The 72,089-nt window shown below is 35.7% G+C and overlaps 3 protein-coding genes and 2 long non-coding RNA genes across 10 annotated transcripts; 1 reads left to right on the forward strand and 4 right to left on the reverse strand.

Moving 5' to 3' along the window:
- Nucleotides 1-11,216: 11,216 nt before the first annotated feature.
- Nucleotides 11,217-13,360, reverse strand: LOC113286854 (serine/arginine-rich splicing factor SC35-like). 3 transcript variants are annotated; one of them, XM_026535484.1, is made up of 8 exons: nucleotides 13,176-13,360; nucleotides 13,004-13,082; nucleotides 12,833-12,912; nucleotides 12,674-12,740; nucleotides 12,185-12,265; nucleotides 11,895-12,101; nucleotides 11,611-11,812; nucleotides 11,217-11,527 (listed from the first exon to the last, which is right to left on the reverse strand). In XM_026535484.1, exons 1-8 carry the CDS (start codon nucleotides 13,249-13,251, stop codon nucleotides 11,522-11,524), a joined length of 798 nt encoding a protein of 265 aa, XP_026391269.1. In that variant the 5' UTR covers nucleotides 13,252-13,360; the 3' UTR covers nucleotides 11,217-11,521. The 3 variants fall into 3 exon arrangements, with proteins under 3 accessions (XP_026391269.1, XP_026391270.1, XP_026391268.1); XM_026535485.1 differs by having other exon boundaries at nucleotides 11,611-11,791; nucleotides 11,895-12,107; XM_026535483.1 differs by having other exon boundaries at nucleotides 11,895-12,107.
- An 8,114-nt stretch (nucleotides 13,361-21,474) lies between these two features.
- Nucleotides 21,475-23,353, forward strand: LOC113285397. The gene is made up of 3 exons (XR_003328632.1): nucleotides 21,475-22,230; nucleotides 22,440-22,651; nucleotides 22,859-23,353. It is a non-coding gene; the product is annotated as an uncharacterized LOC113285397 (long non-coding RNA).
- Nucleotides 23,354-37,800: 14,447 nt separating this feature from the next.
- Nucleotides 37,801-40,131, reverse strand: LOC113290423 (GDSL esterase/lipase At4g16230-like). The gene is made up of 6 exons (XM_026540032.1): nucleotides 39,841-40,131; nucleotides 39,120-39,230; nucleotides 38,488-38,733; nucleotides 38,285-38,386; nucleotides 38,113-38,164; nucleotides 37,801-38,024 (listed from the first exon to the last, which is right to left on the reverse strand). The coding sequence occupies exons 1-6, from the start codon at nucleotides 40,129-40,131 to the stop codon at nucleotides 37,801-37,803; spliced, it is 1,026 nt and encodes a 341-aa protein (XP_026395817.1).
- A 12,433-nt stretch (nucleotides 40,132-52,564) lies between these two features.
- On the reverse strand, nucleotides 52,565-53,101 carry LOC113290424. Its single transcript, XM_026540033.1, has one exon. The coding sequence runs from the start codon at nucleotides 53,099-53,101 to the stop codon at nucleotides 52,565-52,567; it is 537 nt and encodes a 178-aa protein (XP_026395818.1).
- Nucleotides 53,102-63,737: 10,636 nt separating this feature from the next.
- Nucleotides 63,738-67,536, reverse strand: LOC113285398. 4 transcript variants are annotated; one of them, XR_003328635.1, is made up of 10 exons: nucleotides 67,455-67,536; nucleotides 66,292-66,346; nucleotides 66,162-66,220; nucleotides 65,872-65,970; nucleotides 65,106-65,182; nucleotides 64,692-64,995; nucleotides 64,375-64,587; nucleotides 64,175-64,291; nucleotides 63,944-64,051; nucleotides 63,738-63,776 (listed from the first exon to the last, which is right to left on the reverse strand). It is a non-coding gene; the product is annotated as an uncharacterized LOC113285398 (long non-coding RNA). The 4 variants fall into 4 exon arrangements; XR_003328636.1 differs by having other exon boundaries at nucleotides 64,692-64,989; nucleotides 66,162-66,346; nucleotides 67,455-67,533; XR_003328633.1 differs by having other exon boundaries at nucleotides 66,162-66,346; nucleotides 67,455-67,533.
- Between the last annotated feature and the right edge of the window lie 4,553 nt (nucleotides 67,537-72,089).

Genomic DNA, 72,089 nt, shown 5'->3' on the forward strand with positions numbered 1-72,089 from the left:
GGTATTGCTACGACAAAAGAAATCTGGGATTTTCTTGAATCAAGTTTCAGGACACAATTTCTTGCTAGGAAAAATATGCTAAGAACACAATTGCATGGAATTAAAAAGGGCAATCAGTCTAATGTAGTATGCCTTCAAAAGATAAAGACCATAGCCGATTCTTTAGCAGCAATTGGATATAAAGTCAGTGATGCAGATTTGATGATGTTTATTATGAATGGGTTAAGAAGTGACTACTATATTTTTGTGATCTCTTCAGAAAATAGGAAAAAAACATATACTTTTGGTGAACTGAAAGCCAAGTTACTTTCACTTGAACAATTCCTGATTGATAGACAATAGCAAAGCACCAACATGTATGATGAAAAAAATTCAACTGCATTATATGCAAGAAATGGTTCTAATGGATATAACAATAATAGAAGAAATGGTGATAGAAGTGGTAATAATGAGATTTACAGAAATAGTCGATATCAGCATGGGTCAAGTTCAAATAATTGGACTCAAAATGGATCGAACTCAAATGGAATACCTTTTATAGAGTATTCAAAGATGTTCTGTCAGATATGCAAGAAGAAGGGACATTAGGAAACAAGGTGTTTCTTCAGATATCATCCACCATCCACTAGTGCTTCCACTAATATTACTCAGGCACATTATGCAAGTCCTGATAATCAAGCAAGTTGTTCTACTGGAGCAGTTCATACTTCAAATTCTACTCAACAAGATTTTACAGGAATGAATTTTCAACATGCAACAGTTAATGATAATCCTTCATCTTTCAATACTGTGTGGATTTCAGACAGTGGCGCTTCAACACATATGATTGGTGACAGGACATTGCTTTAGAATAGTTGTAATTACAAAGGCAAGGATAATGTCATGATTGGGAAATGGTGAGACACTAAATATTTTTCTTACTGGTAGTACTACACTCGATACACCAAAAACAAGCTCTAGACTAGACAATGTTTTACATGTGCCAGATATGAAGCATAGCATCACTTTTGATCCTTTTGGGTATGAATTAGAAGTCCGAGTAGAATAGGGTTAAATGGTATAAACAATTCATATCCCATTACTTCTATTATGATGCATAAGATTTTTCTTCTCTTGTTGCATCTGCTGATGTATGGCATAATAGAATAGGATATCCATCATCCAGAATTATTCAACAACTTAGCAGTCATTAAAACATTTTTCTTAAGTCCATAAAATATAACTTTTTATGCCATCCATGTCAACTTGCAAAGATAAAAGCACTTCCTTTTCAATTATCTTTATCTCATGCTTCTTCTCCACTTGAATTAGTTCACTGTGATGAGGATGGTCCTGCTCATGTTACCAATCCAACATAGATACTATATTTTTTTCATTGATGATTTTAGCAGATCTCATTGGATTTTTCCAATGCAACCTAAAAATCAAAAACTTAACTGAAAATTTATTCAAAACAGAAATTTTAGCTAGGTTTTCAAACTGATGGATCTAGTGAATTAGTTAAAGGTCTTTTCAAAATTTTTTTTAGAATCTCCTGGAATTCAAATCCGATTTTTTTGTCCTAAAACACCAGAACAAAATGGTCTTGCTGAAAGGAAGAATAGACACATTACTGAAATAAGAAATACTCTACTTTTCAATGCTTCTTGTATAAAAGAATACTGGTAGGATGCATTTTGACAGCTACTTATCTTATAAATATAACTCCAACTCATTTTTTTCATGATCAATCTCCTTTTCAAGTTTTATACAATGAGTTACCAGATTATTCCATTCTAAGAGTTTTTGATTGTATCTGCTATCTTTTTTTGGGTCATTCCAGACTTGACAAATTGTCTCCAAAGTCTGTAAAAGGTATTTATGTTGGAACAGTACTTTACATAAAGAATATAAATGCTATATTCATTTTTCCAAGAGAACATATATTTCTAGACATGTATATTCTCTGAAAATGAGTTTTACTTTGCTTCAACATCTTCTTCTGATTCTTTTGTTGTGAATGATCCTACTTTACCGACATATGATATTATTAATTCTTCTACAATCATTACAAGATCTCAAAGAGGAGTTTTAAAGCCCAAATTATTTCCTGATCATATGTTAAATTATTCAGTCAAACATATCCTCTGCCTTCTGCATTTGCTTGTTTATTAAATAATCCATCAGAACCAAAAAGCTTTAAGCTAGCCATGCAAGATCCAAAATGGCAAACTAGAGATGAAAATCATGCATTACAAATAAATGGTACATGGGAATCAGTTGATCTTGAATCTCATATGAATATAGAGTTAAACTCAAATCAGATGGTACCGTTGATCGATTTAAATCAAGGTAAGTGGCTCAAGGATATAATCAATAAGATGGAATTGACTATGGAGAAACTTTTAGTCCTATTGTTAAATCAACTACGGTGTAGTATTGTGTATAATATATCTAAATGATTGAAAATTCAACAGTTGGATGTTTCTAATGCATTTTTGCATGGAGATTTGACAAAAAATGTATACATGAAGCATCCTTCAGGCTTTGTTATATTAGAATTTCCTAATAAAGTTTGTCATTAAGAAAAGTTTATATGGGTTAAAACAGGCTCCATGTACATGGTTTTATAAATTTCGTAACTCTTTACTATCCTATGGGTTTATCAGAACAATTTTAGATTTTTCTATGTTTGTATATCGAAAAGATTCAGAAATGATGGTGTCATTGCTTTATGTTAATGACATAATTTTGACTGGTACTTCACCTACTTTGATTGATCATTTGGTTCTGTTTTTGGATTCTGTTTTTGCAATGAAACAATTGAGTGATTTACACTACTTCTTAGGCATATAAGCATTAAGAACGTCTAATAATATAGTACTGACATAGAATAAATACGCATTTGAATTGTTGGATAAGGCTAAGATGACTGAGTGTAATACATGCAAAACTCCAGTGGCTAAGGGACCTAGAGCTACTATCAATGAGGGTACAATGTTAACAAATGAGTCTGAATATAGAACCATAGTTGGTATGCACCAATATTTATGTCTGACAAGACCTGATATTTGTTTTGGATTAATTATGTAAGTCATTTTATGCATGCTCCTACAGATGTACACATGTTGTTGGTTAAAAGGATTCTTAGGTAATTAAAGGGTACTATTTGGATATGGTATTACATTAAGGAAATGTGACATCGAAAAGTTAACATCCTAGACAGATTCTGATTGGGGTAGTTGTCCTGAAACAATAATATGAACATGTGGTTATGTAATTTTTCTGGGTGGTTCTTTAATTTCTTGGTCTAGTAAAAAGCAACCAACTGTCTCAAGGTCTATAACTGAAGCTGAATATAAGGGTCTTTCTGTTGCAACTGCAGAGCTGGAGTGTGGCTTTCATCCTTATTCTATGAATTACATATTTCCATGAAGTTACCAATTACACTCAATTGTGATAATAAAAGTGAAAACGCGGGGGGTACAACAACCACACCCAACTATTTCGTTCGACAATATGTATGGCCCAAACTCCAATACATTCTTGAGAGCAAAAAGTTACTGAGCTCAATCAGGAAATATATTAAAGAGATTTCTCAATGCAATCAGTAAACCAAACAAATAGAAATCCGTGAATTTGATTGTTATGAGAATAACTCGGATTGTGCCAAAGATCAATATCCGAGTGTCAATCAAGTTACTATCCAACAAACAAGGTCGGATTTATCAACTATGATTGAAATACGTACAACCTGTGATATTTCAATTATATAAAAAAAATATATAGTGCGGAAAAGAAATAACACAGACACTAGAAATTTTGTTAACGAGGAAACCGCAAATGCAGAAAAACCCGGGGACCTAGTCCAGACTTGAACACCATATTGTATTAAGTCGTTATAAACTCTAGCCTACTCCAAGTTAACTTCGGATTGGAATGTAGTTGAGCCCTAAACAAGTCTCACACCGATTAAGGTAAAATCGTGTTCCTTAGCCTCTTGAATCCCAACAAGACTCTGCGCAAGTGATTCCCTTAACCGATCTCACCCATAACTAAGAGTTGTTACGACCCAAAGTCGAAGACTTATAAATAAATCTGTCTCCTACAGATATGTCTATTTTGTTTGTTCCATATTTTGATTCAAGATCAAGGTGAACATGAACCAACTAATAATCCGGTCTTATACTCCCGAAGAGCAGCCTATAAATATTAGTCACCTCACAATAACCTGACTATAGAGATAGTGGAAGTTATTTCGGAACCACAAAGTCTGAGACGAAGAACTATGTGATTTCTTGTATTTTAACTATCGGAGATAAATCTCGAGAATACTTCAAAGAAGATTAAACTCAATACAATATAAAGTGTAAGATCAAGATACACAACTACAGAGTAAAATAGTTGGACTTGGCTTCATGAATCCCAGATGAAGTCTTCAAGTCGTTAACCCTAGAATGGTTTACCAGAGAACTGAAAACCTGGGTTAATGGAGAATCGACTCTAGTTTGCAAGTAGGACACACAGAGGTATGGGGATTAGGTTTCCCACATGGTAGAGTTATATCATATATAGTCTTTCAAATCAGGGTTGCTTACAATCATAGCTAAAATAGCTTAGTAACAAATGGATTGATATTCATCGTTAGATGAACTCCTGATTTAATTAAGATTCAAGCTAAGTCTGCTTAGAAAATAAGCAATTAATCTCCACCGTTAGATGGTCTTAGCTTGATATACATAAATGAAATATACGTATATTTAGATATGGGTAACTATACCTAAACGTGTATAGAAAACTGGCTCAATAATAATTAACCGAAGTTAGCCATATGAACACTTTCAACTAATCCATATTCATCTAACACTTTTAGATCAAATATGATGATCAATCAATCATGATAGATAATCAAATGAATCTAAATGTGTTTTAATATAGTTGTTCACATGTTCACTATTAATTTCATAGAAATATCCAAGAACAATTTGAAGAAAAATCGATTTGGTTTGTAATTGTACAAAGTACTTATACAAGAACCAATTCATGAATATAATGCCACAGTTTGCAAACGAGTTCGTTCACCTTAATTCATTAATCGTTCCAGGGACTTTAGTTCGAAAACTGAGTTCGTGAGTATGAGATTTCATACTTACCGATTTTAGAACATAACCACTGTGTTCGCAAATTGGGTACGGGAACAACAGTTCCGGAATTTGGCATAGTCTAGCCGTTCGCAAACAAACGTTCCGGACCTGACTCAGGTAAACCCTTTCGCATACTAGGTACACAAACAAGAGTTCCAGACCTTTTCACAGGTAAACTCGTTCGCAACTAGTACGCAAACAAGAGTTCCGGACCTGAACTAGCACTTCACAGTTCACATACGAGGTACGCATACTTTGTTGTTTCCAGACATTGGTAGTAGTTCTAAAACTCTCATTTAATCATTGAAACATCCTTGGAAGACAGTTGGATTCCAACGGATTTGATCTTTCCTAAGATTTTGGTCATCTTCTTTAAACAGATAAATTCTGCTGATTTTTCGACAATGGTAATCTTACACATACCACTAGCTTCAAGTAATTTTCAAGTGATTAACTGGTCAATACGAAACTTCCCGAGTTAACATCAAAATACTGTCTCACACAAATCATGTAAGATGTTCAAGGTAATTTTCACATGATCATCTTGACTTAATATCTAGTTTCCAACAAATAAATTGTTTTCAACTAAACTCGTCAAGTAGATAATGAACTTAAGCTAAAGCTAAGAAAGCTTCCAACTTGTATTTCGAGAAATAGATATACGAGATATACTCATCTTGAAATTTCAATTGTGTATAACACAAAGTCTATATAGCTATACGACTTAGTCTCATTAAAAAATAGAATAAAATAGACTTTTGAGTGATAGATAAGTTTTAGTCTCCATATACCTTTTGTTGATGAAGTTCCTCCAAGCTCTTCAGTAGATCTTCTTCTTTAATTGGTGAACGCCGTGAAGTCTAAAGATCAGCTACACATTAATTCTATCCTAATCCGAGACATAGCTATAAGTAGACTAGAAATCAAATATGTAGTTTTGATCAACTAAACTTGACAAACAATCTTGAGATAGCAACGCTTGCGAGTTCGACCGAGCAGTGCTCTAACAACAAGTGCTATATATTTGTCTTTTAATCATGTTTCTCATTACCGGACCCAACATATAATAATACATTACCCTGTTGTGAGAGATGATTACAAGTGGATTTCTTAATGTTCAACATATTGCTTCAGAAAACCAGTTAGCTGACTAATTTACCAAAAGATTACGTGCTTAATTTTCTTCTTCAACAACTATTTGGAATTACTATATCTATTGAGCGTGCTAATGCTGCATCGTTTTTGACATTGTATGCAACAACTAATGCTGGTGCATCTACTTCAACTGCAAATTGCCAGCTTTTCGTGTCCGACAATTTTGCTTCTGAAAATTATGTTGCTATACGAAGTACAACAAGACATGTTACTTTTCAGTCTTAGATCGTTGTTACAGTCTTACTTCTCCTTTTATATTTGTTGTTAGTTTTTCAAAAAGAATAATGTTTGCAATTATCATTTTAAGGGGGCTATTTTAGGAATAATGTAAATGTCTGTCAAAGTCAATGACTATTGACATCGTGTATTAGTCTTACACGTCAACTGTCATAGGCAAAGTCCTATTTCGAACATCATTAAATATGTCTGAATTCTATTATCTCTGTATTGTTTTTCATTAACAGAAATAGGATTCTCTTTCTCTCTGTTTTTTTGTAGGGGCGAAATATCGCTCACGACAAATATGCAACTTCGCCCTAAAAAAAATAACCTTAAACACAAAGACATAACAATGTTTAAGAAACAAGGCGAAGGTAGCCATGCGACAATAAGAAAGGGCGCGAACAAGTGTTACGCGGTAGAAACAACGCGATTACCAACTCCGTCAGAAGAAGCGCGAAGAACTAAACAGTAATGCGACAGATAGAGACAGCCACCAAAAACCTGGCGCATAAGATAAATTGAAATAGAATCCGTCGGTTATGATCTTGCACGTGAATTACTATTGTCTTCTATTGATAAATCTTCCTATATAAGGACTTAGAAATGATAGAGAGAGATAAGTTGAGAGAGATTAGTGGAGAGTTTGTATTCTCTTCTTCTACCTCCATCACAACTTAAATCTTGAGCTCCACAAAATTCATTAATGGAGTCTCCAAATGTCTCATTTACATTTTTATCATTTTTATCTTCATTTTGATTGGGAAATATGTTTAGATCTAGGAATTAAAAATTGAATATAGTTGTGGGATTTCCCGTAACTGCATTTTGGCAAGCGGAACAATGCATGAGTCCCTTATTACCAACCAAATAAAAGAGTTACATAGTCCTGCTCATAGACAGGAAGGATTTCAGTAGAGAAGGTGGTTGCGCACCCTTGGTGATTACAAGGATTAGACATAGCATACATGGATTTATTACTGACTCTTCGAGTGAAACTTACTCGAACATTTGACATACTATTCTAGTGAGAGCATGCATTCACTAGATTTTTAGCTATTTTGTTTAGTTACCAAACTTGGACTTTATACTAGCGATGACGGCCTCACCAACTTGGAAGTTCTTAGCCAAAATATCGTTAGGAATTGTTGGTTTGGAAGCAAAAAGGTTAAGAGGAATTGTTGAAAATCCAGACAGTTGGCTATTGAAAGAAGCTATCACAACAGCCTTCCCCGGTCCAACGTTGGTTGCAAAGTGCACAAGTCCTCTAGGAATAATAGACAACTCTCCAGCTTTCAGAACCTTTGCATACAAAACATTAGTAGTACTCATGAACCCAAAAAAGAACTTCCCCTTTTAGGACGAAATTAGCTTCGGTTGCTCGAGGGTGTACGTGAAGTGGAATGTTTCCACCAGGTGCAAGGTCGATTCGGTTTACCGAAATTCCAAGTGTGTTTAACCCAAGGTATTAACTTCACCAAATCTGACTCCAAGCCCTAAGGGATTCTCTGTGTTTGCTTCATTCATCAAACCACTATAAAAGAAATCATCCGATGTAACTTGAGACACCGGCTTGCAAGGGAACCCATTCAGAACAGTTGTGGAGTTCAAGTCAGCAACACAAAAGTCTTGCAGCGGGTCGGGATCAGAGAAGCATGACAAAGTAAAAGATAGTATCACCATTGAACACAGACCTAGGAAATATGATGATGTAGTTTTAAAACTAAACTTAGCAGCCACGGCTTTCTCTTTTTTCTTTGAGATTAATTTGGCTTATTTGAAGGTTCTGCTAGTTGGAAATGTGTTCGAGTTTACTATGAAAATTGTATTGCTCATGCCATTATGTATAGTAGGGGAGGGATCCAATGACACGGTTAGAACGATATTTCTGCGCGGTAAAAGCCAACCAAATGTGATTCTAACCATGTCATTGGTCGACCCTATTCTCTATATATTAAAGGCAGACGACCTTTCGAATATTATTATACATTAACGGAAAGATATATACTTATTGAACAGTATGGGAAACTCAAAGGAATACATACCAATATGGGAAACTCATCACAACTCCAATATTCCTTCTGTACACGCACTTTATGTCTTGCAGCACTAACTGAATCAAATATTTCATATTTTGTTTTTTTTGATACCCCGAAATAGGTAGAATCAGCAGAGCACTGTTATGTTATCCAGATTACCGATGCAATGTTGGCTCAAGCATGCTATGTTATTCCTGAAAAATACTCCACCCCCGAAAGTGGCATACCACTACAGAATATATTCCTCTTTAAACTTCAATGGATGCGCAAGTCATTTAGTTGTTTTTTTTTGAAGTGGATAGGCATTTCGACCACCACATCTCTATGGATCTACCAGAATGTAATTTGTTTTGGACAGAATGCTGCTAGGTCAACTGTCCCAGCAGCACAGATAAAGCAATGGAGTGGGATACAGAATGGTCGAAGAACCCTGATCCATCTGTCCGTGCAGCTCTTGGTGTTCATGCTTCCGCTTCCGGAGAAGTGAAACCATCCGCACTTCCTAAGAGTACTACTAATCCACTGACAGATCTTCCGCATATAGTTTAGGCTGGCATTATCGAGTCAGTGGCAACTGTTGTCTGATGGAATGTACATGTGAATGCAATTGCAGACCTAAGACTGCTAGATTTAGATTGTCATTTGAACTGTTTCTTTAGAAAATGATGGTGATATTTTATTATCTGTTCCTTTCGGTATTGACAGTTTTTTGCTTTCTTCAAGATTGTGCCCTCTTCGTACATTTTCTTTAGTGCCCGATAGCTTGTTTTCTTACTAGTATCTTCAGGCCAAGTAAATAAATGAAACCACAACAACTGTCTACTTGTATTCTTTACTTCTAACCATCCAATGCGAAACGAATTTGCAAATTGGGAGATGGGCAGTACGGTAATAAGTTCATGAAGTATTTCATTTCATCACCACTATTTCGACTTGAGAATCGTTTTCGTGTCTAAGAACTCATAAACAGGTTAACAAGGAAACAGATACGTTCTGAGTTTCGCCAGGAAAAAAGCGAGGAATTTGCAGTTTACGCTTCATCCCAGTGATCAAGAATGGTGGCAACTTTTTAAATCAGTGGTCATTCGAAGACTGAGACTACTAGACTTCTAGGGGAAGCTGGAAGCCTCAAAAAACAAGCCAAGCATCTCGTTTTCTGACCTACCTACGGTCTCAAAGTCGGTTCGCACTTTTGAAGCCTCAAAAAACAAGCATCTAGTTGTCTGACCTAGTTTCCGTCTCAAGTCAGTCCACACTTTTGAATCGAACGAGGACTATAGACTGATCAACCAGGACTAAAGTAGATATGTTTCCAGTTTCACTCGGTCATAAAACTACCCAGAAGGAAAAAGCTTGATGCGAATTGGCAATGTACAAGGCATCCTTATATAAGCTAAAATTTAGCCACACCATGAACTTTCAGAAACTAAAGAACGTCAAACAATCAAACATGAGATGCCAGAGTCGGTTGCTCTAAACCGCATCATTGTACAGAGAACAGGCCTCAGAATAGTATGAAAAAGCATAGCATTAGCATGGCTTAAAAATATATACACATTATTATTTTAAAACTCTGCGAATTTCAATCACAAAGAATACTTTCAAAGGTTACAATAACAACTCAAGTATTAGTTGTTCAGAAGTACCCCGAATTAACAGGAATGGGAAGCATACCAATGGAAGCAATATGCACACAGCAACTGAGGAACCTGGGAATGGGATGCATACCAACGAAAGCAATCATTTAAGCACAGACAGCAACCGAGGAACCTAGGTCGAAACCACAGCAAGTCGGAAGAACAGGTACAAACGGTAAACAGTAAGTAAACTGTTGACCCTTCAACAGCAACAACCAGATGCTATCACGTTCAAGTTCATGAAAGCAAGTGGGCCGCAACATGATACCAAGAACCAGTACCACAAGAAAGTCAACTTGATCACAGCAACACACTACATGGCGCAGAATTAATCAAATTCCCTAGCAGGCTTACATTACCAAAGGTGATGTCCAACCGAGCACTCAACCAACCAAATGAGGAAATACCTATTACTCTGTCCAGTTTAAAAGGGGCAGTCATCTCTAGCAACACAGCAAAACTGTTTATCACGATCGGCTATTAGCAGGATCAACTTTTAGATTTGCCAGCCACAATCACGATCAGCAATTAGCAGGATCAACTTTCAGATTTGGCAGCCACAATCAGGATCATCTATTAGCAGGATCAACTTTTACATTAGCAGCTTCATCTAGTCTTTCCAGGTCCCCAATCACGTTTTAGATTGTGACAGGCCTGACAGCGACAACTAATCAGTACAGATCCCAGTACTTAAAATCTATGGAGACCACAGAGAATGGTCAGGAGTAACCTGATGGACAGAACACTATTCATATGACAATGTAATTATAAAACCTTACCAATCGTGATCAGCAGAGCAAAATAGGCACATACAATTAGGTGGCTGAGGGCTCAATAGATTGCTACTGTTCATAACCAGCATGAAAATTGATATCATCATTCTAGGAATTCTAAAACAGCATGAACAATCGCTACATCACCATCATCATCACGTCACACCAAGCCCATTCAATACTCCCGAACAGACTATAAATCGCAATTTATATGGTCACCACAGTCAGAACTCCCATTATAGAGAAAAACAAAGAGAAAAACAATGCACATGAGAAATTATGTGAAGCAAAAGCAAACAAAGCTCTCCCTCCACAAACTATTAAGCCTCCAAAGTACATGCATTCATTCATCAAGTCTGATAACTCAAATATTTGACAAACTGAAAAAGGTTCACAGACTACTTAACTGCTGCACCAAGTGCATCGATGATTTAAGTTCAACAAAGCAATAATCAACCTTGAAAACGATCTAAGTCTACCAGTACATGCACTCAGTACTTTGACGAGAACATGCAAACACCAACCACCTTACATCTACTCGAAGGATGTGACTTGTCCATTATGTAACCCTTGCATCAGTCCTGCAATAAGTTCAGCCTACCATGCTTAATTACTAGCTCTAGTTTCAAAGATAAATAAACAAAAATGCGGTCAGAGAACTTACATCAGCATCAGAATTCTGTTGTGATGGGCTACGAGAACGAGCAGGTTCACGCTGTGGAGAAACACTTCTAGGAATAGGAGATGAGCTCCTTTTTCTAGGACTTTCATGACTGCGACTATCAGGGCTTTCATCCCTAGGAGGAGTCCTGCGAGGAGATGCACTCCTTTTCCTGGGACTAGGGCTGCGCCGAACAGGAGAGGGACTGAAAAAAGTGAGGACGTTTACATCAATATAAGATGCAAAGCCAGAGAAGATAAGAACCAAAGATGTGTGACTTGTACTACCTGCCAGCGGACTTGCTTCTGCTCCTTCGGCGCTCTTCCTCATATCGACTTCGACTACCACCCTTTCGGTAATCAGGACTTACGCTGCGGGTCCTACTGCGGTGGCGTGAGTCTCTACCCCTCCCACGAGATCTGTCATCATATCGTTCCCGACTCCTACTACGACTTCTCCTTCTACTATCTCGACCCCTATGCTCGTCACGAGACCTGGAACTGGAATGGTTTACAATCAGCGATACTGATTCGAGAAATTATGTCTTAAAATATATAGTCAAATTAACAGAAAATACCTTCGACGGGGGCTGCGGCTTCTAGACCGTTCCCGGCTCCCTCTAGTCTTTGCTACTGGTTCACTTACTCGTCCTTTAGAGCTGAAATTAGATAAGATATGACTCGTCAATGTGTTCACAAATGAAATTAGAGTTGGTTCCTACATTTATCAAACGCACTAATCCATAACAAGATTAAAAGACACTCCAAGTTCAGACAATAAACAATTCTTAAGTTCTCAAGAGATTAGAGGACAAATCAATCTTTGAAAGGGCAAACACAGGTAATAATTTTGTCGGGGACTAGTGTTGAAAGATAATTACAGGTTCTATCCATGTCTAGTGTCAAATTTGCATCAAATATAATCAATCACTGGAAAATCATTAACAAATATATATATGTTCTTCTAAAATAAGAGGCAATTTACAACTATACTACTTTTAGACTGCAAGAAAAAGAACTTGAATTATTAAATCAGATTGGACTCAAATATGGATTTTTTTACTTACATCCGTTCAGCATTGGGACCATACTTTGCAAATTGAACCATAATATCCCTTCCATCAACATTCCTTCCTACAATTACACACAAAAACAACAACAAACCCTAAGAAAAACCACTAAAAGTAACCAAAATTCAAAGCTCCATGGGAAAACACGAAACTAACCATCAAGCTTTTCAACAGCTTTTGAAGCTTCATCTGGATATTTGTAACGAACGAAAGCAAATCCACGAGAATCTCCAGTCCTGATTCACACAACCAATACCCAATTAAACAAAAAAATCCCAAAAATTTCAAAAAAAAAAAAGGAATCTAGGGTTTAAGATTTAACCAAACCTTCGATCTCTTGGTATGAAAATATCAACAACTTTGCCGTACTTATCAAATAGAGGGAAAAGATCATCAGCAGTAGTACCTTCGTCAAAAAATTACCCAAAAAAATAATCAGAAAAAGAATCAAAAAAATCAGAATAAGAATCAGAATCAGGAGAGGAAAAAAAGAGCTTACGGAAGGTGATGTTAAGAACAAGAAGAGAGTAAGTATCCTTGATATCTGGAGGACCAGATCTTCCAAAGTGAGACATGATTGATTATCAGGGTTTTCTAGGGTTAGGGTTTGCGGCACAAATTTTTTTCTAGCTCTAAAATTCGCAGAAAACAAAGATGATAAGTAAAGAGTTTCGGGGTCTCGAGATTATATTATCGGAAAGAGGGTTTTGTTTTATTTATATCTACATATATGCCCCTTTGAAGATCCTTTTATTACGGAATTATCCTCCAAGATATACCATATTTACGAAATATACCAAAAATCACTTTACCGGAAGTACTTTTTCAGGAATAGAACTCAGAGATGTTGTTTATCGTGCGTTTTGATACCAGAAGTAAAAGTGATTCTGCTTTTCTAGAAGCAAAAGTCAAAAGCAAAGATATTTTGTTTCACAAAAAATTGTCTTTTTTGCTTTTAGAAGTCGTTCTGAAATTTTACACTTGAACTAACTGCTTATTGCTTTTTGATTTCTAGAAGTCCAAAATTTATCTGGATATGTATCCGAAGTCAGAAGTAGAATGCTTTCACTTTTTCAGAAGCAGATGTCAGAAGTAAATTTATATCTACATATATGCCCCTTTGAAGATCCTTTTATTACGGAATCATCCTCTAAGATATACCATGTTTACGAAAGTAACCCGTTATAGGGGCGACATGGTTTATTAGAGGGACGGCATTCCAATAGGACAAAAAGGGTCATTACATGATCATTCAAGGTGTCCCTTATAAAAAAATACTGAAAATGACAAATTAACCCTCATAATTGATAACCTAGTTTAGTGTTAATGATTAATCTCACTTATATTAACTCAAACTCAAACTCAAAATCAAAATCAGATTTTTAGAGTTAAAAAAAAAAGTTTAAAGGAGAAGGTCAATCTCAATCAATTGAAGAAATTAACCAACAAAATGAAGAACCAGGACCTGAAAATGACCGGGTATACTTCTAAATTAGTCCCAACTAACTTTTTGTTGCTCAAAGTTATCTAAAGTACGTAAAAAAATCATTTTTTTACATTTTCAGAGCTAATTACGGTTGGAATTTTGCTCATAACTAACCGTAAATCAAAGTTACGGTTCGTAAAAGATGAACTACCAACCGTAACTGGTTAAATTTGAAGAAAACCCAATCGTAAAACCAGTTACGGGTGGTAACTAAATGCTCGATACCAACCCTAACTCAGTTACGGTTGGTAACCAAATGCTCGATACCAACCGTAACTGAAGAAAATTCTCAGATATAAGAACATACGGTTGGTAATTGAACTATTACCAACCTTAACAACATCAAAATATCCAATTATGGTTCGTAATTGAGTTAAAATCAACCGTAACTCACATAAACCCAGAAATTTCAATTTCAATTTTCATCTAAAACCCTAATTTTTGATAGAAATTAAACTTAAATCGAACAAAATAAACCAAATCGTAACTGGGTTTTCAAAACATACCTCATATAAGTCATTACACTACACTTGATTAATTTTCGAATAGTCGATTAATCGAAGACGATGAAATTTTGAGTTTTAATGGAGGTTACGGTTGATGGGAGGAGGAGAAGAGAAGAAGAAAGAAAACAAAATTTCAATTTAGCTTTGATTTAGGTTAAAAAATGAGGGAGGGTAATCTAGTTAATTTACACCCCCTATAGGACATCCCCTAATCAACTAAGGGACATTACTATCACACTTCTGTCCCTCTAATAAACCATACGCCCCTATAACAAGTTATTTACGAAATATACCAAAAATCACTTTAGCGGAAGTGCTTTTTCAGGAACAGAACTCAGAAGTCGCTTCGAGAAGTTGTTTATTCTGTGTTTTGATACCAGAAGCAAAAGTGTTTTTGCTTTTCTAGAAGCAAAAGTCAGAAGCAAAGATATTTTGTTTCACAAAAAATTGACTTTTTTGCTTTTAGAAGTCGTTCTGAAATTTTACACTTGAACTAACTTCTTATTGCTTTTTGATTTCTAGAAGTCCAAAATTTATCTGGATATGTATCCCGAAGAAGTAGAATGCTTTCACTTTTTCATAAGCAGATGTCAGAAGTAAATTTGCTATACAAAAAGTTAACTTTTTTGCTTCTAAAAGTCACCTTCAATAATTTTTCCAACCTAACTTTTGACTTTTTGCTTCCAAAAGTCGAAAAATTACTTCTATGAGAGTATCCAAATACCCTCTATATTTGCTTCTGAAAATTTAGAAGCAAAAAATAAAAAGAAATTGGGTTGTCAATAAAATATGAAATTAACTTTTAAAAGCAAAAAAGTTAATTATTTGTGACGCAAATTGTTTGTGCTTCTGCCTTCTCGGGATTGACTCCTGTCTTTGGAGAAGCAAAAACACTTTTGCTGATATCCAAACACCTCTTCACAAAATATTAACTTTTTTACTTCTAAAGTCATTTTCAAATTTTGCTCACAACCTAATTTTTGATTTTTTAAAATCAAAAAGTTATTTTTAAAGGTATATTTCTTAACAAATTATGAATTACACTTTTGCGTGATAAATTCCGGGTCACAAGACCTATTTTAGGTCACCGTACTATCTTTGATGAGTTAAAGAAAAGTTTGAATTATAAAGGAAGATTTTGGGTTGTAAGTTTAGCAAATTTGGGGTCATCGAACAACATTGGTATGTTCTGAGTTATGAGGTATGGTCTGTAACATTTTTGGAGTCAAAATGGTTGCAAGTCGAGAGGTATATCTTATAGTTAATCACCTTAGAAAACTCTTAATAGTCTTGTTACATGAAAATTTTAGGAGATTCAAATGTACATCTATACTAGTTGCACCAGGATACATGCATGTTACTGTTTGTCCATAGAGAGATATGAATTAATAAATGCACGTGAATAAGAAAATTAAATATGATAAAATGAGAACTCTCTACCACCTAATTTTCCTACCTGGGTTTACATGCATATCATATTTGAATCAATAGGTTGTAGTATGAGAACTAGCATCAGTTATTAATTATCTCTCTTAACGTTCAACTGCAGGGTGCATGAGCAAGTTGCAAGTATTCACGTAATATGAACAAATATAGGATAGACATATGGTTTTGCATGAGGCACAACTTGTTTTTAGGAAACTCTGTTGTGCATAAAAGGATAACTGCAAGAAGTAAGTGAACATGTGCCTTCTCATATTTGTTGAGTCGTGTTGTGAAAACTTCTATAACAATGAATAGCCCTTAGAATTTACATCACATATGTATTCGTATCTCTAAATAATGTTTAAGAAATTAAAATGTTTTTATTATCTTTTTATTTTCTGTTTCTTTTTTACATACACCTTTATATAATTTTATTTCCTCTTGATCCATTTAACAAATTTTATCTTACTCACCAGTTAAATTATTCATGTTAGTTTCTAACATGGAAGAAGAGACGATTACGTTTCATAAACAACTTTCAAATAAATAAAAACCAACAAAGATCAGAGGACTAACTGACTATTGTCTTTTCCTCGAATTCCTTTCGGCATTAGCAATGAATTTCAATAGTTTACTTGAATGGTTAACCAAAATGTTTATCCACCCGGTAAAGGTTCTTTCTTAATTGATGAACCCATCTACTCAAAAATCCAATACTTACGAGAGTTTATTCGATAAATATATGCAGTGTTTCCAAATATTGTAATGGATTTCAAAAGTACTTTGTTTCTGGTTGAGTATTTTAAAAATATCGTTTCAAAGATATGTTGTTGGTTGATTACTTTTAAAATCTATTTCAAAATTTATGTTATTGGTTATAGACCATAAAAAAGTCTTGTAAAGTTTATATTACCCGTTGTAAATTTGAAAATTTAAAAACTTTGCGTACTTATCTATTTCATTGCTTTGAGCGACTTCTGTGTATATATTTTGGTTGATAAAAAAAAGTTGCAAATTTGAGAGTCTTCCAAAAAATCAAAATATATTTTTGTTTATTTTCTTTTAATTTGTTTCATAAATATAGTTGTATATAGTGATTTAACTAAACACTTTTTTATTTTAATTGTTATGTAAAAATGTGTAATGCATCACATGGAATCCATTTCTGACTTGCTTTTCAAGCTATATGATGTCATATGCATATATGCATAAAGATTGTATGATATGATCAATCTCATTCATATTTTGATTATTATGCAACACTTCAGTGGAATCCAAATGGTATATATATGAAAATAACATATGTATTATTTTTTGTTGCATTTTACTTAACAAAAAAAATATGTTGTATATATAATATATATACTTTTTTTTTAAATTTCGTTGAAGTTAATGTAATCGGTAAGCTATAATAAATTTATTATGTTAGGTCATTAAACAATTTTTTTAAAACTCTATAGATCGATATAAAGTACGTTTTTATAACTCTTGTGAACTTTATTAATCTTTGTAAGACATTAGATAATTCTGCACAACTTTGCAAGATTTTTCCCAATTCTGCAGAACTCTCAAAACTCAGAAAGTTATTAGTTTTCACGATTCCTTTTATATCTTCACAAATATATGAATATTTACTGAGTAAGCCAATGCTACTAACTTGTTACCACCAAAACATTGAATATATCCTCAAAACCGATTTCAAAAATTTCTCTTAAGGTTCAGATTTCAAGCGAATTTTAGCCCACTAGGAGATGTAATCCCCAGTGTTGATTTTAATGTTTGCAAGGTACACAGAAGAATGAGATTTTATGGCGATTGAGTTTAATGATTTACTTTCTAACATGAGACGCAAAATTGTAGAAAATCAGTTAGTTCCATTATTAGCTCATGTAGCTAAAACTGGATCAACCATTGATTTGCAAGAAGTATCTCAGAGATTTACTTTCAATGTAAACATGAATGTCGTATTTGGAGTGCATGAGAATTACCTCTCAACTGAGTTTCCTTCGAATGATTTAGCTGAAGCTACTGAACAACTACAAAAAGTTGTATTCTATCGACATGTTATGCTAATATTCCAATGCAAGTTAATGCGCCTGTTCAATATTGGTCGGGAGAGACGACTAAAGCTTTTAAAATAATAGATGCACACTTCTACTAACTTGTTTCAAGGAAGAAAAAGTTTCGATCTCTTATCGTCTCATATAAAATCAAAAGAACAAAAAAGTACCAAAAAATTATACCCGCCGGTTGCTTTGAGTAGTAAAATCGTTTTAAAGGAGGTTGAGCTACCAGATGATAACTTAGTAAAACCAGAAATGCAGATAATGATCTCAAACTATTTAGTTGGAAAAATATTGTGGATTTAAGCCGTAGAATTGGATTATTAATGATGGGATGTTAATTCGCCATGAAAACATGTCTATATTCATTACATTTAAAATATGACCAAGGACTTGTTTAGGTAAAGATATGGCATTTACATTTAATCAAGGCTATTTTTGCAGTTGTACGTTCTCTTCAGTTTTCAAGTTGAAGTATTGGAATGCCATCTAACATATATTCCTGAAACCAACTGTTATGCTTCATATGAAGAATGGATTAAAAGTCGATCCACAAGAGAATGTTATCTGATTATGCTACCTGGTAGGAGTCATCCTTTAAAACGATGGAAAGGGTTCGAACCCTCCTAATAGCGACTACTACTATTCTAAGAGTTTGTGGATTTGAATTAGAATATAATGTAACACTGATATACTCATGATAAACTGGCTATGTGGAAATTATGATTTGCGATTTTGCATATACTATCTATTTGGGGTTGAGAAATAATTTTGTTGCTAGAAACTAGTCATCATTATCATAAATTAGAGGCATTAATTTGGTATTATGCTAGTATTTTACACTTCCTCTAGTAGGTCTCCAAAACTTTAAATGGATGTACGTATAATTAATCCATAAATAAGTTAAATACAACCCTTTCATCATCCTAAAATTATTCATTCATGATGAAACGGTTTAATTCCAAATCGAATTCTGGAGAAAAAGAATGTTTGAAAAAGTTAGTTAATTTATTATATTTAATTAGTTCTCTGCAATTTTTACATTTAAGTTGAGTTTGGGGGTTTTTCTTTGATCAAATTCATGTGTCCTCTGTTCAATTATCATGTATTGGTTTGTTGGATAAAATCCTAATACAACTCATTCATTTTGAAAGTTTTGACAATTCTTCGATTGGAGAATTTTTGATTTTAGAAAGGTCCAACGAATTTCCCTGAACTGCTGGAAGATACCCCTTCCAATATTACAGCGAACGTACTTCATGTCGAGCGTGAGTGTGAAAGGTCCAATGTCTTTTGAGAGGTCAAGAAGTAATACAAACTTTTTGGTACTATTTATCTTCCAAAATGTAAGAGTATCGGTTTCACTGTGAGAAACCGCGTAATAAAATACACCATCTCCAGAAACCCCTATGAATGATCTGTTATAATCAGAGTCCTTGAACCCTCGATAGTTAGTACGTATTGAAGTAGGCTCATACGGGGCACAGAACGTCCCTGTCTCTAAGTCGAAAGCAACTAATATTCTTCCTTGGATTACCCTCCAGTGTAGGGCTCCCTGTCAAAAAACGACGGTTGGAACGACCGTCTCAAAATCTTTAATTTTCTTCGTGGAGAAGTATATTTTAGGTTCTAATTAAAATCAATTAAACTTTTTTATCATTGATTAATTGTTAATCAGGATTTTTTATAGTTTAAAAAAAGAATTCTAATTAAGCATACCATTGAAACCATAAGACTCTCGATAATTAATGATCAATTAGGATTCTTATGCCGGAAAAAAAGTATAGCAAGAGATATTACGCTCTGCATAACCATTTTTTCTGCAGAAAAATATTCCAATTGTTTTTCGATTTTTCCCTTTTTAATCTAGATTTACTAGTTTTTGGATCTGAGATTTCGGATCCACCGAGCAAATTCTGGAAACATTAGTATGTCGGTTTGTTTTTAATAAAAATATTGTGTTTTCACAATATTAGGTTTTAGATTTTTTTTTTCTTGTTTGATTTCGATAAATACGTACTATCAATGGCTATTCCATGCTATATATAATTCCACTACACTTTTATAACAATTTGTCATAGCCCTTGGGAATCTAACGGAGTTTGATAAACATATCGACTTGTTACAACAGATTTTTCTTTCTTCTAATATTGTCTCAACAATCTCATCAATCCATATTAGTGGAAAGAAGAACATAGAAGATATGTTATGTTGTACTAAATGTTTTTATGTTATTCGTATGAATGGTTATTCAAGATATTTGGTAAGACTTTCCAGATACCAGATTGACTTTGATATAACAACTTCTTCTCTGATAGATGAAATAAAGGTATGCTATTTAGAAATTAAATTGAAGAAAAATCTTAATCTTAATGATGCGATAATTGAGGGGGATGATCACGATATTCCTTGGAGTATCACATTTCTTATTTGTAAGATCAAAAACCATATTAGTCTCTTCCATGTTATATGGTCTAGTTCAATTCAAATAAATAAATAAATAACTCACATTGCACTTTTGTGTCAATATGCAATGTGTAATGATGAAACCAAAAGGTGCGTCTATCTACCACCTATTCTATGTAATTCTCTAAACCTCTATTTGAATGAGGTAGTCTAATGAATAGAACTTTGGGGAAAAGACCCTCCTTTCTTCAAAAAAAAAAGAATAAAAAGAAAAAGTAAAAGTATAACAAGCCCTGATTAAAGGGCTTTGGGGGTTCTTTCCCGGTAGTTTATGGGATCATTGGTAAATTCAAATATTACAAGTAGAATTTATCTTCTTTGATTCAGTATAACGAGGGTGTCTTTGGACCAGGATTTATGAGGATAAAAACATAGTATAGTTTTGCTTGAATCTGGTAGATTTATAAGGTCTCTTAATTAAATCACAGATTATTAAAGACTTATAATTTTGGACTATACTGGATTGAATTCGGGTTAACTTAGATTGAAATAAATTGGAATATATATAGAAATAGGCTTGTTTTGGTAGGTCATTTTCAAATCTAAGCCTCTTTTTTTATTTCTTACAAATCTAAGCCAATCTAACGGATTAGATCAAAATCCGTTATCTGAGTCAATATCTCTTACTGACTAGTCAAAATCTCGTTAACTAATATATCGTGGATAGGAAGAGATTACAATTATGCCTTTCTGCACGTGTGGGCTTCTGCGGCGTCCATTTAAGGCGTGTCAAAATAAAGAACAATCTATCATCTAGCAATTCTTATTTTGAGAAAAATCAACGATCCACAATAAACCTCCATATATACCCTAAAATGTAAGCTATCAAACATTCATCTTCATCATCACCATCAAAACAATTGAGAAGAACCAGCAGTAGAACAAAATTATTTAATTCATTCCTTTTTATGGTGATTGTGAAGAATGGGTACTTTTCACCACGAACTGCGTCTATATTCCAGATATATATATATACACATTCTGGAGTTATTCACCTTTTAACCTAATTTCTGTTTGAAACACACCTTCAATTCAAACCAACAGACAATCAGAAACCAGAGCCAACCAGTGAAGAAAGTAATGAAAGAGATGAGAAGCAGAAACCCCGCTTAACCAAACAGGTGATTTTTCTGAATCCTACAAATCATGGTGATTAATATTTAATTAATTTCAAAATTTGATTTTGTGGTGAGTTTATAATCGATTTTGAATGGAGAGTGAGAGTGATTGATATTTTTATTTTCTGAATCCTATGAGTCAACAACATCTTCGTCGTTTCTATGGTGATTTAACAAAAAACTGATGCCGATTGTTTTAGATGGCAATTGGTGGGTGATTTAGAGTTCCTTTATGATTACGAGTGTTGGGTTTGTATGGATTTTGAATTTTTTGCAGGGAAGGAGATGAAACAAGGGTTGAAAGAACACAATAGACTCATCTCCTCGAATACCAGTTCACGTCCAGCAACTGTTCGAAGAAAGTCCCGAAAAGAATTTCTCTTATATTACTAGTCCATACATCATATTTACCAGGTTTTGGACAACAATGGCAAGGATTTGGATACAGTGAGGATTGTTCATTGGCTTTCAATGTTGGTTTAGGGATAAAGTTAGTTCTTTGAAAAACTTTATTCATCATATTAATGAATTCAACTGTAGCAGATTATGAAATCGTTCCGAGTTCTTTTCCAATAAGCGCAATACCTTTTTTTTGTCGTGTGCGTAAATGCACATAGATATTGCATTCTATTCCTATAATCTTGCATTCTATTCCTACAATCTTTTAGTCGAACCATGTTTGTCAACCTTTGTTCACAGGTATGTGGTAGATTGAGCTAAGAGTGATAGACTGGTGATGGTTAAATAAAATCTACTAGTGTTGGTGTATGTTCATTGACATGGCTGTGGAGATGGTGAGAAGCAGTATGGGGGATGAATGAAGTTTGTGAGTCAGCTGTTTTGACATGGATTTGATGGTGGTGAATTGGTGGTAGTATACAGAAGCTACACCAATGGAGTAATGGTTTCAGGTAAGAGAATTGGTTTGCTGCTATGGGTTTGTGAGAGTGTAGTTACGGATATGGTGGTATTGTCGGTGTTGCCACAGAGAACAAGGAATGATGTTGCTTGTTATACTATTTGTTTTGGACGTGATTAAGTTTCACTCTGTATTGTGTGTTTTGTGTGCCTTTATGTTTTTTTTTTTTTATTTTTTGATATGTTTTAGTGGTTAGCAGGGTTTGATACTCCGGGAAACACTCCGGGGAGTAATGAGGAGCCAGGAGTTGCATGGATGAGACTCAGATGCAGGTGCAGGCAGAAAATTGATGAAAGAGTTGAGCTTGTGGCGCTGTTGCAGGCAGAGAATGGAGGTAGAATGTTGATATCATGTTCTTGCAGTTTATGTTGAAGAGGAAATGAAATATATGTTTTGGGTTGCTTATGTTAGAAAACTTCTGACCAAGATGCAAAGCGTATCCAAGGCAACTCTTCATTAGCAGTTCATGCGCAACATGTGTTTGATAGAAGTTTTGAATGATCCATCTACAATCACAAGATGAGTGAACTCAACGATTCAAAGGGCTAATATGTCTTTTTATGTCATGTTAACTGCCCACGTGGAGGCTAACTTTCCATCCATCGTTTTTGGTCAAATAAGTGTTGTGATATTTCGATTGCGGTAAATAAGAGTTCGTTGCTCGGACTTGTAAAGATTTAAAAATAAAGATATATACAGAAAATATGTCACAAGATCAAGAGGAACCAGGACTCAGGATTCCAATGTGTTTCATATTCAAGTGGCTCAGAAAATAATCCTAGGCGATTATAGCTCAAAATAAAACAAATATTAACTCTATCTTTGCCAAATTAAATTCCATAAAATATTACTTGTATATTATAAGCATGGCACATCAAGAATTCCTAGGACTAAGCATGTTCCATCAAACAAAATCACAAGTAATTAATTGAAATCACAAATCAATTAAAATCGGTGCAAAAAGTGAATTAAGAATTATTTAAATAACCACATGGCTGAAAAACAGCTTCCTCCATCATCCCAGTATTGGGGTTTAGCTACTCATAATAATCATGTTCTCAAAATACATACTTGATGCTCAAAATATGATTAAAAGAGTGAAAAATATAAAACAGTGAAACTACGACCCTCTATAAGCGTCCAGAGAAGAACGATACCAGGAACTGCAGTAAAGGAACGACACTCCGCTGCTGCTGTTAATGCTGCGGAAAATAAGACTGCTCTGTGCAGTCTGTTCTTCGTGTTCTTCAAGGTCCTCTAATGGCAGCAGCAGCAGCAGCAGGTGGGAATTGCTGCTAATCCTTCTTCTTCGCTCCTCTGCGTCCCAAACCTTCCCCAAACTCTTGATAATCTTCTCTCACTTCGCACCAGCCTTTTTATATACCCAATCAGCTCCAAAAATCCCGAGAAAATCTCTTCTATCGGCGACTATTCTTTTTTTCTTCTTCTCTGCGTGCAGTTGAGAAAATCTCTCCTGTCACTCCCTGTACGCGTTTTTTAGATATAAAATTGCCACCAAACTCTTATCAAGACTTGAACAGGACCAAGTATAGTTTACTTCAGCGTAAAACTCTCCCAGAATCTCTTAAAAATAGCTTTGAAAGTTAAACAGAGAGTACGTGTCCTGTTTGGACTTTGATCGCTTCCTCCGACCTATACAGCCCAATTGGTTGGGTTAAATCACTTGTAACAGGCATGTTTAGTCTATTAGAGTCCATCCCAGTCGAGTTTGGCGATTGAGTCTCTTTAGAAATCGTCCAACAATCGAATCCTAAAAACTGTTCGTGAAACATTTCTTTTCCCGCCAAAACGTTAATTTGAAATGTGAAGAAGGATGCCCCCTAGCCAGTCCCGGTCTCCCTTTAGCAGATGCCTGGAAATGGGTCACCCCTTAGTAATTAGGTTATCCCTTATCCAAAGTGAGAGTCCGTATAGTAATTTTCTCCCACGAGTGCAAAAAACCACTTTTTTAGCAAATTTCGCCGCAAAAGCTTATTTCTCCAAAAATACCTACAGGGACATAAAAAGCCATAATAAATATAAAATCGAGCACTAGTAATATATACAATTGAGATTATATAAGACACAAAAATGTGCCTATCAATAAGGCCTAGTTTGTAAGAAATAAAAAAAGAGGCTTAGTTTTGTAACCATAAAAAAACAGGCCTAGATTTGTAAAAAGCTCAAATAAATTTCCAAACGCCATATAATTTCTCAAAAATAAAGTTGCACTATATAAAAATGAAAAGGGATTCGCAGTTTTTTTTATATTGCAAGTCAAATGAAAAGGTTTATACATGTAATTTAATAAGAAAATATACGGAAATGAATGAGGGTATATAATATTATTCTTACGAGAAATGAGAAAATTAATGAAAGAGAAGACATTTCTAAAAGAAAATTTTATGACCAACAACCATTTTATAAATCCGTAGGAGAAACTGATACTTTCTATGGAAGAAAATAGCGCATGACCATGATTAAAAAAAAAACAAAGGCTTACATATAAGTTATCCATAAGAATCCAAGAAAAACTCTCATAGTTTGGTTTGAGATTGATAAAAGATAATAATATACACTGATATTTAATAATCCTAAAACTCTTAGGTATTCAATTAGGATGCGTAAGGAATCATTAAATATCCATGGTATTCAAATTGAATACACGATTTCTTAAGATAGTCAAGGAACAAGATTTACATGGATTCTTGTGGATATTTGTAGTCAAAATATGCATGTTATTATCTCATATTAATCTCAACCTAAACCACAATAGTTTCATGGATTCTTACGGACAGTATTTTTTTTCGGTTTTCTTTTTTATCACAGGATACTATGTTTTTCCACCACCATCCATTGCCACCGCCACTAACAACAACAATAACCACTCCGACCACCAGCATCGACCACCACTACCACCACCACCACCACCACCACCACCACCACCACCTCCACTCAGCAGCTCAACTTATGGATGGATTTTTGTTGAAAGGAAGAACGGACCTTGGTTTATTCAATTATATTGCGATTTGGTAATACACTCCAATTTTTATAAATCTAAATAAATCCTAACTCAATTCATTACAATCCAAAATTATATATCTATTAAAAATATCTATTTATTTTGAGAAACATTATACTATCACTAGATTCAGGTAAAACTAGTATCTATTTTTATCTATATAAATTCTTATCCAATACACCCACGTAAATAAATTGAATAATATGATATTTGTTAGGAGTTCTAGTTATTCTTGTAAATCGTACTCCGATATACCTTTACAAAACTAGAATGAACAGATAATTCGTCTAGAACATGTGTTTTGGATCACCTATGAGTGATAGCTTTGCAGTTTCCAGAACTACATGTTAAATAAAACATGTAGGGCCTAACCATGCACCATATCTTAAACCGCACCAAAACAACAGAAAGACAAATGAAAAAGATTACATCGGAAAAGAAAAAGATAAGAAGCCAAACAAAATATATATTGAATAACATATGAGTATCAGAGTAGTTATTTTGAAGGCATTTTATATTGCACTAGTAATAACTTATTCTCCATGTTTTTGGAAAAGAGATACTATCACTTTTTCAATTGACCTATCTTTTTCAAAATCGGAGGAAGTAGAGGTGTAAATTGGGCAGTGCCAGCACTAGCTCAACAAGCTAAAATTTGAGCCTAGCTCACCACGTGACTTAGCCCAGCATGGTAGCTTCATGTGTTGTGCTGGGACAGACAAATAAGCACAGCAGCACAACACGACATGTGGCATGGATATGAACGTGACATAGCACGGCGCAACACGCTAAGAAAGCACGTCACAACATGCATACACCAATACACAATACGGTACAATACAATACATTTTGTGTATATTTCACAAAAGAGTGTTTATTCTAGCAATTTTTTGACATTTTATGTTGAGTTATTTCCATAACAACAAATATAACATGTAAATATATGGAACATATAAAATAAATGTGCCAAGCACAGTACAACACAACACACCATGATTATTTTTAGTAATATTATTATAGTAGTTGTAACCTCTGTCTTCTCTAGGAAATATCACCCGATGAATCAAGCCGGAAGAAAAGGAGATAGACAATTAATGTTTGGGCATCACACGTCATCATATGGTCGTAAGTGCGGATGACTAGGACCTTCAATCAAGCGCATCGAATACCTCTACCATCAAAGAATCTCTTATGGGCTCAGTTTCCATCAAAAGTGCAACTTTTCTTGTGGAAAGAATTGAACGAAGGACTTACGAACTTCAATACCAACGCCTCCCTATGATGCAATTCTGATTCGAAGACCGCTGCTCATGCTTTGCTACTTTATATTTATTGCATACCATTCCAATTGTAATGGACGAATCTTTGGGTATTTTCGAGTAATAACTTTTTAGTTAATTTAATAAAATTCATGCTTCAAAAAAAAAGGTAGAGCCTAACCGCGCATCATATCTTACACCACACCAAAATATCAGAAAGAGAAATGGAAAAGATTACATTGACAAAGAAAAAAAGAGAAGACAAACAAAGCATATATTGAATAACAGATGAGTATCAGAATACTTATTTTGAAGGTATTTTATATTGCACTAGTAATAACGTATTCCCTCCGTTTTGGAAAAACGATACTATCACTTTTTTAATTGACCTATTTTTAGGCTAAAATTAAAAGTGGTAATATCTCTTTTTCAAAATCAGAGAAAATAAAGGCGTAAATTGGATCATTCCAGCACGAGCGCAACCCATCTCAACACGCTAAAATTTGAGCCTAGCCCATCACGAGACTTATCCAAGCATAGAGACAATATCACAACATGGCATGTGGCACAGGTATGAACGTGACACAACACGTTGAGAAAGTACGTCATAACACGCATACGACACTACACAAAACTATAAAATACAATGCATTTTGTGTATTGTATTGCACTTGTATGAACATGGCACAACACGTTGAGAAAATACGTCAACAACACGTCAAAGATAAAACTGATATTTTATCTTCATTATGTTGAGTTATTAGGGTATGGCCCGTGCCGTTTTGGGATGTTATTGTTAGTTTGAAACTGAAAAAAGTGATAGGAGTCTTTAGTTTCTATCAGACAAGACAATGATATCATCTTTTAATCGTGTATTCAAGGTTCGAAATTAACACTTTAGGAAGCATATAATGAAGGATAAACTGATAAACTGCTGTTAAAGAGAATCATTGACATAAGAACGATAATTTTTTCAGGATCCAAAGCTCAAAGCTTGATACATTAAAAATTTCAAGGCCTTTTTGTGGCAAAAATGAATAAATATATATTCAAGGCCTTTCGTCCTTTTCTTTTTTAACTGGACAGTCTGCATGAGACTATGGACCTTGTATTTCTTTCTTTTAGCTACAAAACTCATGGGAGCATTAAAGTCTCATTCTATATAAATAACACTAAAATCTTATTCCATAAAATTCACGTCAGAACCAAAGTTGTTGTGTTGATCAATCTTCGCCGCTTGAAAGCTTGGAAGATTGTTATCTGGTAATCAACCTCAACATTCAAATTTGTTCGAAGGCCACAACCGCTTAATTATTTATTTTCCTGAATTAACAATAAAATAAAAGTGAGTACACCGGTGTCATGTGCATGTGCAATATCATGTTATGGTTACTATAATGGCAAACAAAAATAAGGGTCAAAAAATATAATTGGGCCCAAAGCATCAAAATTTACAACCTCTCATTCTCTTCATGGATAGACACAAACAACTATGGTATTGAATTATAAATTATGCTTTTGAGGTATGGATGTTTTGCTAAAGACAGACAAAATGCAAGGGTATATCGGATGAAAAAACTTCTCTACAATGGTTGTTGTAATGAGAACGTCATGAACAAAGGACGGAAACAACCTGAAAAATCATGGATGTAGCATGCAAGTTAAATGGTAGAGTAGTTTGTTAATACACACTGACACTTCGTCATAGATAAGGGCCTTATATAGTGTAACTCGAGAAACATTTTGATAGATTAACTCTTGTTTAACACAAAAGTGTGTATTTCATAGCCATGGTATGATCTGGATGAAAGAGGCTTCAGCGTTGTTCAAATTTCAAGTTGATCAGCAGATTTTAGAAGTTGTGCTTAGACTCGATTGATTGCAGTCAATTTTGACATAATATCTTAAGCTTTTAACTGATCAGGTTGGAAAACACACACTAAACAATGAAGGTAAATAATCCCATCTGTCGTCAGGCGTCAACCAATAAGTTCCAGACTCTCACCTCGGTAGAAATTGCTAGACTTGTGCTTTGCAGTTTGTGCACAATTGTCACCTTCATCACCAAAAACTTTCCTACTGCATCTGTTAATATTTGTTGGCCTGCGCATGGTTTTGTTAAGATCATGCGTTCATGCATGAAGAAACTTGGTAATCAGTAAGAAATGATACATGTAATATAAAATATAAAGTCATGCAATAACTATAGTCAGTCAGAAACTTATGTTGTAGGTTGAATCCAATTTCAGCTTTTAATAGCTTTTAAGTTTGGAGATGGCTTATCTATTCTATGAACACGGAGTGTCCCGGGAACCTTTACCTTTTTTGCTAGGTAATGTCATTTGTCGTGGGGGCACGGCTTTGCAGCATTTGCATTATACAGTCAATGATTACTTTGATCAAGGAAATCAAAATTAGAATCTATTAAGATGACTGCATAAATATGATACATTTCTCTGATCTTTGTAACTTTAGGAAAATCATTTTGCAGTAAATTTTGGTGGCATTGGTTGATGGCTTCATGACAAAGAGAACTTTCCTATATAGAGCAACCGGGTTGTTTATGGTTCGAGAAAGAACTTTCCTATGCAACTACAACAGACGACTAAGCAAATCCATGTCATCAAGATTTTCGCTAACCTCAAATGGTCACGAGAGTGCATCTTCTATAATTAAAGTATCTAACCATTAGTAAATATATAAAGAGCCAATCTGCATGTTCAATCTTATAAATTGAGAGATGCTGAGATATCGGTAATCGTACCTTAAGATTTATAGTATCAGATATTGAATCAGTAAGATAGGTGTTGCTACTTTTGCTGAGAGGATCCACTCGCAAACAATTCATCTCTTTATAGTTCTTTCAGATGGGGAATTGTATCCTATTGAGAGGTAAGGTTTACATGCTGTGAAGACTCTCATGTTGTCTTACAGGGGTCTAAGTGGTTGTGCCTTTGTTGTACTTCCTCGCTCTTTGGTTGGCAGAACAGTCCGTAGAAATAAAATATAGAATTGTGAAAACTAATTAGTAAATTCCACTCCGTGCCACACGGAAGTAAATACGCCTATACTCATATATATTTTGATCAGAATTGAGATATTTATTAAAAGATAAAGAATGTACAAATAATCTACCAGAGGTAGAACAAAGCAAAATACAACAGATTACAGAAAGACCGTACTCCAATGATGAACAGTGTAAGAGAAGTTCAAATGAATTCTATTACCTACACTAGCAGCCCACATTAGCACAAGAGATTTAACCTGTAAACACAAGTCGTCATCAGTTTTGTACACATAATTATTTTCAAAAGTGCGGCAGTTTCTTTCCCTCCATAAAATCCAAACCACAGCTACCGGAATAAGATTCCAAACACTTTTACTATGAGTAGAATAATGATCGTTCTGCCAGGTCCTTGCTAGGTTAACCACCTATACTCATATATATTGTTTAGCAAGCTAAACTGAAAGTTGTAATTAACTGTATATATATTTGAAAGCGCTCGTGATAGATTACCCCAAGCCTTTCCACAAATCTTGTACCATTAGGATTTTAACCTGAGATAACTGCCAATGCATGATTTCAAACAAATTAGCACTTACTTGTCTCTTGTATCAGTCACTTCAGGAGTACTGAGCCTCAGGTTGAAATAGATTTTGGTCGTATTTTTGGGTACTTCCGGAGCATCCCTGCACATTACATAGCCTGTAATGTTAGTCGTGGGATGTTACTCGACTTCTCCTTTTCCGTTCGTTACAAAAAATACAATCCGTTAACATTTAACACCATTATTTTCGACCTCAAATCCTTTTGATTCGGATTTAAATACATTAATGCATTAAGATACTCTAAAATTGAAGGGAAACCGAAAACCCTAAAAAATGAAGAAACACAAAATGGGTAATAATAAGATGGTGTTCATTGTTGATTCTACTAATTTACCGGAGAAGGATGTTGTCTTCTCAATATGGCCTCTACCAACAAAAATATGCAACCATATATTAAAAAATCAAGAGAGTCAATTCAAAAATAAAATACAAATTCAAGAAAATTATTAACAAATGAGAAAGACAGTAATTACCGAGTAGTCTTTAGATCATATGGTGCAGAAAGAAATGGAGAACCCTGGAAAGATAACCATTCTTGAGGTTTATGTAGGGGAACATTTCAAGAAACGAATGGAATTGATTAGCCGGATCCGAATCAAAGGGATTTAAGGTCGAAAATAACCTCGCGTTTTTAGGGGCCATTGAAAAGGATTTAGGGGCCAACAATAAAACACAAAAGGTCACCCAAAGGGAAAATGTAGCCAGCCCTTATCTCGCGTAATTCGTAATGGCGAAATTACCCTTATATATTCGGAGGATATGATAACATTTTTATCCTCCGATTGCAATCGGAAGCCAAAATATTACCCATACTTTCGATTGTAGTCGGTGCAGTATTAGAATGATTTCTGTTTCATTTTTTCCATTTCTTTTTCATTTTTGAGTTGTTAGAGTTATAGAGAAGAAGGTGAAGGAAAAAAGGGAAAACCCATTTTATCACTACAAAAATGGATGGATATGAAGAAGAAGGTGAGAATCATGGCAAAGAACAAAATAAGGGTTCACGACTGTTTAGAGAAGACGATTTGGGGTATATGTTGAATGATCCAAACTTTTGTGGAGAGGAAAACCTAGACGACCCTTTCATGGAAGAAAATGGAGAATCGCCTGATATTGAAGCTAACGATGCATGTAAAACATATGTATTGTGTTAAGAAACTCAAATACTCGATTTGCATGCGTTTGTGTGCTTTTGTAAACAAGAAAAACCGATTATTGCATGCATTGAATGCCATGAACTACCCAGATTCGGTAGATAATTTCTCGTATAAACTTACGAATATGACACACTGAGTACCAAATATGTATATTCGGTAGTTCCAAGATAGTAGTTTACTGCCGAATATGAGAAAAAACCCCAAACTGGTTTTCCAAAAAAATCTACATTCGGTAGTTATGTAGAGTTATTTACCCCCGAATGGCCCCAAAAACGAATTCCTCAAAAAATTTCAAAACTCAGTATTCTTATCCTTTACAATCGGTAATAGTTTAACATTATTTGACTGCAGAATATAACAGTGGCCTCAAAATAAAATTTCCGAAAACTTGAAAATCGGATGTTTGGAACTTGTAATATTCGGAGGATAATTTTTTTTGTAAAGTCCCAAATGTACAATGGCCCAAAAATCAGAATTTGGGAAAAACTGATACTTTTCAAATTTTGAACTTGGAATAATCGGAAGTTAACTTAGTTACCCAAACTTCCGAATATGGGTTGTCTAACCTTCTATATTGGCCCTTGGAACCACCTAGAGCCATGGCATGGTTTGTTTTGAACTTGTAATATTCGGAGGATAATTTTTTTTTGTAAAGTCCCGAATGTACGATGGCCCAAAAATCAGAATTTGGGAAAAACTGATACTTTTCAAATTTTGAACTTGAAATAATCGGAAGTTAACTTAGTTACCCAAACTTCCGAATATGGGTTGTCTAACCTTCTATATTGGCCCTTGGAACCACCTAGAGCCATGAAATGGTTTGTTTTGAACTTGTAATATTCGGAGGATAATTTTTTTTTTGTAAAGTCCCGAATGTACGATGGCTCAAAAATCAGAATTTGGGAAAAACTGATACTTTTCAAATTTTGAACTTGAAATAATCGGAAGTTAACTTAGTTACCCAAACTTCCGAATATGGGTTGTCTAACCTTCTATTTTGGCTCTTGGAACCACCTAGAGCCATGGTATGGTTTGTTTTGAACTTGTAATATTCGGATGATAATTTTTTTTTGTAAAGTACCGAATGTACGATGGCCCAAAAATCAGAATTTGGGAAAAACTGATACTTTTCAAATTTTGAACTTGAAATAATCGGAAGTTAACTTAGTTACCCAAACTTCCGAATGTACAACACAAATCATTGTCATTTGAACTTGTCTAACTTAGTTACCCAAACTTCCGATGTAAAACACAAATCATTGTCATTTATCTGCTCTTCTTTACTTTACGACCGTGACTACCTCCCAGTCCTGCACGACCACGGGTTTGAGCACCTTCAGCGCTCGATGAAGCTCGACTTCTTTTACCCGTGTTTGATACTGCCACCTTGGGCGGATGCCTCTTCGTGACTTTCTCCCCAAACTGGGCAGCATAATCTTCGTTATCCATATTATCAACTAGATATCTAGCCTCTTTGATCTTCTCAGCTGGCATGGGATCTCCGCTCTTCAGGCATGCAGTTAACATTTTGGAAACACGCTTGAACCTATTCACCTGTTTTTTATCGTAATGACATAACATCAAACGGTAATTACCTAAGATTTAAAATGAACAAAAATATAAGAACACGCACCAGTCTATCATAACCCGCCGCAGTAGTGTTGGATTTGATTTCACGGATAACCAAAGGATGTGATACCTTGTTATACCAACTCATATAGTCTGGAGAATTTTCATCACCTCGGGTGGTTCGTCTACCAGTGCCGATAATGAAGTCATTCCTCTTATCTCAGTTATCAAGAACAATAGGTGGGCCTGTGTGAACAATCGTGAGATTATCACCACTAGAAGAGCACAACTCCAACTCCAATTTGTAGTAATCCCCCATTTTCTCCACAGGTTGATGTTGTATATACCCGTGTTGTCGCATCACCCTAGAGGGGTTATACATCACATATCCCGTGGGGTGCCACAATGGTCCAAAATAAAGGGACAAGTCCGACCGAACATTTATATGCCCACTGGCTCGATCTTCCTTGTATGGATTAAAGCATACGTCCGAGGCCTTCAATTGGTCCAAAATCTCCCTCATGCGAATAAACTGCTGCTCTTTTGTCCTAGAACGGTTGTCTTCAAATATATACTTTGTTCTTCTAGGAGTACCTTTGCACCACCCCGGGTTCTCTCCGGCCAACTTTAGGATAGGGAAGTGGTCATAGATCCATGCCTATATACATAAGAAACCAAGTTTTAGTAAATAGATTGTGTATATTTGGTAGTAATTTCCAAACATTATTTCCGATTATATATAATCGGAAATAAAACTGAGTATCTATCCACCGAATACCCAACATTCGGAAATAGATATGGATCATTTCCTAACGAATATGCGTCATTTGGAGTTCAGTAACCTATAGTTTTTCTGGCCTGTATATTCGGTAGTAATATCAAAAGAATATTTCCGATTATATATAATAGGAAAACAAAATAAGTACCTAGCCACCGAATAACCAACATTCGGAAAAAGAGATGGATCATTTCCTACCGAATATGCGTCATTTGGAGTTCAGTAACCTATAGTTTTTCTGGCCTGTATATTCGGTTCTAATATCAAAAGAATATTTCCGATTATATATAATCGGAAAACAAAATAAGTACCTAGCCACTGAATAACCAACATTCGGAAAAAGAGATGGATCATTTCCTACAGAATATGCGTCATTTGGAGTTATGAATATGCATCATATGTATTGTCTACCGAATAACTATAGAGTGAGTTATAGAGTTAAAGAAAAAACCTGCAATAGAGCCACGTTCCCGGCAACTTGGCAGGTTCCTAGCCTCGAAGCCTTTCTCAACTCTTCCATCAAGAATGCTAGGCATGCCGTGCCCCAAGAATAATCACCGACTTCATGGAGAGGATCCAAAAGTTGTATAAGGTTGGCGGCGATCCGGTTGCCAGAAGTATTGGGAAATATGACACATCCCAATACACAAAGGAGATATGCGGTGGAAGCGTGGTTCACTTGCTCATCAGTTAACGTTCCATTCTTTTCCTTCTCCAAGGTGCCTCGGAACATATTCATCAAAGCTGTAATGTTGATCTGTCTTTTTCTGTAACTTGCATGCCTCCTAAACTCTGCTATTGTTGTCTCTTCATCCCAACCTAAGCACTTTTTAGTTAGAGCATAAAGTTGTGCCCAACTTAACTGCTTTGTGTAGTTAAAATTCACAGCTGTGCCTTGGTCGGGAAGGTTTAGAATCTTCACAACATCATCCGAAAGTAATCGTCATCTCCCCAAACGGCATATGGAAAGTATCGGTCTCAGGATACATTCTCTTCACGAACGCCGATATGGCCACACGATCATGTTCCAACAATGAATTCTTGGCGGCATTAACTAACCCCGAGTTGGCAACAATTGACTTGAACCTTTCACATTCACCGGATAAAGGCCACGCAAGCATTTTTGTTGGTGCGGCGGTAGGTTTGAGTAGACGGACCGCATCTTGATGATCCTATTAAAGTACATAAAAAAAATCCTTAATACAAATATTACGATATAACACATAGACAATACATTAATAAAAATAGTAATTTTATTACCTCGGTTTTGTATATTTCTCTGGCCCATGAGTCTTTGTATCCAAATAGCAATTTTCCTCCATCCGCCGGTAGCCCAAGGATTGTGCCTATTGGAATACCCTTCTTCTTCAAGTGCTGAGGGACAAGATGTGATGCTTTCTTAGCAATATCCTTCTTTACACCATCTTTTCCTTTTTTGGCTTTTTGGGTACCACTTGGTTGTCCTTCTTCTTCTACTCTTGGCACTGGATCAACTGGTTCAATTTCATGGTGGGGTGTAACTTGTGGAGCAGTTGGTTCTGCACTTTGTTGAGCGGCTTGTTCAACACTTGGTTGCACCCCTGGTTCACTGCCTTGTTGCTCTACACTTTGTTCAGCACTTGGTTGCACTCCTTGTTGACTGCTTTGTTCTGGTAAGCTTTGTTGAGCACTTGAATTATCTTTGGCACTCCTTTCCCTCCTAGCACTAGCTGTCACTTTCTTCCTCCTTTCTCGACTTTGTCTAAACAACAAAGAAAGGAACAATATTTACAAACTATACAATCGGAAGAAAAAGTATGGAAATATAACCCGAATGTACACATTCGGACGTAAGAAGACACATACTGTTCCCGAATACAAAACAATCGAAAGCTAACTAAACATATTTACAACCGAATATGCATCAATTGGAGTTCAGAAGCTCTAAATTTTTCATCCTACACAATCGGAAGACAAAGTACACAACTATAACCCGAATAAACAAATTCGTAAGTACGAAGACAAATATTTTTCCCGAATGAAAAACAATCGGAATATATTTAAACATGTTTACAACCGAATATTCATCAATTGGAGTTTAGAAACTCTAAAATTTTATCCTACACAATCGGAGGTATAAAACATTATATTGTCTTCCGAATAAATACTGGCCCCAAAATGGGATTTTTCCTATATCAGAAATTTTGAGATTTTTTCAATGTATATATATATATTCGGTAGTGAGTGTACTTCCGAATACTGTGTGTCTACTTAAATATATTGGGAAGCCAAAAAATTCATTAAACTACCGATTATTACCAGTTTGTATCCAGAAAGATATGGCCAACAATATTCGGCAGATAACCAACAAATATTTCTCCCGAATACTGTCGATGTTCTTGAGAAATGAAGAACACGACTACATTCGGAAGTAAATAAGCATGAATATCACACGAAACTGGATAAATAACCGAAAACCCTAGAATTTTTTTTTCTCGATTCGTCGAATTAAAGCGAAATAAACCCCAAAAATGATAGATTCTTAGCTAATTGGGGCCATTTGAAGTTGACGAAGTGTTTGACTATCGGAATCGCCACCACCGACTACATCGTCGGGTACTTCTTCTTCGCGTTCTTCGCATTCTTCTTCATTTGCAGCAACAATTTCTTTATTTCTTGCTAAAATCCCAATCTTTGGATCGATACCCCGAGAAACATTTTTGGTTCTAGGTTTATGAGTTTCATTTCCCTTATCCATTGTTTTATAAACGAATCGACGATGTTTTGATTTTACGATTCGCGGCGATGTTTCGGTTGAACACAAGAACGAGGGAAAGTTTTTTTTCTTCCACAATCGGAAGATAATATGAAACTGGAAGAAGAAGAGTTGAAATGAGTAGAATTTTTTTTAATTTGGTTTTTATACAGTTTTACCAGAAGGGCATTTATGTAACTTCAATATCATATAGAGTACCCCTTAACTAGAGTCTTTGGCTGGGTATAAATTGATGGCCCCTAAATCCTTTCGGGTGGCCCCTAAAAACGCGAGGGAAAATAATGGTGTTAAATGTTAACGGGTTGTATTTTTTGTAATGAACGGAAAAGGAGAAGTCGAGTAAAAGCCTCATTTTTCTGTAACGGACGGAAGAGATGACAGGAATGAATATCCACAATAATTAATGGTGGTGTTAATGTGCCAAAACACCACTTAGTCCCTAATTATATCTTGGGCCATCCTTTGTGTGTGAAATGTGGATCTCCATTGTCTCTATGACTGTATCTGAACCGTCTTTTATGTGCCCAAAATGTAGATGACCGTCAATATAGAAAAACACCACTGTAACTTATAATATATATATATATATATATATTTTCATAACAACACATAACATATAAATATATGAAAATATTTACACTGAAAAATATAAAATAAATATGCCAGGCACAACACACGACACAACACAATTATTTTCCTGGAACAACACATTAGAGGAAGCCCTCAAACACGGCAAAACACGACACATTTTAATCTCTGACACGACACAATATGGCACATTGCACGGTGGGCTCGTATTTTAATGGTCTGTTCCGGCCCATCTTACACATGGTATGTACTATGATGTATTTGAATCTCCAAAAACAAATATAATATAGAATCGAAGCATTTGAATTGGTAGGAAATACGCAATGGAAGGAAGATCTGAACTCATAATCTTGCAGAATAAATAATAACCATATATGTTATCATGGCAGTTGCTGAACAAAGCCTCATGAGTAGTAGAGTTGGCGAACATTCATTGGATATGTGTATCCAGAATCGGGATCCTCCAGCATCATCTTTGCTAAAATGACATTAGCAGCATCACTTGGATGAGCAAAATCCCAAAACACATACTTGGATCGGTCCTTACAAACTAGTGGCGCATGACTGTAAAATCCTCGAGGTGGATCTGGAAGTAATTTCCAACACGCAGTTTTGTAATCCTCAAAGCCTGTAGTTAAACATCACAAAAACAGATAATATTAATACTCATGAATTAGTTAATTTGGAAACAGTGTAATTAAATATATCCATCTTACGTACCATAGGATTGATAATCACGGAAAATATGAGATACCATGTTGTAGCCATCTGCATATACAAATTTGGATTGGACAAGAATTGGGTTCAACTCCATGATTAGGCTCTTTAATTTCTTGTTGAATTACTGCATCATTCATAGTACTAAAGCAAGAATCACTGGTCTTATACCATGATCTGTAAACTGTAATTCAAAGCTCTTTCCTCTGGAATGCAACCAAGAGGTCCAAGGTTAGGAACAAAATTTTTTTTTGCGTCCATTTCATACAATCTCTGCATATAGCAACCATGAAAATGAAAATAAAATATATTAAACATCGGGTGTTTATGCAAACGTGTAATGGAACGAAAAGGGATTGGGGAATTCATCTTACTATTAGTTGAAGTCTGAATTTTGAGATCATTGAATCAACAAACATTCCCGGTGATTCCAACTTTTGCTTAGGTATTGAGATAATTGGAGTGAAATAGTTGTGAAGGAAATCATTGGAACCCATTACTATGATGAAAAGAGCGTTCTCAAGTAGTTTCTTGGAACCACCACCACTGATATTCGAGATTATGTAGTTCCTAGTATTCGCGAAGTTGTCGAGTTGTGCATCCATGTTAAACCGATTACCCTATAAAATATTGTTCAGATTTTAATTGTTAGTAAGCAAACTGAGTCAGCTGCATCTTAACAAGATAAGCACTATCACCGGGTCTCATTGAGTCAGTCAGAGCAATCAACTATGACGTTTTCTAAAGCTATATTTACGGTCTGTTTTGCATAGAATCTTGGATTTGTAGAAGTCATAGATTGTTAGAGTCTACAATAACTTATGTAACTGCTTAGCAGTACCTTTCAAGTATAAATAAGAACTTCACTCCACGGTTTCAAGTGTGGAAGATTTCTACCCAAATATCATCTTCTAGCTTTAATCATCAACATAACTAAGTGGAAAACGAGCTTATGTATATTCCAGAAGATCTCAAATGTAAATCTCTCGAAGAAATCCTTGCTTTCAAAGATAGCGCCACTGTCGTTAAGGATCCCAGCGCCACCGGAAGCATAATTGACTCCACGAAGAACAACATCTCCAACGGTTGTTGGATCCATGTAAGGAGGAATATAACCCTTTATAGGAGTGAAATATCACACACTTATTATTTATGCGAAATAGTAATGATGTAAAATGAGCGAAGGATTTCGCATGTAGTTTACTTAGAGTGACGTACCAGATGACGACAAATTAATCACGAGTAAAATGTGAAGAATCATGCGAAGTCAAAAACGTGTGCGAGAATGATCAATGTAAATGTGCGTTAGTAACGCATGGTAAATCCGAGAATAGGGGCTTTATGAGCTGTCATTCACTATGTAATACCTTATATAAAGGGTAGAGCGGCCATGTAGAAGAGAGATCTTTTGGAGTGCTTAGACAAAAAATTTAGGAGAGAGAAAGTTTATTTGGAGAGAAAGTTAGGGTTTTCTTATTATCTTATATCCAATTTTGAGATCTTAATGAATGATTATGTGATTTCCACCATGATTTCTTAGATTATTGTCTAGATTCTTACAAGGGTGTAGTTGTGAGATTTCCAGCAACTACACGCTTCACTCCCAACTCTTCTCCTGCTCGATACATCGATAGATGATCATTTAATCAAATTCATTTTACACAGAAACCCGGGAAAACATAACGAACTATTAGTATATTTTTACGTACCTATGATGTGTCGACTACTGTTCTTCCATCTGTAAAACGACCAGTATAAGCTTTCCCGCTTGGAAAATCAATTCCAAAGGGATAGAAATTATTTTTTGCAATTGTACCACTAATATAGTTATTGTTGCCTGGATCAACCAAGGAAACCCCAAAAACAAAAATTGCTGGAGGTTGGTCGATATGGTTATTCTCTAAGGGTCTCAGTACTGAATTTGAACTACTGCAACTCATCGTAAACACTGCAAGAACCATAAGAAGAAGATGTGCTGCATGAAGAGAATTTGAGTATGAAGAGGTGATTATGATCATTTTACGTTCAAATTTCTTTATTCATGCGTAAGGTTTATGACTCTCTGCGATCAAAAGGCATGTAGTTCTCCTGCCATGATGATGCCCTTTGTTTTATTTTTTTTGATTTTTTTTATAGCACTCCTGCCATGATAATGCCTTTTGTTAAATATTGCATTTTTGATAACACTCCTGCCATGATAATGCCTTTCGTTAAATATTGCACGTTGTATTATGGGTCACTTGGATTGTATATCGGAAAATGGATTATTTGTCCAAATATTTTTAAAACATGGTTGAAATGGAGGAGTAAAAATTAGTATGGGTGAAATGGACACTAAAAAAATAGCAAAGATGAAGCTGGATTCATCCTGACTTAAACTTAAAAAATAGTAAGGATGAAACTGGATGCATCCTGATGTAAATTAAAAATAAGAAAGAATATTTGAAAACGGGTAAGATGAAACTGTTTACATCCTGGCTATTTTTATATTTTTGTCCATTTAAACAATATCAAAATCTAAAAATCATTTTCACCCAGAAATTGTTGATTTTGGTCTTTTAACCAATTTTGTGATTGTATAACCTATTTTTGTAGCTCATATGACTTTTTATCAATTGTACTATATGTCTGTACTAGGCCTTGATCCGTGCCGTAACGCCACGGGCCTTGATCATTTTAGATATGTTCATTGTACAAATTTATGTCATGAAAACTCCTCAGACACCTCCAGCTGCAAACAACTTAATATTGTCACTTATTTTTTATATTGGCTTTAACATATGTGATGTCTATGTAATCAAAATTTATAAATATTAACATGGTTATATAGTATCCACTTTCCATTTTTTAAAACTGTCATAATTGTAACGACACATTACAATAAGTAGGCGTATAATCTGGCCATCACTGGCACCCGTTTTATAAGACCATAAAATCTGGTCATCTCTTCCACCTGACAATAAGCTGCGATCGTCACCTTCCAAATCGTTAGACAGCTTTTTGGTATAACAGTCGTCTCTCTTCCTCTCTTCGTGTGAAAAACCAAACAAACGGTTGATTTAACAGCAGGCCCATAGCAGTTCCCGGAAGGACACAGGCACCTGCAGGTAACTTAACTCCATCCGCCAAGCTGTAGTCCCCAGCAGACTCTTCCACCCTTGGAAGCACAATATTGTTTCCCCTCTTTTTTTCTTCACATTGATGGCCATGGAATCTGTTGGGATATATGTTTTAAAATAATTCTTTTGTATATTTTATCAACAATTCGAGTTTGGTCCAGTGGTTAAGCATTTAGGGCCTTGAGGATGAGGTCTCAGGATCAAATCCCTCCCCCTACTAGGTATAAATATATATTTAATTATTCCAGGAGCGGGGTCTTGAGAGGTCTCTTGAATTTGGAAAGTTATTTTTGCTGATTTTGAAAAGAATTTTCAACCCAGTTTTACTGTCCTTAATTACGTTAATAATTATGCTAATTATGGTACGATTAATTTGCCCGTTTTATACTGTTATGAAATTTATAATGTTTGCAATAAATTAAATTTATTTTGCATTAATTCGCATTCATTGCTTGGGCTATAAAAATCAGTTTTGGAAGCAGAAGGAGAACAAGGTTTTCAATACCACTGTTTTTTTTTTTTTTGAGAATCAAGAGACTAGTTTTTTTTGAGAAAGATAAGAAAGAGTGAAAGTGATCAATCTCTCATTGTGTGCGTGAGGGATTGAAGAGAGTTTTTATCTCAGCTGTTTTATCCTGGGGGCGTTGTGACGAATAACGAACTGCTTGCACAAAACTCAAGGCAGAGCCACGAACCGTCTTAAAGAGCCTGGTCGTGACTCAGCCGTTCTCTTGTTTTTGTGTTTAACTTTTGTTTCGCAGGTTTGAAATTGGCAATTGTTCCAACAATTTTAAGACGAATCTTTCTGCCATGGAATCTGAAAAGAAAACCGTTGTTGATATCAACAAGCCATTCAAGTTTGAAGGACTTCATTTCAAAAGATAGAAGCTAAAGTTGTTTTTCTACCTCAAACTGATGAAGTTGCACATGATGGTGACCTCCATCAAACCAACCAATCCACAAGATGCAGAAGCTGCGAAAAAAACAACTCCAGCCGCAACAAGTGCAACTCCTCAACCAACTGAAGAACCTGTTGTGACCCAAACTACTGAAGAAAAACAAAAAGCCTATGACAAATGGATTGATTATAACTTTGATTGCAAAAACTATATTCTGAATGCTTTGTTTGACGATCTATATGAATATTAATCCACATTTGATACTGCTAAAGATGTGTGGGATGCTTACAGAAAAAATATGACACTGAAGAAACTGGATCGAAGAAATATGTTGTAAGCCGCTACCTGAGATATCAAATGGGGGATTAAAAGTCAGTCGTTGCTCAGGCTCATGAACTTCAGAAATATCTCATGAAATTATGACGGAAGGTATGAAAACTGATGAACAATTTCAAGTATCTGTACTGATTGATAAGTTACCCCCATCTTGGAAAGATTTTCGTAATGCTTTGCGTCATAAAACTAAGGAATTTTATCTTGAAAGTTTTATTGTTAAGCTCAGGGTTGAAGAGGAAGCACGGAAACAAGACAAAAAGGAAGAGATTCTTATCGTTTCCAACAGTAAGAATCAGACTCAACCGAGTTTGAAACCTAAGAAAAAAACCGTTGAAACCTGAACAGAACCAAAGGAAAGGAAAACCTAATCAAAATAAGAACCCACACCCATCAAGGAAATTTTAGAATTCTGATTCTGAGTTCCTTTTTTATGCCTGCGGTAAACCAAACCACATGGCTAGGGATTGCAGGAATAACAAAGGAAAGAATAACGCACAAGCTAATGCTGCTGAAAGTGTTATAATTGCCATGGTTTCTGATCCAGAGATTCACATGGTTGGTGGAACCGATGGGTGGTGGATAGACAGTGGTGCTTCACGCCATTGTTGTTTTGATAGGTCCCTATTTAAGAGCTATGCAGAAATCAAGGATAAGAAAGTGTTGTTTGGAGACTCCCATACCACTATTGTGAAAGGTTTTGGTACGGTAGAACTGAAGTTTACTTCTGGGAAGACAATTATGCTGAAAGATGTCCTCCACACTCCAGAAATGAGAAAGAATCTTGTTTCCGTCTATCTTCTCAACAAGGCTGGGCTGTATCAAACTATTGGATCTGATTTTTACACAATGACTAAAAACAGAGTGTTTGTAGGAAAAGGTTATGCTGCTGATGGAATGTTTAAGCTTAATGTTGAAATGAATAAAATTGCATCTTCTTCTTATATGGTGTGTACTTTGAATGTTTGGCATGTTAGACTTTGTTATGTGAACAGTAGATCAGTAGATACCATGAGCAACAAGGTTTTATTACAAAACTATCCATGCATGGCTTTGAAAAGTGTGAATATTGTATTCAAGCAAAAATAACCAAGAGTTCCCATAAATATGTTGTTAGAGAATCTGAGGCTTTAGAGTTAGTGCATCCTGATTTGTGTGAATATGAAGGTATATTAACTAGAAATGGAAAAAGATATGGCATGACTTTTATTGATGATTATTCTAATTATACCTATGTTTACTTGCTAAGTCATAAGAATGAAGCTATTGAAAAATTTAAGGTTTTTTTTGCTGAAGTTGAAAATCAATTTGGTAGGAAAATTAAGAGATTTCGTAGTGATAGGGGAACTGAATATGATTCTATACCATTCACTGAAATTTATGAATCTTCTGGAATTATACATGAAAAAACTGCTCCTTATAACCCTGAAATGAAGGGAAAAGCTGAAAGAAAGAATCATACTTTTACTAAAAGAATTTTCAACCCAGTTATTTTTGCTGGGAGGTCTTGGGAGGTCTCTTGAATTTGGAAAGTTATTTTTGCTGATTTTGAAAAGAATTTTCAACCCCGTTTTACTGCCCTTAATTACGTTAATAATTGTGCTAATTATGGTACGATTAGTTTGCCCGTTTTATATTGTTATGAAATTTATAATGTTTGCAATAAATTAAATTTATTTTGAATTAATTCGCATTCATTGCTTGGGATATAAAAATCAGTTTTGGAAGCAGAAGGAGAACAAGGTTTTCAATACCACTGTTTTTTTTTTTGAGAATCAAGAGACTAGTTTTTTTTGAGAAAGATAAGAAAGAGTGAAAGTGATCAATCTCTCATTGTGTGCGTGAGGGATTGAAGAGAGTTTTTATCTCGGCTGTTTTATCCTGGGGGCGTTGTGACGAATAACGAACTGCTTGCACAAAACTCAAGGCAGAGCCACGAAACGTCTTAAAGAGAGCGACCTGGTCGTGACTCAGCCGTTCTCTTGTTTTTGTGTTTAACTTTTGTTTTGCAGGTTTGAAATTGGCAATTGTTCCAACAATTTTAAGACGAATATTTCTGCCATGGAATCTGAAAAGAAAACCGTTGTTGATATCAACAAGCCGTTCAAGTTTGAAGGACTTCATTTCAGAATATAGAAGCTAAAGTTGTTTTTCTACCTAAAACTGATGAAGTTGCACATGATGGTGACCTACATCAAACCAACTAATCCACAAGATGCAGAAGCTGCGAAAAAAACAACTCCAGCCGCAACAAGTGCAACTCCTCAACCAACTGAAGAACCTGTTGTGACCCAAACTACTGAAGAAAAAGAAAAAGCCTATGACAAATGGATTGATAATAACTTTGATTGCAAAAACTATATTCTGAATGCTTTGTTTGACGATCTATATGAATATTAATCCACATTTGATACTGCTAAAGATGTGTGGGATGCCTTACAGAAAAAATATGACACTGAAGAAACTGGATCGAAGAAATATGTTGTAAGCCGCTACCTGAGATATCAAATGGGGGATTAAAAGTCAGTCGTTGCTCAGGCTCATGAACTTCAGAAATATCTCATGAAATTATGACGGAAGGTATGAAAACTGATGAACAATTTAAAGTATCTGTACTGATTGATAAGTTACCCCCATCTTGGAAAGATTTTCGTAATGCTTTGCGTCATAAACTAAGGAATTTTCTCTTGAAAGTTTGATTGTTAAGCTCAGGGTTGAAGAGGAAGCACGAAAACAAGACAAAAAGGAAGAGATTCTTATCGTTTCCAACAGTAAGAATCAGACTCAACCGAGTTTGAAACCTAAGAAAAAAACCGTTGAAACCTGAATAGAACCAAAGGAAAGGAAAACCTAATCAAAACAAGAACCCACACCCATCAAGGAAATTTCAGAATTCTGATTCTGAGTTCCTTTTTTATGCCTGCGGTAAACCAAACCACATGGCTAGGGATTGCAGGAATAACAAAGGAAAGAATAACGCACAAGCTAATGCTGCTGAAAGTGTTATAATTGCCATGGTTTCTGATCCAGAGATTCACATGGTTGGTGGAACCGATGGGTGGTGGATAGACAGTGGTGCTTCACGCCATTGTTGTTTTGATAGGTCCCTATTTAAGAGCTATGCAGAAATCAAGGATAAGAAAGTGTTGTTTGGAGACTCCCATACCACTATTGTGAAAGGTTTTGGTACGGTAGAACTGAAGTTTACTTCTGGGAAGACAATTATGCTGAATGATGTCCTCCACACTCCAGAAATGAGAAAGAATCTTGTTTCCGGCTATCTTCTCAACAAGGCTGGGCTGTATCAAACTATTGGATCTGATTTTTACACAATTACTAAAAACAGAGTGTTTGTAGGAAAATGTTATGCCGCTGATGGAATGTTTAATCTTAATGTTGAAATGAATAAAATTGCATCTTCTTCTTATATAGTGTGTACTTTGAATGTTTGGCATGTTAGACTTTGTCATGTGAACAGTAGATCAGTAGATACCATGAGCAACAAGGTTTTATTACAAAACTATCCATGCATGGCTTTGAAAAGAATGAATCTTGTATTCAAGCAAAAATAACCAAGAGTTCCCATAAATCTGTTGTTAGAGAATCTGAGGCTTTAGAGTTAGTGCATTCTGATTTGTGTGAATATGAAGGTATATTAACTAGAAATGGAAAAAGATATGTCATGATTTTTATTGATGATTATTCTAATTATACCTATGTTTACTTGCTAAGTCATAAGAATGAAGCTATTGAAAAATTAAGGTTTTTATTCCTGAAGTTGAAAATCAATTTGGTAGGAAAATTAAGAGATTTCGTAGTGATAGGGGAACTGAATATGATTCTAAACCATTCACTGAAATTTATGAATCTTCTGGAATTATACATGAAAAAACTGCTCCTTATAACCCTGAAATGAAGGGAAAAGCTGAAAGAAAGAATCGTACTTTTACTAAAAGAATTTTCAACCCAGTTATTTTTGCTGGGAGGTCTTGGGAGGTCTCTTGAATTTGGAAAGTTATTTTTGCTGATTTTGAAAAGTATTTTCAACCCAGTTTTACTGCCCTTAATTACGTTAATAATTGTGCTAATTATGGTACGATTAATTTGCCCGTTTTATATTGTTAGCAATAAATTAAATTTATTTTGCACTAATTCGCATTCATTGCTTGGGCTAAAAAATCAGTTTTGAAGCAGAAGGAGAACAAGGTTTTCAATACCACTGTTTTTTTTTTGAGAATCAAGAGACTAGTTTTTGTGAGAAAGATAAGAAAGAGTGAAAGTGATCAATCTCTCATTGTGTGCGTGAGGGATTGAAGAGAGTTTTTATCTCGGCTGTTTTATCCTGGGGGCGTTGTGACGAAGAACGAACTGCTTGCAAAAAACTCAAGGTAGAGCCACGAAACGTCTTAAAGAGAGCGACCTGGTCGTGACTCATCCGTTCTCTTGTTTTTGTGTTTAACTTTTGTTTTGCAGGTTTGAAATCGGCAATTGTTCCAAAAATTTTAAGACAAATCTTTCTGCCATGGAATCTGAAAAGAAAACCGTTGTTGATATCAACAAGCCGTTCAAGTTTGAAGGACTTCATTTCAGAAGATAGAAGCAAAAGTTGTTTTTCTACCTCAAACTGATGAAGTTGCACATGATGGTGACCTCCATCAAACCAACTAATCCACAAGATGCTGAAGCTGCGAAAAAAACAACTCCAGCCGCAACAAGTGCAACTCCTCAACCAGCTGAAGAACCTGTTGTGGTCCAAACTGCTGAAGAAAAACAAAAAGCCTATGACAAATGGATTGATAATGACTTTGATTGCAAAAACTATATTCTGAATGCTTTGTTTGACGATCTATATGAATATTAATCCACATTTGATACTGCTAAAGATGTGTGGGATGCCTTACAGAAAAAATATGACGCTGAAGAAGCTGGATCGAAGAAATATGCTGTAAGCCGCTACCTGAGATATCAAATGCTGGATGAAAAATCAGTCGTTGCTCAGGCTCATGAACTTCAGAAAATAGCTCATGAAATTATGACGGAAGGTATGAAAACTGATGAAAAATTTCAAGTATCTGTACTGATTGATAAGGTACCCCCATCTTGGAAAGATTTTCGTAATGCTTTGCGTCATAAAACTAAGGAATTTTCTCTTGAAAGTTTAATTGTTAAGCTCAGGGTTGAAGAGGAAGCACGAAAACAAGACAAAAAGGAAGAGATTCTTATCGTTTCCAACAGTAAGAATCAGACTTAACCGAGTTTGAAACCTAAGAAAAAACCGATGAAACCTGAACAGAACCAAAGGAAAGGAAAACCTAATCAAAACAAGAACCCACACCCATCAAGGAAATTTCAGAATTCTGATTCTGAGTTCCTTTTTTATGCATGCGGTAAACCAAACCACATGGCTAGGGATTGCAGGAATAACAAAGGAAAGAATAACGCCCAAGCTAATGCTGCTGAAAGTGTTATAATTGCCATGGTTTCTGATCCAGAGATTCACATGGTTGGTGGAACCGATGGGTGGTGGATAGACAGTGGTGCTTCGCGCCATTGTTGTTTTGATAGGTCCCTATTTAAGAGCTATGCAGAAATCAAGGATAAGAAAGTGTTGTTGGGAGACTCCCATACCACTATTGTGAAAGGTTCTGGTATGGTAGAACTGAAGTTTACTTCTGGGAAGACAATTATGCTGAAAGATGTCCTCCACACTCCAGAAATGAGAAAGAATCTTGTTTCCGGCTATCTTCTCAACAAGGCTGGGCTGTATCAAACTATTGGATCTGATTTTTACACAATGACTAAAAACAGAGTGTTTGTAGGAAAAGGTTATGCTGCTGATGGAATGTTTAAGCTTAATGTTGAAATGAATAAAATTGCATCTTCTTCTTATATGGTGTGTACTTTGAATGTTTGGCATGTTAGACTTTGTCATGTGAACAGTAGATCAGTAGATACCATGAGCAACAAGGTTTTATTACAAAACCATCCATGCATGGCTTTGAAAAGTGTGAATCTTGTATTCAAGCAAAAATAACCAAGAGTTCCCATAAATATGTTGTTAGAGAATCTGAGGCTTTAGAGTTAGTGCATTCTGATTTTTGTGAATATGAAGGTATATTAACTAGAAATGGAAAAAGATATGTCATGACTTTTATTGATGATTATTCTAATTATACCTATGTTTACTTGCTAAGTCATAAGAATGAAGCTATTGAAAAATTTAAGGCTTTTTTTGCTGAAGTTGAAAATCAATTTGGTAGGAAAATTAAGAGATTTCGTAGTGATAGGGGAACTGAATATGATTCTATACCATTCACTGAAATTTATGAATCTTCTGGAATTATACATGAAAAAACTGCTCCTTATAACCCTGAAATGAAGGGAAAAGCTGAAAGAAAGAATCGTACTTTTACTAAAAGAATTTTCAACCCAGTTATTTTTGCTGGGAGGTCTCTTGAATTTGGAAAGTTATTTTTGCTGATTTTGAAAAGAATTTTCAACCCAGTTTTATTGCCCTTAATTACGTTAATAATTGTGCTAATTATGGTACGATTAATTTGCCCGTTTTATATTGTTATGAAATTTATAATGTTTGTAATAAGAGTTTCGTGCGATGTTGGATAAGGCTAAGCAAGTGGCTGTAACTCGCTCGGATGAGATCAAGTTGCTCCGAGTTCAGAAGGATGGGCTCATTGAGTGGCAGTCCGGTCATTTACCCATTCTAGCATAAGCATAGGATGATGGAGAAGAGCTTGGCCAATTCAAGCGAGAGTTTATCGAGCTTGAGAGGGAACGTGACAGACATATGTTGTCATGTACGGTTTGTGATGCTGCCGTAACTCCCATGAGGCACAGATTAGTGCTTTAGATAATAAGAAACTCCAGTTGGAACAGACTTTAGCTTATGTTATAGCTGATCAAGAAGGTTGCCTATTAACAACTTTGGCTTGGGTTCATGTATTGTGGTATTTTGTTTTAGACTGACTGCCTCCATTTTTTTGTCTTGCAGAGACTCGTAAACGTAATGCAGAGTTGGAGAGGAAGTTGGAAGAAGAGAGAGCGGAAAGGCGAAGCCTTGATGAGAATCTTAATGAATTAGTGAATCATCATGAGGATGAGATGGAGGCTGAACGTGCTGAAAAGAATGAGAAGTTGAGCAATCTTCACATTGAGTACAAAGCTATAATAACAAATGCATGTAAAGATGCTCTCCTTCGTGAGTGTGAACGAGTCACTGTTGCTGCTGATGTTGCAATTCCACCCCCGCCTGTTGAGTCCGAGTCCGAGAAGATTGCTCCTCATACTGCCGAGGGCGAGGATCATATGGACACTGATCAAGGTGCTCCTCGTGAAGGACATGCTTAAGTTCGTTGGTTCTCTTGCTTGTATAATCTTTTCCTTTTAAGAACTTCTTATTTCTCCTCTTGGGTTTTTAAGTTTCATGGTGCGTAGAAAGACATTGTTTGGTAAGTCCTCGTTCTTCTTGCATGGCAGTATTTAATTGGTTTCATTAGCAAGTATGCTAACTAAGTCCTCTTCCGTATTAGAGGCATCATTTTGCTACTCAAATTCTGATAAGTCCTCATATGTGGGAGGCAATTTATATTTTCTACTAACTCATCTAGTAGTACATATGGTACCTTTTGTAATATTCTCGTATTGTTTGATCTGAAGGGTTTTTGTGCATATTTTTGGTCCAACCATGGGTGACAAAGCCAAGGAGTGATCAATTCCTTAATTGGATAGGCCATCTCTTAGGGTGTTAGACCTTTAATATAACATATTTCCCTTCTCGCTTTGTGCCTTCCTGGGCCTTGGGTTTTTTAATAATGTCTATTTTAGGTTACACTTGCCCCTTGGTTGAGTGATCAGATATTTGAGTCACTTTCTATTTAACCATGCTTTGGAGGGTGATATCTCGGTCAAGTGATTCTTGTCTTAGCCAAAGGTAAGTACCTTGATTCTGGATACCTCCTGTTATGGCAGGACATCATCCGATTTCATGATCGTAATGGCATTACCTTAGGTCTGTGTCCGTCTTAGGTAGCTTTGGATGTTCCTGCTTCGTCTTGCTTCATTTGTCTAGATGGCATTACCTTAGGTTTATGTCCGTCTCGGGCATCTTAGGTATTTTACCCGCATCATTCATTATAGAATGGAAGGTGCGGCTAACACCGTGCCATAGTCTTGACGAGCTTTTGTTATAATGCAAGTATGATATGATTATTCTATATGCAAGAAAGAAAAAAAGTAGGAAAAAAATAACAATCTGCAAAAATAAGAATTTAAACAGACACAAATCAAAGCAAATGAAGATAAGTACACAAAAGAAGTAATTTTATTATTCTCAAAAGAGGGTTGATGAACCCTTGGTACATTTGAGGGAGGTCTCATGACCTTTTACAAGTAGGGATTAGACCCTATTCTCAGAATTCGACCTTATAAGCATTATCCTGTTTAAGCATTGTATCGCTTGAGGTACTTAATTTTTCATGGGTGTATTGTCAATTCCTCATTGGATTTGGGCAACCTGTGTGCTCCATTATCTGCCTTGGCGATGATTGTACTTGCTCCTTCTCGAGTTGGAGTAAACTTTTCTGACTCTCCCTGCCATGGTGGTATCTCGTGCCAGGATTTATCGCCTGGGTTGAGTTGTCTCTGGTGAACATACTCGTTGTGTTCTCGGGTAAGCCTCCAATGATAGTTTTTGATCCTTGGAAGGACCAAATCTTGGTTCTCCTCGAGATTAGATAGCTTCAAGGGTTTCATACTCAAGGCGAGGTTCTTCTCTCTAACCTCGGTTTCAGCTGTTAGGATCATCACCTTAGTTGGTGTGATCGCTTCTGTGTCGAACATGAGAGCGAGTAGGGTTATCTCTGTTGTTTCTCCTTGGATGGTACGATAGTCCCATAGTATGTCGCGTAGCTGTTTGTATCGGCTAGCTCCATGTTCATCTAGGTTCTTTCTGAGGGTATCAGCAATCGTCCTGTCAGTGACTTTTATCTGACCCTTACTCCTGAGATAGTTGGGTATATCTTTCGTGGTTTTGAAGTAGTTAAAAGGGAGATCAATGTTTTCCCCCCGAGGTTGGTCCCCATTGCTTGATGCAATGGTGGATGGGATTCTGGAGTGACACATGATGTGTTCGAAAAGGAGTTTAATGACATTATAGTTTCTAGTGTGCCTGAGGTCCAAAGCTTTTACCCATTTGGTAAAACTAATCGTCACCACGATTAAGTGTTTTTGTTGCTCTGCACCAGCTCGTAGGGGCTCATCGATTTTGATTTCCCACTTGGCAAAGGCCAAGGGCTCAGTGCAGATTTTAAAACTATCGGTGGTGCATGCCTTTGTTCACCGTCCTTTTGGCATCTTATGAAAGGTAGGTTGGTTGTATGGTCTCGTGGAAATTCATTCTTAACGAGTCTGTTGCTCATGCATACCATTGGGATTTGATAGGTTACTGTTTGGTGAGTCGCGCCAATATTCTGTAGTCCGAATGGCGTCTCAATATATTGGTACAAGGCAGTACACTCTTGGGCTTTCTTGGCGAGTGGGATTCGGTTATAACCCGAGTATCCATCTATTAGGGACAGTAGTCCATGTTCAGACGTTGCTTCTACAAGCTAATTAATATTGAGGTGTGGGAATCTGTCGTTCGGTCAGGCTTCATTGAGATCATGGAAATCAGTGCGGATTCGCACTCCTCCATCTTCCGTTGTTATTATCTCTATATTGGGTATCTACATTGGATATTGTACTCCTCGGTTAACTCCTGATGCTTCCATCTTTTTCAATTCATTTTGAATTGTTTTATGGTATGCTGGTGCCATCTTTTGCACCTTTTGCCTAATGGGCTCGTGCCTGGGGTTGACCTTCAAGCTATTGCAACCGGCTCCTAGTATATCTTATATACGCCATGCAAATACATTAGGGTATTCTTTTAATACCTGCGCTAATTCTTATTCTACCTCTTTGTCGAGGAGAGCGCCAACGTTGACCTTACCCAGATTTTTGGGCGTCCTAATACCCATCTCCTTAGTAGGTTACAAGGTTGAGGGATTAGACCTTATCTCTCCGATATCGGAGAGCTTCTGTAGTTGCTATAATGGCTCCATAGGAATGTCCGAGGTTTGGATTGACATATCGCCTGAACTCTTTGTTTTGTTTGTTTCCACCGTGTAAGCATTGATTTCAGTCTGGCCCTTAGCATGCTTGGCTCTTTCCTTCTTTGCTTTAGGGGAATTGACCTTCTTTTCGCCTTTTTGTACGTCCATGTTGTAACAGTACTTAGCCTCGCCTGAGTCTCCAATGACCTCCGCGATCCCATCGGGTATTGGAAACCTTATTCTCTGATGATAAGTTGATGCAACTCCTTTGATCCCATGGATCCAAGATCTCCCAACAATGGATGTGTATGGTAATATTACGTCCACAACACAGAATGTGGTGAGGGTGAGGATTTTTCCCACACGAACCTCCAGGGCTACCTCTCCTCTCGGACGAGCGGACGAGCCATTGGAACCAAATATGTGATAGTTAGATGGTATAAGGCATTCGTCTTTGAGGCCCATTTGTTTTAACGTCTCGTAAAACAAGATCTCAACGGAAGTTCCTCTGTCAATCAATATTTTCGGCATTGCCCATGGCAATACCTATGGTTTTTCTCCCTCGTCTTCATATAATCTGGGAGTGCGATGGACATCGTGACCACCAGTGTATCGTCTTCATATTTTCGACTTGTAACTGATCGTCAATACGCCTCGTTTCGGCCTTCTTATTTCTTCCCTGTGCTCTCTCGGGTGAGAAAGAAACTTCTTTACGACGATATCTTGATCTCCCTGAGTCCTCGTCCGAACGGTACAATCTTAAAACGAGTTGACTTCGAGGTCTCTCATCCTTTGGGATTGGTGGTGGCGAGGTTCTCAGCCACGCACTTGGTTTCGTCATTTTTATTCTTTTCTCTTTTGTGTTTGGGATTGACATCAGACGGGCTGTCCTCCTGGTTTAGAACTCTTCGGCTTCCTTTGGGAAAGCGATCCGCTGTTTCCTCATTCGAGGTGTCAGGGATATGGACTCGTTCATCATCTTGCAAGTTTTCGAAAGGATTCTCCTCCTCGGGGGTCTTCTCTATGGTAGTGAGTGGCACCTTTTTCTTTGCTTTGCGTTTCAGCCTGCGGTTTCTCCGTTCTAGCCTTCTGTTACATCTTTCTAACTTTTTAATTCTCTCACTCTGTGCATTATGTGCCTTCAAGATGGATGCGATAGTCACATTGGTATCGCCGAGGTTTTGAGGATCGTCCTTCTTAACCTCGTTGTTCACAGTTTTCCTTGACAAACGATTCAACCCTCCTGATTGAGTAAGATGGATATAGCCCTGTCCTTCACAGGGGTTTCCCTATTTGTTAGAGCTAGAGTTATCTATTAATCCTTCCCGATATTGGTTATCAGTTTTTCCCTCTTCTGGGAGTGCACCATTGTGCATAGTTTCGCCTAACTCCATTTCGTCAAGTCCTTCTGGCTGGCTCCACCAGTTTCTCCTTTGCTCGTACGAGCGGATCGTCTCGTCACCATCGCCTTACCTGCGATATATATATATGCAATAGTGCTTAATTTTTTTATTTTTTTTCTGAAAAGTGGGACCCTAAATTTGTAGGTCATGCGCATTTGAAAAGTCATAGTTCAGACTGGACAGTTCTAGTACAGGAATACTTATCAGTAAATTTTGGAGACATGTGAAAATGTCAAAACATTCCCTATTTGCATAAATTTTTAGTGATGACGAAAGGCGTTTTGTTTGTCTCTTTTTTCGAGAAACTACCTCCTTTCACACGTCATACCTTTACTTGGAAAAAATCAAGTTATGACGATTAAGCATATCTTCCCATCTTAGGTAATATTTCGAAATGCCCTTAAACTCTTGATTTTGAACAAACCTTGAGTTTGATGAATGATTATGTACTCGTTATCCCTTCCCCCTGAGAGTTAAATTTCTAAGAAGAAGATTTTGGGTTATCTCGAGTTTCTTAGGAAGTGAAAAAACATCACGAAGATCATGTCTTTTCCACTTTCATAGGGTAGTATTTTCCCTTATGAAGCTTATTGACTAAAGTTTCTTCCCAACCCTTTCATGGAGGAGATCGCTTAAGTGCCGAAGTGTTTGAAACTCATTTTCACCTCGATCTTCAACTCTCTTGAGCATCTTGCGAAAGATACAGGAGATCTTTAAAGAATAGAAAACTTAAAGAAAATCAACAAAGTGAATGAAATCCACTTCTCTCAAGGAGATTATAAAAAAAATATATAGAGTTGTTACTAGGGAGGTAGAATAGATCTTCATACCTCTCTGTTTCTAGCGCCAAAATGTAGTTGCATCTTTTTTGATGACTACACCCAAGTAAATCTAAAGGCTATAAACAACTTAAACATTCAACATTCAAGATGAACAAGATGTAAAGAACATGGAAAATAAATATTAACACAAGCATATAACGTGGTTCGGCCATGAAGACCTACGTCCATGGGAAAGAAGATGTTTTCTTCATTGATTATCAGGCTTTACCCTTGAAAGAGATACAAATATCACTTATATTTCTTACTCTCTCTGTGTCTAGATCTCTCTCAGGAATTCTCTGTAGAAAGACCATATAAATACATTACATAAATTGTCCATCTCCTTCTATATGGACTGGCATTTATAGGAAAATTAGACTTGCGAAGGACTGGTCTCGCCGAGATGGTGGATCTATCGTACATCTTCTTCATTGCTTAGGAAAAGTTCTATACTTCCCATCTTGGTTGCTTGCTTGGTTCTCCTCCCGATTCATCTCGCTCTGTCCGTCATCGTATAACTCTTCCTTGGAGAACCTCGTGATACATCACCTCTGCGTAGCAGTATAGATCTCCCGAGTCTTATGGTGCGATGTAGATTCGTCCACGCCTCTTATGATCCTTCATTAAATGCAGTCATTCTTTTTAGACTTAACCGTCTGAGAGGATTATACCACTCCTTATGTGCGTCATGCATGCAGTGTTGGTGGCAGGTGTCTCGATTCAGACGAAAGCACCTTTTAGAGTTTGATTCGATGCTTCTACCTTATCATCTCATCATGAAACCATCCCTTGAGATGTCGACACGTGGCAATCGGGTAATTTACCCTCACATGTATCACAGACGACAGCGGCCCAACTCTCTTCGGACCTCCAGAACAACTGTCCTTTATCACCGGGTAACTCGTGAACGAGATTAGTAGAGCTACGAGGAAACATCTTCAGTGGGTCGGGCATGTAGTCCCCTTTATTTTTCTTCTCACCATCTTTCTTACCTTGTTCTTGAACTTCTCCTCCTCCACTTTCTCCTATTTCTTCATCAACTTCCTTCTCACTTTCTTCTTCACCAAATTCCTTTCCACGTTCTTCTTCATCAACTTCTTTTCCACCACTTTGTTCTTCATCAACTTCTTCATCACCGCTTTCTTCTTCGTTACTTTCTTCTTCGGTAGGTGTAGCAGAATCGGATTCTTCTTGTGTCTGTTCCTTTACTTGAGGTGGTCGTTCATTCAAGTGGATCCCTTTTGGTTTACTCGCTAATCCCATATGGTGTTTAGCATCCAATTGTTTACCTCCCACCCGAAGAGGTTCCAAACTCCGAGGAGAAGCAAGGTCATGTTTCTTCTTATATTTCTTTTCTCCTTTCCTTTGATAATGCTTGACGTTGTTGTCCCTGGAGAGTACAGGGATAAATAATAAACAAAAATTGAATTCAAAGTATATTTATGAATTCAAGGTATAGAATCGGTTTACACGATACACATATAAAGACCAATTTCTAACATTGCACAACAACAATCAGTTTATATAAGTGTTCAAGTAATCCGATTCTAACAAAAACAAAACATACAGAAAAATTGGAAATTTTTGCCACCAAGAAACGGTATATGTGTACACTTATATAAACTAGTTATGGGCTTAGAAGTTAAGAAATCAAAAAACATAATCGGTTTATGTGGACACTCATGTAATATGATTATAACAAAATTTTTTTACAGAAAAACGATTATCCCTACCATACCGGAATGAGACTATTTGGGAATAAATATGAACCAATTCTGGATCAACGTTCCCGAATCAGAATACATATCCAGGTCAATCGGTTTATGTGTGCAAGAACTGTTAGAGCATTGCTCGATCGAACTCGCATGCGTTGCTATCTCAAGCATGTTTGTCAATGTTAGTGATCAAAACTATAAGTCTTGATTTCTAGTCTATTATAGCTAAGTCTCGGACTAGGATAGAAAGTGTAGTTGAGCTCAAGGACTTCATGGCGATTCATCATACAAGTAGAAGAACTACTCAAGGAACCAGTGAAACTTCTCGACAAAAAGGTATGTGAAGACTTGAACTTATCTGTCACTCAAAAGTCTATCTACTCTATCTCCTACTCTTTGAGACAATAAGTCGTATGCTATATATATAGACTTGGATTATACACATTTGGTATTTCAAGCCGAGTATACCTCGCCTATCTATATCTCGAAATATGTGTTGGTAAGATTTTTGCTTCGATCAAGTTTATCTTTACCATGTGACGAAAGTCATGATATGTTTCAATCATCTTGAAAATTTCTTTGACGAGAAATGGTGCAACAACTACATAACGTCCTCTAAGAATGTTTCAATGATTGAAATGAGAATTTAGATTACATAACCAATAGTGGACATAAGCATTGTTGTGGAAACACATTTATGTATAAGTCCTATTCCTTGAACCAAAATTTGCGAACTTTGTTGATCAAGAGAACCGGAAGAATGGCGTGATCCAAGTCCGTGAACCCAGTCCGCGAACCGGCGAAGTTCTCAATCCCGAGAATTTCTGCTGGAGTTTGTAAACTCTGCCCGGTAACTTAAGTCCGAGAACCTAGTCTGCGAACTTGAGAAGGTTATATATCTGTAGATGATCTCTGAACTTAAACTTAAAAAGACTAAGGAATGCAGTTTGCAAACCGTGGCTATAATAGTTCATGAATCGATTCAACTGAATCAAATCATCTTTTCTTCAATTGTGTCTTGTGTAGTACATGAGATTTCCTTGCAATTGAACAACTCTATAACTAGTTCATTTGAAGTCATTTGAACTAGTTATGGTGAAGAAGAACATGGTTGATATGAAATGCTCATATGGCTAACCATTTGGTTAACTGTTGTTGAACCAACAAGTGCATACGTTTGGGTACGGTTAACAAACCTAGAAGCGTGCATTGTCAAGTGTGTATGACAAGCTATGTTTTCGATCTAACGGTTGAGAAATATTACCTTGAATCTAAATCAGGTTTTCATCTAACGGTGAATATTGAATGCTTTGTTACTAAGCTAACATTGATTCAAACCCTGATTTGAAAGACTATATAAAGGAGACATCTAATATTGTGCAAAACTAATCCCCACACCTTACGTGTGATACTAGTTTTCATGCTAGAGTCGATTCTTCTTTAACCTTTGGTTTTCTTCTTCTAAAACCAGGTTAACGACTTAAAGACTTCATTGGGATTGTGAAGCCACATCGATACTACTTTTATCGTAGTTGTGTGATCTGATCTTGCATCTTCTATCGTACGAGTACAATCAGATTGATTGGCTTGAGATTGATATCTCCGATAGGAAATATATAAAAAGTAATCACAAACATCTTCGTCTCATTGTTTGTGATTCCGCAACATCTTGTTTCGCTACCATACGATTAAGATTGTTGTGAGGTGGTTGATAACTCTAGGCTTTTCTTCGGGAATTTAAGACCGGATTATCAATTGGTTCCTGTTCACCTTGATTATTATCAAAAGACGGAACAAAAGATTTAGGGTTTATCTGTGGGAGACATATTGATCCTTTGATAGACTTGTCTGTGTGAGACAGATTTGTTTATTGTCAAAGCCTGCGATTTTGGGTCGTAGCAACTCTTAGTTGTGGGTGAGATCATCTAAGGGAATCAATTGCGCAGTATCCTGCTGGGATCAGATGCGTAGGAGCATAATTGTACCTTGTATCAGTGGGAGATTTATTGGGGTTCAACTACAGTCCATTCTGAAGTTAGCTAGTGTCTGTAGCGGCTTAATACAGTGTGTCTTCAATCTGGACTAGGTCCCTGGGTTTTTCTGCATTTGCGGCTTCCTCGTTAACAAAATTTTTGGTGTATGTGTTATTTCAATTTCCGCATTATATTGTTTTATCTTTATAATTGAAATAATACAGGATGTGCGTTTAGATCATCAATTAGAATAATTGAACCTTTGGTTGTTGATTTTCATTGATTGATCCTTGGATATTGGTCTTTGGTACCATCCAAGTTATTCCTTGTGTTTGATTGAAGACTCACTGATTTCTATTAGCTCGAGTAAATCAAAACAAGATAGAGATTTAACTCTTTGAGATACTTTTACCTGGATTGAATCTGACTGTCTAGTTGATTCTCTAGAAAGTATTTCGGAGTTAGTCCATACAGATTGCTAAGCGAAATATTCGATGGTGTTGTTAGACCCCCGCCTTTTCAAGAACAAAGTTCGTTTCCACCGATTCTGGTATACCCATAAAACTTTGAATTTTAAACTTTTGAGCGATTGCATGTTATTGAAACCTAATTTAGAGGATTGAGTTGACAGAAAAGTACCTGATTCGAATCATTTCCTTCTATTGTAGTGCGATCAAACTTGGTTCGTTTTCCTCAACCGTTTGCTTCTTCTGTTTGTTTCGAATCGTTTGAAAAATTCCGGGATTACTCTCACTAGAATAAGTAATTCCAGTGGTTTGTTTGAATCTTGGTCAACTCGACATTATATAGAAGCAAAAAACGATTGATCGTTTTTTGGATCGTCGATAATCGACGATGTTTTCGTTTGAAAATGGAAAATAAGAGGGAGAAAAAGAGAAGAAGAATCAGTTGACGAAGAGGAATAGAACTGAAATTGATTTAGTTTTAGGTTTATCATTAAGGTTTAATGGGGTAAATTGGTAGTATCAATATATAATAGAGAATAAATTCGTAGTTTCAGCAAATTTAAACATCCCTTATCTTTCTCTATTGGGTATATGAAAAAATCTATAGGCCTGAAATAATATGCATAGGCCTCAAACTAGGAAGGTTTACTTGTTAATCTGGTTTCCCAATTCCAAGTCTAGGAATTCTTTGTATATTGAACTTTAATATACCTTCCATCAGTATTTCTACCTACAGGTACAAACAAAAACTGCAACAATACCAGCGAACCTATGAAAATCTATTAAAAGAAAGCTAAACTCCACAAGGAACTATCAGAGAAAACCAACCATCAAGCTCTTTTCCACAGCTTTTGACATTTATGTCGAACGAAAGAAAATCCACCCGAATCTCCAATCCTAATTCATCAATACAATATACAATCAACAAAAACCTACACTAAAAAAATCCAACAAAATAAATAATAATAACATAAACTAGGGTCCGTTTGGGATTTTATAGGGTCATGAAATAGTAATCCATAAAACCTCTTATCCTGGTTTTTATGTAATACCTAATCTACCCTTAATTTGATTAGTGCTAATTAAATTGATTAAGCTAACTAATCAGTATTAGTGAATGGATTAGACTAATCAAATTATTAAACTTTTGGAAATCAAAACTTGATTTTCCTTGATTTTGATTTTGAAGCAGGAAAAATGGTGATTTGGTGAAATTTTTTTGACAACATTTGAAGAAAAATGATGAAACCCTTCGTCACAAAACTCGGGATAACCTTATAATCAACTCCCAACATCAACTTTATCGATTCAAATTCGTTAAAAATCAGAGTAAAATCTGAAAATTTTACCAGTTACGGCTGGGAAATTGTGTCGAACCAGCCGTAAATATCAGATTACGGTTGGGATATGAGGAATTCCAAGACGTTAACACAAAAAACGGATGGGGAGTGAAGAACTTCTGGCCGTTATTCTTCCCAGAATCGCCTGAGTCTGTATTACGGTTAGGATAACATATTTTTCTCATCCATAAATGAATATGTAAGTTGAGAAATTTTGATTTTCAACATGAATACATACTACGATTGAAAATTAGTAATACTTTCGTTAATTAGACCACAATAAAACCCATTACATACTTAATAGATCCCCATTACAAAGTTGGTTTTAATAACATCCCTTTCGATGTATCAAGAAGTCTTTTATGATGGCGAATTGAGCTTCGAAGTTGAAATTATAACCTTTCCATTTTCTCCATTCCTTCTTAGCTTGAGCTACAACTTCTTCATCAGTCTCACCTCTAAGTCGAGGTTGCTTACACATACGAAGAAAAGCCATATATTCTTCCACTTTTTTGCGTATGTCTGAAAATGGAACATACAATTCAACCCCATTGCGGCTGTTAGTGTTACCTGTTTCACTATAAAAAATTTCAAAAATCTTACTTCAATACGATTGACTTGGTAAACCACCTTTCCGTTGTTCTTTTCCCCTCTTTGGATAACATAGTACAAATTTTTTGCAAAGAGATAAGTCTTCTTCCAAAGTAAAGTTGGGTTTATGCTTTGAGTGCATTGCATTGAGTTTGTAGGAGTTTTGATGGAGAGTATTGATGTAGAAGGTGTAATTTTGATTTGGAATGGGTGGTTATATGGAGATGGAGTTATTTCAAGTTTAAATAAGTGGTTGAACAGATAGAACTTTTTATAGATCAGTCTTCAAACGGATCTATTTTTCAAAATTCAAAAAACTAGCCGATATGATGTAGTACAAAAGGAAATTATAGGGGTTTACGGCTAGGAAATCAAAAGGTCGACCCGGACGTAATTGTGTATAAACCTGCAGGATTTGTGGTGTGTCAGATTTACGGCTAATATTTATGGCCGTAAATAAGATTTGTTACTTTCTGTCAGAATTACGGCCTGGATATGTAGCCGTAACCAAGAGCCATTTTCTTTTTGGGTTATCAGAGTAATATACGGCTAGGTAATTTCCAACCGTAAAAAGATTACGAATGGAGTTGCTAACCGTTCTGACATTACGATCAGGAACTAGAAAGGTCAACCAAGCCGTAACAAAGAGTTGCAAATTTATGTCAAAATTACGGATTGGAGTCATAACCGTAAAAATGATACACGGCCTGGATATGTAGCCGTAACCACGAGTCTTTTTTTTTTGTGACCAGAGTAATACCTAGCCGTAAACATTTTACAGATGCTTTTCCTAACTGTTTTCTGGTTAACGGCCCGGAGTTTCTAACCGAAAAACTGTGCAAGTTTATTTGACAATAATTATATGCATGTTCGGCTAGGTTATGTGAAGCATCGACCTAGACAGAAGTGATCAAAAAATTCAATAATGTTGAGTTCTTCCTCATTTTTCTTTGATTAGACAAATGGAAAGACTAATATTCATTCATACACGCAAAGTTATAAAAATTCATTCATCCAAATCCATAACCAAACAACTAAAATAATAAATAGACAAACTTAGATAATAAAATATCCATGAAGTAAAATAATAAAAAGCGAGTAAATAGTCATTCACTTGATTCCTCTTCTGAAGACGAGCGCAAAAACGAATCCAAATCGTCCTCTTTCTCCTGTTCCACAACTTGTTCTACAATCTAGCTTTTTTACCTCTAGATTAAAAAAGAAAAAAAGAGGGGAGTATGAGAAGAAAAAGAGGAAGAAATGAAGAAGTATGGGAGCGACGGCTTTTTCCTTTGTTTTAATGATTTTCAAAATTTTTTTCTTTTAGTGATTTTTCCATTTTTTTTATTAGATTAGTCAGCTAATGGAAAGATAGAAGGATTATAAGTTAAAATGATTGAGCGTATTTAACTTTTACATAAATGAGGTCTCCCCTATAACGTTTTGGTTCCAATTAGTAATTTAAGCCCCAAAATCCCAGCCCCTACCGCCCCAATAATAAAATTCTAACAAAAAGCGGAGGAAAAGATCATCATCAGCAAAAGTACGTAGTGAAAAAAAGTGGAGACATGGATATGATGATGGGATGATAATTCTCCGTGAAAACATGTCTAAATTCGTTACATCCAAATTAGGACCAAGGACATGCATCACTACAAGAAAAGTTGGATTAAGCGACCAGGCATTTTTGGTTGGAAAAGCCCATATTGAGTCGCTCTATCCCTTAAAGCGACTTAATTTGGCTCTCGCTCTGGAGTTGCAAAAGGTGGGATTTCAACAAGTCTAGAGCAGCTAGGCAATCGCTTTAGTAATCAAGCAACTATCATGTAGCGTCTTTTTTCTTAATTGTTTCATGGATAGACCGACCTTCTTAGAGCAAGTAAAATAGTGATCGCTTTATAGCTAGACCACCCAAAATACAGCAGGTGAAACGCTGATCACTCCATAGATACACCAACGATCATAGAGCAAGTAAAACGCCGATCGCTTCATAGATAGACCAACCATAATAATAGAGCAACTGAAATACCTGAAGTTGGTTGCTTACGTTTTTGAGCTACCAAACTTTTTGCCGGCTACATCTGTTGTTCTAGTGCCGGAAATATCTGGTCGATTTCGATTTAGATAATCCCAAATTTAAATTTAAATTTAAATTACAATTAAAATTGATACTAAAACAAATTATGAACCAAAATAAAACTGAATCAAGTTTTTTTATATCACATAGATCAATTTACATCATTTCTTAAAAGAAAGACAATCTTTACAGGAACAAAAAGATTAAAAATACAAACTAATCATTTCTTTAAAAAATGATGATTACAATTTCCTTAATTTTGAAATAAAAAATGAAAACTCCTTCAACTTTGTAGCACCAAGCTCATAATAAGAGATTCATACTGCCATCATTCTTGTGTTTAAGTTCCTCTCTGATCATTCATCATTGGGATCTTGATGGAGTACTCACACTCTAATAACATCATGAAAGGAATCAAAAGCACCGTGAGGGATTAGGCTGTAGCATGAGGGAAGTGATTCACATGATTATAGTCAGGAGATGGTGGATATATTTAAGAATACACATAGAACTGCATATTTCAATAATTTGGAGGAGATCCAAACAGTAAACAAGGCGTGCCATCTAAAAAGTGAGGGCGAGAGTACATAACATAACTCTCATTGTCTGAAAAATACATGGTGTCAAATTGATCCTGTATGAAAACATATAACCATGAATGTCAGCAAAACCATCAACAACATATCATAAAATGTAAAAACTGAAACGAACTACGTGCTTTCAGGGAAATTTCTTGCATAATTGATAATGAGTGGACATTGTATATCTCACCTGTTGTAAACGTTGACATACATTATCCCCCACTGATCATAAAGTCATCTGTTGTAAGCAGTGTAAACAACCAATCTGATTTAGACAATGAACCAACATATAAAACAATCTCATTCATCTATATAAAACAATCTCATTCATACAGTAGTTCCATGGCCTTGTAAATTTAATTTTATCAATAACAACTAACAGTGGAGATGTGTAAGCTTATTTACCCATGGGGAAGGAAGAATGCGAGCCCCAACTTGAGCAAGCTTATCACTGGTTTTTATTCCAGATTTCTTAGCGAATGGGTCCTCGTAATAAGCATTGTGGCGAACATTCTACAACAAAAACTTATTGCAAACAATCTTCAGGTAAAGAAGAATACTGAACACGCAGACAATGCAGTAATTCCTAAAAGTATACAAACTCGGCATAATATTTAGCTAAAATGCCAACATTACCTGCATAATATCTTTCACCCTTTCCCGTGGCCGCCCACATGTAACCTTCAAAAGAGCAGTTATTTGACGTTCATCGAGTCTTTTCGAGTACCTCTGACCCTCCACAATTTTACAAACCTGCATCGAAAAATATTATAGCACATTAAATGAAATGCATAAAAACTCCAAAGCTACAGAAAAAAGCTTGAGCATGTATCAACCTCCATGGAAATATGATTTGGCCTTTGTTGATTTCTAACTTGCAAACAGGGAAAATGTGTTCATTGAATAGAAAACCCATAAGTCTGCTCATACTTCCTCCATGAGTTACTTCAACCTTCACACCTCTAAGGGCCTTCTTGATATGCAGTCCAAAACCCTCACGCGAAGACCCTAATCCAGTGGGTTAATCCCAAGCTGAACTAAGCATGGTACTGGTACATAAAGCCATATTACAATGCTATTAGAAACAAAAAAATCTCATAAGAACTAACGTAAGGAAGTAGTAGTAACAGAAATAGTGAAATACTAAATGTACCTTTGTTCATTGATATTACCACCCATCCAAAGTAATGGAAAGAAGCTTCCACCATTGTTTACACTCCCACCACCAGTGCTGAGTGATGTGAAGGTTGATATCTTTGAGGATGATGAAGGCAACACTAAATGGAGACTAAATTAACGGACAATTTCCAACTGATTTGAGTCATTTCGGCTTATGCACTGCTCCTATTACTTAAATCCTTCCGTTATGTTAAGGATTTGGGAATTGTTCCTCCCTTGGAAAACTATATTCTGGACATTTGTTGCAGATTCCTATTGAGAACTAATTTGCCCTGTTCCTGCAATTAACCACTTGCATAAATTAGCAAACCAACACAAGGTAATTGAGAAAATGTAAGAAGTCAAGCGACTTAAATTTCAACTCGTCAGAATTGCAAAACACTTCTACCTGGCAGAGAATAGTGCAAGGGATCACCTCGCCAAGACTTTGTGATAATCCCCTTCTAGCTCATCCCAACGTAAACACTATGAAAGAAACAAAAATGAATAAGTGACTACGAATGAAAGACTAAACCATATTCAATTCACCAAAACTTTAACAGCTTTACCCTCATCTCTCATGCTAACAATACAGAGAAAGACCTACTATAATCAACCATATTATCAAAGGCTACTGTAATCCAACTATATTATCAAAGAACTTCCTTCAAGTTACTGAATGAATTACACTATAAATCACTCCAAAATAATTATTTCTCAGAGGAATACTAACAAACACATAATAAGCATGGAACAAAATGTTTATCAAACAATCAAAATGAGATGCTTAAAGCCTCAGACAAGTATTACTAAAAAATCAGAGAAAAAAATCCCTAAAAACATTGATTTCTTTAGTTTCTTAAGCATTTTACTTTTAAGATCTTTCTAAGACCGAACTTCAGTGTTTGTATGGCCACGAAAAGAAAATTATAAACATTAAAAATGATGGGTTTTAACGACAAAAGGTATCTTATACTGGATGCCAATTCTAGCTCCCTCCAGACAGCAAATTACCTGCTCAAATAAAATACCAAATGAATTACTCATTTCTTCAAATTTGATAACATAAAAGCACCACAAGCTGGAAATCAGACTTGACCATCAACTCTAGCATATTATGCAAACAGAAAAAGTCATATTCACTAAATTACTATATGTCTTGGATAAAAGAATACCTTATTTCCTGCTCTATAAGTAATTTTCCCATGGAAGTGAGAATTCAATGCCATGCTAGCATCCCCCTGCATTGCTTTTCTTTCTAACTCCATGTGAACCTGATACAACAAAAATGATCGAGCTTATTAGCACACTTGAACTGTAGCTGACCAATTAAATCAATTTAAATGAACATTTAGCATGCAATGCAACTAAAGCATGTTCACCATAGTGGTTTAAGTAATGCACCACATATAATGATTAAGCTTTCCTTTTATTAACTACAGTAAAGTATTGAGAAGAACAGTACCCGCTTCCTAACTGTAGATAATAGTCCATCATTCCACTGTTCGCCATTTAAGTGTCTCTCTGCAAATGAAGAGACTCTAATTTTTCATCTTGCTTATTTACAGTTCCTACTTCATTAAGCATGCACTTACTTTATTCTTTGCCTTCGCAGACAACTCGGTCCTCACCATTTTTGAAAACGTACAACTACAAAAACAAGTCCAAAATTAGAAACAATAACTGCAGCTTTTAACAAATGCAAAATGCTATGGGATTTCTAGATTTTTACATAGGGTGCTTGATACACTATGGCTTCTAACCGCACTAATATAATATAACAAAGATCTAAACACTCCAACAATGAAATAGAAATATCACTTTTAACATAACTTTCAAAGACTACATAAAAGTAATCTTTTATGATCGTAATCCTTCTACTAGCAAACTTTAACACAAAACTTAATCTATTTGAGTTCATTCATGATAACTGAACCCAAACTGGAAAATACTAACTGACAGTAACACCAGTATATCAACAACAACACCAACATTTTGAAAAATACTACAAGCTCTGGAAAATCTAGATGTAATATCTAGCAATACCAACAAACACAAGCAAGAGCAATAAACACAAAGCAAACCAGCAACATGAATCATTATCAAAATAACAGAAAACATAAGCGACATAAAAACAACCATGAAATTTTAGAAAGAGCGGAGCAAACAACACCATTAGAGAATGCAAGACAGAGTATCAAAATAGCAAGATCAAATTTATTCAATCCATGCCAAAGCAAACCAGTTTTGTAGAAGAACGAAGCTAAAAATCCATACTTTTGGGTTTAGGGAAAAACTAAATAAGATTAGAGCTTTTAAATAAGATTCACCAAGCTTTTTTATCATGTTATGTTCACATTGAATGTCTTGTTTAGGGATTATAGATCACCATGAAGATATACAGAAGGTCCTAGTCTCGCAAACGATATTATATTCTTCAATTTCCAAAAACGAAATCGGAAAATTAACCAATTTATCCAATTTATTACTAAAAACCCTATAACTTGCAAATTCAGCAGCTAATCGAACCCTAGATTCCTCATATGTTCTCGAATTAAGGGAAAAATCAAATTAGAACTCTGTAAAATTAACAGTAAAATCAAACTAAAAACCAATAATTTTGGTTCTAGGGAAAAACTCAGCAAATCAAATAAAAACCCTAGTTTCAAGGAAAAAAAAACAATATCTATTAGAACTCTAAATCATAAATAAATCAAACAAAACGGAAGAAAATAAACCCTAATCAGGAAATTTCTACCTGAGATTGAGGTTTAAATCAGAAATCGGCAGAGGGTTTGAGGTAAGGTTGATATCTTGATTGGGTTTGATTTCTTATTGTTCGATTGGATTTGATTTCTTAATGCTTGATGAGGTTTTTCTTCTCGGAGACAGAGAGAGGAAGAAGAGAAAGAAATGAAAAGGAAGGTGAATGAAACTCGTTAAGGAAGGAGATGTTGATCTGTGGCCGTTAAAAGAAATGTTTTATTATGAAACCGTTAGATTACATTAGGATTTTGACTTAAAAAAAATCTAGTAGGACGGGGTGTTTGGGTGAAACACAAAATCTGTATGAGTTTATATGTAGCCGTTAGATCAAATTTTAGACAATCCCATTGGTTTAAGAAGTGCATACGGATTGAGAAATTTAGTTAAACCAAAACAGCTACCAACCGTTAGATTGGCAATGATTTTATTTCCATAAATTTGGTTCGTTGGATTAGAAATAATTACCATAAAACCATTTTAACACACAATTTCTATGTGTTTATTTCTTATACGATCAAATTGAAGTGGTTCTAACTCCAAATTTAGCAGGCTATATCATAGAAACTCGTAAAGATGGATTTCATGTGTCAATTCTAAATTGAAATGTGTTTATACCTTATTTTGATTTAAAACTATCATACAGATCAAGGAGAGTGTGTTTTCTTTGTGCTTTCTCTTGGTGCTTCCGATTTGTATTTCGACTAGGCGCTTAGGTCATGAAGTAATTTCGACAAGTCGTACAGGTCATGAAGTAGCTTTAGTTCACACTGGTAGACTCAGGTTATAAGATTACTAGATATGGACCATATAATTCCGAATGGGTTCAGATTTCAAACTTAGTATGATACATCATCGAAATCGATAAATATGAAACTTAGGTGTCGATTCGAACTTCAAATATGGTATAACGGCATACAAACTATGAACCAAAAATCTCCGAGAGGGTTCTGGCTTCAAACTTAGCATGATACATCATCGAAATCAATAAATATGAAGCCCATTGTCGATTCGAACTTCAAACAAACCCTTTTCTGGCGACTTCGAGAAATAAAGTGCCTTTGAGCTCAAAATCTGTCCTGGAGTGGAGTATTGTAGTCAAAAACTTCGTCAGAACAATGAATCCGATCATTTAAAGGTTAGATTCCATCTGAATATTCTCTGAAACCTTAAACAAACCCTTTTCTGGCGACTTCGAGAAAGAAAGTGGCAACGAGCTCGAAACCTGACTGGGAGTTGACTACTATAAGTCGGAAACTTCGTAATAATGATAAATACAACCATTCAGAGGTAAGATTTCATGGAATATTCTCTGAAACCTTAAACAAACCCTTTCCTGGAGACTTCAAGAAAGAAAGTGGCTACGAGCTCGAAACCTGGCTGGGAGTTGACTACTATAAGTCGGAAACTTCGTAATAACGATGAATCCAAATATTCATATATATAGGTAAGATTCAACGGCATACAAACCACGAACTGTCAGTGTCTGAAGTGGTTTTTAACTCCAATTTTTGCAGGATTTATCATAGAAACTCGTAAAGATGGAGCTCATGTGTCACTTCTAGCTTCAAATGTGATTCGAGAGATAATAAGAGGAAAGGGAAGTTATGTGAAGGAAAGGGTTTTCTTGTAGTAGTGGTTTTGCGGTTGATTACAAAGAGGAGAAGTGAGTTAAATCTCTGTATACCGAAGATTTGATTTGCAATAGGTTTTTCGCCATGGATGGAGGTGGTGGTGGTGCTTTGAAAGAAGAAAAGAGGTGGGTTGAAGACAGAATACAATGAGTTTTTCACTTCTTTAGATTAGAACTCTGCGGATTTGAGAGAGTAAAGTGAAGGATGGTCATACAGATTAGGATATCTTTGGACAGTAGGGATTTAGTTAGGGCTTGTCATACGGATCAAGGAAAGTGTGTTTTCTTTATTTTTTCTTTGTGCTTTCTCTTTGTGTTTTTGTGCTTTCTCTGTGTGTTTCCGGTTTGAATTTCGACTAGTCACATAGGTCATGAAGTAATTGATACTATTCATTATCGATAAATATGAAGGTCAGTATCGATTTGAACTTCAAATTTGGTATAACGACATAGAAAGTATGAACCACGATGGTCCGGGAGGGTTCTGGCTTCAAACTTAGCATGATACATCATATTTATCGATAAATATGAAGCTCAATATCGATTCGAACTTCAAATTCGGTATAACGACATAGAAACTATGAACCACGAAGATTCAGGAGGGTTCTGACTTCAAACTTAGCATGATACATCATCAAAATCGATAAATATGAAGCTTTATGCCGACTCGAACTTCAAATTTGGTATAACGACAACGAAACTAAGAACCAAAAATCTCTAGGAGGGTTATGACTTCAAACTTATAAGGATACATCATTGAAATAGATAAATATGAATCTCAATGTCGATTCGTACTTCAAATGTGGTATAATGGCATACAAACTATGAACCACGAAGCTTCAGGAGGGTTCTGACTTCAAACTTAGCATGATACATCATCGAAATCATTAAGTATGAAGCTCAATGTCCATTCGAACTTCAAATTCGGTATAAGACACTATCATACTACTTGAATCAGCTTTGTCATTGATACCACCGCCCCTTTTTTCAAATTCGGTATAACACACTATCATACTACCGAACTTCAAATTCGGTATAAAAAACTATCATACTTAATTTAACTTGTTATCCATCAATCTTACCCAATATCGTTGGACCTCATTCAGTTTCTCTTAGATAGATTGGTTTATCTAGTTATCCATTATTTTAACTGAATGTCCATCGACCTTTGTGTATTTCACCCTTAATATATCAATGTTATCCAATTCGCTCGACCTTAGTCAATTTCTCTTACATAAATTGGTTTATCCAGTTATTCATTATTTTAACTGAATGTTCATCGGTAGTTCACCGAGGATGGGAACTACTGACAGTAAATCGGGAGAATTGACCAAGTTCCACCGATTTTTTGAAAAAAAGGAATTAATGATATAATTTTAAAATTTTCAAGGTTTTGATAAAACACATATATCAATTTCATGTTAAATCATAGGAATCAAATTTTTCCTATTCATTCTTTTCTCTGTCCCAAATTTTTTTAATCACGAAATTAGGATATAAATAGTATTTAAGATCATACAAAATTGTGCTAATTACAAAACGAACAAGGAATACAATTTTTCAAATTTATCTGGCCAATAGAAAGCCAAGAGCTAGGTAATGATTGGAACAAATTCGGTAATTACCTTCGGTTTTCAATTAGATAGAATTTCGAGTAATGTATTAGAAATGGACGGGAATGAACAAGTGAATTATTATAGTAGAAAATATGTAGAACATATAAATTTTGGATTGAATACTACGAATGTGTATAAATCAATTGAATGAAAATGATTAGCAAAATGAGAAAGAATGGGAAACCCACCTCGTAAAATTACTATAGAACTTCTATTGGAAACCCACCTCGTAAAATTTCTACAAATCCAAATTAAACATCTCAATATCAAACATCAAACACTAGATTGGTGATCGCTTGCCTTTCCCATTATTAGAATCATCCACTTTCTTTTTCTGAATTGGTGGTCGATATACCTTGGTTGCTGAGACAGGTTTTCAGCAGCCAAACATATTTTGAATTGCTGATACATGGTAGCTTGAAGTAAATAACTACTAACCTACTATTACACTCGCTATGTAGTACTGGGAAAAATGCTGGAGCAACCCACAAATTTAATTAGTAGCTATGATTTAATGGGAGCATGTTAATAACAACCAAAGTTTTTGGTAATTGCAAACATGGTTGCTTAACTATTAAAGCGACCAAAATTTTGAGATCTTGCTAAGATTTTGGTCGTTTAAACCAAGTTTTCTTGTAGTGATGTTTAGGTAAAGATATGGCATTTACACAAATCAAGGCTGTTGTTGTAGCTGTTCTCTTCAACTTTCATGTTGAAGTACTGGAAGCATATTTTCCCTAAACCAGCTATATTACACTTCATATAGAGAATGGATTGAAAGTCAAGCTACAATAGAGAGCTATTTGAATATGCTACCTGTTCAGGGTTCGAACCCTCTTAATAGCGATTACTATTTCTAGTGTCTATTAAATTGATGCAACAATAATGTACTCCTGATAGGTAGGCTATGTGGAAACTGGTTCAAATGCATGTGCTAGTATTTTACAGTTTCCTCTGGCAGGTTTCCAAGATTTAAAATTGAATGCTAACGGAGGGTGTCCTAGTTAGTAGTTACTTCCTTCAGCACAGGTTATTTTCTAGTTATGGAATGGAGGACCAGGATTTGGTAATTGCACTTGAACAAGTCAAGTTGGCTTGACAAACCAGAGCTACATGCATAACATTCGTTCAAGTGTGCGTGAGTATGAGTCATTAACCTTACACGAACGTGCATGAGACGCAGCCAGTTACTAGGAAGTTCTGTAATGCATAAAAGTTAAATTGCAAAAGGGAATTAAACATGTACTCTCCCATGTTAATAAATGAATGCTTCAAGGATGGCAAAGTCTTAAACACCCAAAAATTACGTGAAAAAGATTTTAAAAAAAAAAATCAGAATCAGAATCAACCCAACCATATAATATAGTTCTGTAATGCTATA

This window comes from Papaver somniferum, chromosome 6, assembly GCF_003573695.1.
Source record: "Papaver somniferum cultivar HN1 chromosome 6, ASM357369v1, whole genome shotgun sequence".
In the NCBI taxonomy this organism is placed as follows: domain Eukaryota; kingdom Viridiplantae; phylum Streptophyta; class Magnoliopsida; order Ranunculales; family Papaveraceae; genus Papaver; species Papaver somniferum.

Excerpts from the sequence above, each read along its gene's own strand:
- LOC113290423 (XM_026540032.1), bottom strand. The coding sequence starts at position 40,131 with ATGATCATAATCACCTCTTCATACTCAAATTCTCTTCATGCAGCACAT. Across the intron at positions 38,387-38,487 it reads AATTCAGACTTCAACTAATA|AGATTGTATGAAATGGACGC; the intron begins GTAAGATGAATT and ends TGCTATATGCAG. Across the intron at positions 38,165-38,284 it reads ATTACAGTTTACAGATCATG|ATGGCTACAACATGGTATCT; the intron begins GTATAAGACCAG and ends TTGTATATGCAG.
- LOC113286854 (XM_026535483.1), bottom strand. The coding sequence starts at position 13,251 with ATGTCTCACTTTGGAAGATCTGGTCCTCCAGATATCAAGGATACTTAC. Across the intron at positions 12,741-12,832 it reads AGCTGTTGAAAAGCTTGATG|GAAGGAATGTTGATGGAAGG; the intron begins GTTAGTTTCGTG and ends GTGTAATTGTAG. Across the intron at positions 12,266-12,673 it reads GGTCCCAATGCTGAACGGAT|CTCTAAAGGACGAGTAAGTG; the intron begins GTAAGTAAAAAA and ends ATCTAATTTCAG.
- LOC113290424 (XM_026540033.1), bottom strand. The coding sequence starts at position 53,101 with ATGCCGAAAATATTGATTGACAGAGGAACTTCCGTTGAGATCTTGTTT.